General features: G+C 34.7%; 3 protein-coding genes across 3 annotated transcripts in view; 2 read left to right on the forward strand and 1 right to left on the reverse strand.

The window, feature by feature from the left end:
* Window positions 1-4,498: 4,498 nt before the first annotated feature.
* LOC138713862 (uncharacterized) lies at window positions 4,499-14,690 on the reverse strand. Its single transcript, XM_069846326.1, has 3 exons — window positions 14,528-14,690; window positions 11,496-11,605; window positions 4,499-7,576 (listed from the first exon to the last, which is right to left on the reverse strand). The coding sequence occupies exons 1-3, from the start codon at window positions 14,673-14,675 to the stop codon at window positions 7,319-7,321; spliced, it is 516 nt and encodes a 171-aa protein (XP_069702427.1). The 5' UTR covers window positions 14,676-14,690; the 3' UTR covers window positions 4,499-7,318.
* A 21,878-nt stretch (window positions 14,691-36,568) lies between these two features.
* Window positions 36,569-45,331, forward strand: LOC138713863 (uncharacterized). The gene is made up of 3 exons (XM_069846327.1): window positions 36,569-36,708; window positions 39,844-39,945; window positions 44,812-45,331. The coding sequence occupies exons 2-3, from the start codon at window positions 39,871-39,873 to the stop codon at window positions 45,046-45,048; spliced, it is 312 nt and encodes a 103-aa protein (XP_069702428.1). The 5' UTR covers window positions 36,569-36,708; window positions 39,844-39,870; the 3' UTR covers window positions 45,049-45,331.
* An 18,617-nt stretch (window positions 45,332-63,948) lies between these two features.
* The window catches only part of LOC138712991 (uncharacterized), a 15,834-nt gene continuing 7,693 nt past the window's right edge, over window positions 63,949-72,089 (forward strand). Inside the window, exon 1 of the mRNA XM_069844671.1 lies at window positions 63,949-64,084. The gene's annotated coding sequence lies outside the window, so the exon portion shown is untranslated. The remainder of the gene's footprint in view (window positions 64,085-72,089) is intronic.

A 72,089-nucleotide genomic window follows, 5' to 3' on the forward strand; every position in this document is an offset into this window, starting at 1 on the left:
GTACACATTCATAGAGAAAATACAGAAATATTGGCAATTGACAAGTGCACTGAACCAAACCCTAAAACGTTTTTTTTTTTAATCTATACTAATAATAAATCTGTATCCGAAATTTTTCTGGTAATTTTCGATTTTCCAAAAATAATTCGTCCTAACATATATAACTAACCACCCTGAAACCGAAAATCGCTTTTTTGAAATTTTTGTTTGTATGTCTGTCTGTATGTTTGTTACCTTTTCACGCGATAATGGCTGAACGGATTTCCATGAAAATAGGAATATAAATTAAGTTCGTTGTAACTTATATTTTAGGCTATATGGTATTCAAAATACATTATTTAAAAGGGGGGTTATAAGGGGGCCTGAATTAAATAAATCGAAATATCTCGCTCATTATTGATTTTTCTAAAAAAATGTTACATAACAAATGTTTCTTTAAAAATGATTTCCTATAAGTTTTATTCTTTACAAAATTTTGATATGATTGATATTTAATGAGATAAATGAGTTTTAAAATTAAAATAACGTCATCTAAGAAGGTGCAATGAAGTAAGAATAAATAACTTGGTCTATAAGGGGCCTTGGACAACAACAATCGAAAAAGGGGCCTTGGCCAACAACAATCGAAAGCTATGAAACATAGCCTACAGAGAATGTTTCTGTGTTTGTATTAAGTAATATCGGAAGCTAAATTAACCGATTTGTATAATTAATTATTATTTCATCGTTGGAAAGTGTAGTTTCTCTAGATGGACATAATGCTATAATGTTATTACAGTAACTTCTGAGTAAATCGAGGAAAGGTAAGATTAAAATAGCTTCTTATGCACAGAAAATTTGATAGGCTATTTTGTACATTCGTTTTCTGTATTTCTTAAAATAATATTTATGTACACTCTCATTTTAATCTCAGAGAATTAACCAACAACGAGAGTGTATTGATTTAGTATGCAGTAATAGTACGTTAGCTTAGCAATCCATTATCTTATAATTCAAATTTTAACTATGCTCAATTGAATCGTGTTAAAATACATAAAATATATATGCAATAAATGCAATGCAAAAAGAAAAAATTGGGTAATGAGCCAAGCAGATTATCTTGCGCTGTTGTAAAAGTTGTTCCTTCTGAGATTCAAGAGCCCCCACAACAAATTAAAAACTTACTTATCGGAGTACATCCGTTATCAACGCACGTTTTATATAATATAATATAATATAATATAATATAATATAATATAATATAATATAATATAATATAATATATACCAATAATAAATATGTAACCGAAATTTTTCTGGTAATTTTCTCTTTTCCAAAAATAATTGGTGTAAGCATGTATAATTATTCATCCTGACACCGAAAATCGTTTTTTTGACATTTTTGTTTGTATGTCTGTCTGTCTGTCTGTATGTTTGTTACCTTTTCACGCGATAATGGCTGAACGGATTTCGATGAAAATTGAAATATAAATTAAGTTCGTTGTAATTTAGATTTTAGTCTATATGGCATTCAGAATGCTTCATTTAACGGGCCCTGAATTAAATAAATCGAAATATCTCGCTTATTATTGCTTTTTTGTGAAAAATGTTATATAACAAAAGTTTCTTTAAAAATGATTTCCAGTAAGTTTTATTCAATGCAAAATTTTGATAGGACTGATATTTAAGGATATACAAGACTTTTAAACAACAATACAATACATCTTCACCGCCGCCTCAGATTATAGCGTTGTTGTTCTTGCAGTAACTCCTATGTGCAAAATATAAAAATTTTTGAGTAGGAAGAAAAAGCACATTTATTCATTCTATGGCAATGGTACATAGGAGATCGTGAATTCTTACATTTTCGAAAGAAAGAAATATAATTACATATCACTGTTTATGCTGTATCACTATTTAAGTTATTTGAATGGTTGAGAACCATAGTGGGCCAAGCGCCATTTACTCAAAACGTAGAAAACAGTGGTTAAAATTAAGTTATTACCATAATTCAATGGAAACATATAGCAAGTAATATAAAGTTTACACATTAAAACTAAATTATATGTCAATCTTCATTAAACTATGGTTGCATGTAATAACAAATAAGAAACATGTTAAAGGAATTATCATTGCACCAAATGAGTGGTCTCTGGACCAAAATGACCGCATTTTAATTATTTAAATACAATTTAAATTAAGTAACATATTAAACGATTTATCCTTCTATCAAACACGAATGTTCCCTGGATCAAACGTCCTATTTCAATTGTGTAATTACTTTATATTTATTTCTAACAGGTGCAGCGAAGCGCACAGGTACGGCTAGTTTTGAATAAAACTTTGGTACTTATTTCCTAGTTTTTGCGATAATGGGTATATATTTCGTGGTTTTTTGACGTATTTCGTACAATAATTGTAAGTCCACACCTGTGGAGTAACGGTTAGCTCGTCTGGCCGCGAAACCAGGTGGCCCGTGTTCGATTCCCGGTCGGGGCAAGTTACCTGGTGGAGGTTTTTTCCGGGGTTTTTCCTCAACCCAATAAGAGCAAATGCTAGGTAACTTTCGGTGCTGGACAAAGGTTCCATTTTTACTGGTTGTTTTTTCGTTATTTTCACCGATCTACATCCTTAATACTAACAACACTGAGAAAATGTGATTACTTTAAGACAGACGGTACTTTACGAAGTTCAGTACGCTGTTAAATTAATTGATGCAACTCTAGATTCCAAATTAACATGGAAACTACATATAAATGACCTGTGTGTTAGACTATCGAGGGTGATTTATTCGTTAGGTCGATTGAAAAGCTTAATATGTAAGGAATTTCTTAAGAACGCTTAGGCCAACTCATTTTGTTTCAGTAGATTTCAATCATCTGTTCGCAATTATTATTGACTCCTACACAATCCTTTCTATAATATACAGGGACATCATTATATTTTTACTTACATTTTTAATATTAACCTGGCTCTACCTTTGGATCAACACCGTTTGCTACCTCCTTCCACGACTGGAGTTCGATGATACTGGCGTAATATACAAACAAATCATTTTACTATGTGTAGGAGGGAAGAAAAGTAGTTCATCCATTTACGTAAACTAGGAAATATCGCGATTTTGAGTTTGATCATTTTCATTAGGTTTTTGTTTAATCAAAATACAGTACAGTATTAACAATGCGTGTTTTTACTCACGAACTGAGCTGTCCATGTGGACGTATTCATTATGCAGTGTATATTATACTGTCTACTGCACATTAGCGTACACTATAGGGAATGAAGTTAAATTGAAAAATAATCATAATATGGATATTTAAACACTTTTTTTTTAAATGGTGGGCGTTCATTTCGATACAGGCTTCAGTTCTTTTGTGCATATTATCGCACTATAGACTATTGTACCTAATCCCAATTACCAGTTTCGTCCTTTGTATTAGCAACTCACGTTGAAATAATTCTATACCTATTATATGAAAGATTACCTTACGTACTGTAAATTCAATCTTCACTTCTGCCCGATCCGAAAAGATAAAATTACTCAGACATGCTATCTACTGTCCGTCCAAGTGGTTATGTTGTAGGATTGTAGAAAGGGAGGAAATCACGTGACAGTTAATTACTTAACGAGGCCCTTTTATTTAAGTTATTTTAAACAGTTGTATAATATTACGTAGACGTCCAATTCCTAACAGAAATTAATGTTCTCAGAAAAGAGCTAAGACAGCCCAGCCACTAGCTGGCGAATAAAAGCTGGTGGGGGAAACCGGGATACGACGTAGGCAAATGGACAACAGTACCTGTGCGAAAATGATTCAATATTGAAAGCTCTTTCGTCACTGGAAAACGAGAACATATTTTTGGAACGTACTGTTTACTATGACCGTAAGGCTACTATGACTGTATATGCGGTCTTGGATCTGTGTGGAGGACGGGTGAACTTCATTAGCAGAAGGGGTGGGAGTGAAGTACATTCAAAAACTCAGGTACAATAAAAATTGAAGTAAAAATAAAATGATGTCCCTGTACAAGAATTTTTTATGTATCTATTCATGTTATCTTTTAACCGCTCATTTCGCTAATTTAATGCATTTTTTGCATACTTCTTTTGACTCACCACATACTCTTGGAGTGTCTGGCTAAATAAAGATTGATTGATTGATTGATTGAGACACAATGGCTGTAAGAGATTTGAAATATTGAATCTGGAGTTGCCTTAAAAATTGTTAACCTCTCTTCCGAATTCACATTGCATTGATGCAGGAATCACGGCATTTCTAAGTATTTCTTGAATATCCAGGAACGAATTAGCTAGTTATGGGATACTTAAACAATAACAACATAGCCCAAATTTTTAACGTTTTGTAAGAGGAGACAGATTTTGAAAATATGTCATTTCTTTAAATTTAAATATCTTAAAAAAAACATCCATATGATCGCAATGAAACCTATACGCAGGAGAAGAAGGTCTTAAAGAGCTGAGAGGAATGATGACGTCACCAATGAAAAGAGAAATTGCGTTTGTTTGTCTTATGTTTACCATTTATTTATCACAGAAATATAATATATACATTTACAATATCAAGAAGCATTATACAAAACTAATACAATTTTTTAATTGAAGTATAGACTAATTATAATTTTAAGTTTTGTGAGAAACTTATTTGACAATTAGCATTAATATAATATTCATAAATCATTAATAATTACAATAAATTTCCTACTAAACACATATAATTCCCAAAATATTTTATACAAAACGTTCACACTTTTTTTTTATCACAGACTGTTTACGTTTCATGACGTACTGTTATGAAATTCACTAAAGAAAACAACTATACATGTAACAGAAAGTGACTTGGTTACATGGCATCACTAATTTAATATGACCAAAATGAAAACAATGGAATGGACAATAGAAAAGCTAGTATTGAATCTATTGCAGTAAATTTATTCACATCGATGAGACACTTGACTATAAACGTTTATGTTAGTGAAATATATTGCACATTTCCCAGAGATAAATCAATGAAATTGTTCTATGACTTCAAAAACATAAGAATTATTATATCTTTGTACACTCAATACTGCAGTGGCATAAGCATGTGTTCAGAACGTCACAAAATTCTATCATCTACTGTTAAGAAAAAGTAACAGAAAAAGCTACAATTAATATGGCCTTTCTGTGTTCTTTTAATGTTAATAATTGCAATAATTTATAAGATTAGTAAAATATTGTCAAGTTTAAAAGAAATTACAAGCAGTGTATGTATTATCCAAAGCCTACCAAAGCATAGAATTTATTTCCTGAGAGTTATTTTGGGCAATTATTAAAAACGTGTTAATTATAAAAAAGAAAAACGAAAAAATATTTTTAGGTAACATACTGCCTTCACAATAAGAATTAAGTTACAAATTTAAAAGTATTCACACATAGAACATTAAACTGGAAAGTAAGTTAGAATATGAAGAAATGTTCTTCTTAGTGTAGGAAGATATACTGATTTACAGAATTACATTCAGAATAAAGTTATAAATTAAAAATAAATATTCCGATTACAGAATTACAACAGATCCTTATGTTGATGTTACAATCTTTGGTAACATTCTGTTAATGATATTACGAAAGTGTTACTTTTGAACACATGCAATTAAGCATAACAATATTTTGTTTTACGAGTGAATATGTCGTCATAGATTAGTCATCCACTGAAATATCCTAACAGCATCGTCCATTTACTGAAGTTTATTTCGATTAGGTGGTATGGAATTTGTTACTTAGTAAAGACTTAACATTACAGGAACATTCTACTTCGGATAATATTATTATCATCATTATTATTTTTATTATTATTTGAGATGCAAAATCAAGTGCATATATGGCAGATAAATTAAAATTATTGTAAGATATCTGAAAAATCGGACAAGAACAAACGTTAAAATGAAATTATATTAAACATGTTAATGTTCTGCATACAAAAAGGTTACGAAGTGTGAAAAATTGCAAGCAAAAGCGTTATGAAATAAGAACTTCTGATATTAGATTTTTTGTAAATATCAGAAACGTGACGAGGAGTGATAAAATTGAGCGTAAAACTGAGAGAAGAATTAGTATATATATACTGAACACATATGAAGGAAATGGGTGACGAACTTGAATAAAATGGATTACCAATTAACCAAATAATATTATGTATATCAAGTATAAAGGAACTGTCCCGTAGTAAAACAAACAAAAAATTGGAGAAAGTCGAAATAGATCAGACATTTAATCCGCAAAGAAGTAGGAGACAGTGTTATAATATTAATGTTATTAATTATAATAGCCCTTGTTTCGCTCCATGCATCAAAAGTTTGTGATACGTCTATTCTTTTGGCCCATATTTTCTTTGGTTTGTCTTGTTATATTTGCCTTTTCTAGGAGCTTTTCCCATATCACATAACATTTTTAATTATTTCGTTAGTAAGCCTATTAGGTATAGTAACATCGTAGGTTTACAAGCAAAATACATTAATTTCAGAGAAAAATTGTTCCGGGGCCGGGTATCGATCCCGGGACCCTTCTCTTCCTTTATATCCACACAACTGGAATGGGCTGGCAAGACGCCAGAACCCAACGCCCAGTGTCACTGGATCGATACCCGGCCCCGGAACTATTTTTCTTTGAAATTATTCAAACCTGCTTTACAGGGAGCTACTACCTGAAAACCAGATTTGTATAAAACACATTAAGTCAAAAATATTACTTCTGAGAAAGAGGCATTTTTTGTCCTGAAAAAAGTGAATCCTCAAGTAAGTTGTTTCTCTTTAGGTGTATTTTATTTTCCAGTTATTCCGAGCTTCTACACATACATTGTGTACATTATATAAAACAAATTTATCTCAGAAGTGTGCCTGCCGGTCTGAAGTTGCGCTCGGGCTCGGGTTCGATCCCCGCTTATTACCTGGTTGGGTTTTTTCCGAGGTTTTCCCCAACCGTAAGGTGAGTGCTAGGTAATCTATGGCGAATCCTCGGCCTCATCTCGCCAAATACCATCTCACTATCACCAATCTCATCGACGCTAAATAACCTAGTAGTTTATACAGCGTCGTTAAATAACAAACTTTTAAAAAATCTCAGAAGTAATATTTTTGCTTGTAAACCCAGGACATGATTGTTCCATCCTGTATTTTTCTTTTTTTTTTTAATTCCTGATATCTTGACATTAATTTTTTATAAGCCTAAGTATTTTTATAACGTTGTTGTACCTGGAGTTGTTCTTACTTTTCGTGATTTCGAATTCCTGTTTTGTATAAAAATGAAATGAAGATGTTTGTACTGCGAAGTTGAGTTAGGACATTTAGTCGCTGTCCCATTCCCACGAGATGCCGGCCTTGTGCTGGGGCTTGCCCCTCTGGGGGCCGTCCAGCACCTTGGACCACTGCCCCTCCACGTTGACGCGGCTCCTGCCGTCGTCGCTCTCGTATAAGGTGCCCCGGCCGTTCACCTGAGCCTTGACGCCCACTCCGCTTTCCTCGTTGATTTTCGCTCCCACATGGGCGCGGGGTTTGTCCTTGTCGCCAGGCATCGGGGAGCGTCGGGCCCTAGCGAGCACCGTCTGCGAACACCAGTGGAATCCTCGTAAACTCTTACAATATTGATATTATTGTTTTATTATCAATTAAGGACTAGCTAGACCAGATACCTACTTCTTCGTCGATGGTGATGTTAACATAAAGAATAATTGTAGCCATAAACTATATACAGAGCGTTCATTTCAAGACTTAATTTCTAGCGCCTTAGCCAACTGAGCTATACCGATGGCGATTTATTGTTTTCGTATTTTTGTTTATTTTTAGAAATTAATTTTCATTTTGACCAACCTTAATACAAAAACACACGCGCACCAGAATTTATAAAACATTGGCCAGACCTATACTCTGTTTTGGTAGTGAAGCTTGGACGATTCGTAATATTAATTCACAAAGATTAACGGCGGCAGAAATGAGATTTATGCGTCGTACAGCGGGATACACGAGAATGGATCACATTAGAAATTTTGACATTCTGAAAGAACTGCAGATTGAACCGATTATGGAATACCTACAGAAATACAGACAAAACTGGAGATCACATGTCATCAGAATGCCTCGTTCTAGAATTCCACGCCAAATTTTTAATTACCATCCTGTGGACAAGAGATCCTTGGGCAGATAGTTCAAGCGTTGGCAAGAAACCGTAACGGGCCACTAGGCCGAATACATGCAAGGATGATGAATTTTTATTTTGCTTTATTGTAGACAAATGTTTTTGCTGTTGCTCATGGTTATATAAAGGGTGGAAGGTAAGGTAGTACATTAATTGTAGGACGTAATTCCTTAAAATATAACGAACAAAAAAGTCTAATACCATTTTGCGAGGTCTTTGAAGAAATAATACTTTTATGCGGACATTTCGATCGCGAATTTTACGAACACTGTTTAAAATACGGTTTAATTTCTTGTATAGCAACGAAGAGAACGTTTGTTACGTTCACGTTGCAGCAGTATTTTAATTAGAAAATTCACAGATTTCGAATTAATCGATTGAAGAAACATTGGAAACATTGATTGTCGAATCACGTACAGAAGGTCTAAAAATCTGGCATCTCTGTCGCCTAGTACTCGCAACTGATCAGCTGTTATGATGTTTACGGTCAGCGCGTCTGGCCGCGAAACCAGGTGGCCCGGGTTCGAAACCTGGTCGAGGCAAGTTACCTGGTTGAGGTTTCTTCCGGGTTTTTCCCTCAATCCAATATCAGAAAATGCTGGGTAAATTTCGGTGCTGGACCCCGGACTCATTTCACCGGCATTATCACCTTCATATCATTGAGACGCTAAATAACCTGAGATGTTGATACAGCGTCTTAAAATAACCCAATAAAATAAAATAAAAAGTTATGATGTTTACATTGCATTAGTGTGCAGTTGAACGTACAGCGATACAGTTTAGTTTATTTCAAAACTACGAGATGCCAGAGTTCATAAATAGTGAGTACTTAGACATGATCCAGGCCGCGCAAGAAATTCGGAACAGTGAAGAACTGCTGGCCAGAGTTTCGTCATAATTGGACTAGAAGATGTGAAAGCTGCACGCACGCTGATGGTGGACATTTTGAACAGTACCTGCAAGATGTGAGTGGAATGTGGTTTACAGAGTTTATTACTCTTTATTTCATTACTGGATGTACCCGTGCGCTCCGCTGCACTTATTAGAAATAAATATAAAGTAATTACATAGTTAAAATAGAACATTGGGTCCAGGGAACATTCGTGTTTGATAGAAGAATAAATCGTTTAATATGCTACTTAATTTAAATTGTATTTAAATAATTAAAATGCTATCATTTTGGTCCAGAGACCACTCATTTGGTGCAAATATAATTCGTGTAACATTTTTCTAAATTAGTCTTGAATGCATCCTTTAATAAATCCCTCCAAATTAATAGAGTTGATTGTGTAAAAATGTAAGAATTCACGATCTCCTATGCACTACTGCCATAGAATGAATCAATTTGTTTTTCTTCCTTTTGCACATAGCAGTTACGGAACAACGACACTATAATCTGAGGCGGCGGTGGAAATGTATTGTATTGTCATTTTAAAAATCTTGTATATCCTTAAATATCAGTCCTATCAAAATTTTGCCTGGAATAAAACTTATCGGAAATAATTATTAAAGAAACGTTTGTTATGTAATATTTTTCACAAAAATCAATAATAAGCGAGATACTTCGGTTTATTTAATTCAGGCCCCCTTATAACCCCACTTTTAAGTAAAGTATTTTGAATGCTATATAGCCTAAAATCTAAGTTACAACGAACTTAATTTATGTTCCAATTTTCATCGAAATCCGTTCAGCCATTATCGCGTGAAAAGGTAACAAACATCCAGACAGACAGACAGACATACAAACAAAAATTTCAAAAAACTGATTTTTGGTTTCAGGATGATTAATTATACATGTTAACACCAATTATTTTTGGAAAAGCGAAAATTACCAGAAAAATTTCGCTTACAGGTTTATTATTAATATAGATTAGCGCCCAGAATTAGTGATTCGTAAAACAACAAACTGTAATGTTAATTACACCTTGTTCACAAAGTTACATGATTTCTTTTTTCATTAATTGTAACTGAAACTTCAATCCTAAGCGTTTTCCCTAATTTGGACATAATTTCCTGATTTTCACGTTATTTCTTTTTATTACCATACGTATTTCTTGCTTACATTAAAATTATTACGCCATTCTTGGTATTGAATCCTTAGTGTATTGCATTGTAAGTTGATAATTCTGTATTCATTATTGAACTGCGCTCGAACGCGAGCTATTTTGTTCATTCGGGTTATTGATTTACATTTTCTGACATTAAAGAAATAACAGTTACGTCCCTATACGGAGTTCATGTAGATCAGTTTTGCAAGATACATTGTGAAAGGTAGTTGAACTTAACCCACCCCCTTCAAGTCGCTGACCGCATTGGGTGTGTGGGGTACTACTTATGCGGCGTTGAGACATCTTGCAATTGCCGTCAGCGCTTTCGAAACACTTGTAATTATCTCACTATCCGTAAGTCCTATAATTTGTTTTATTTGGCAAAACTTACTTTAAATAATGAGATCTATGGCTCCTGTCAATTAATATACTACCTTACCTTCCACCCTGTATATGGCATTCTTATATTTAATTTTCAATGACCAACTGAAATGATTTCCAATTTATGTTATAGTACTGTGACTCCCATAGTTTGTAAATGTGCTTTCCACCATGTCAAAATGATGTAGTACTGAGGAGTTTGTCTTGAAATAAAAGAGAGGAAAATTTAAATTTACTGTGTATGTTACCTTATAGCGTCACCAGTAACATAGGCTATCTCAAGTACATTAATTTTGGTATACGTTTTCAACAAAATGGAACACGACTTTTGAACCACCCTGTGTCTTTAAAAGTAGTATGATTATTTTGTATTTTTACATTTTTTGTAAGTCTATAATCTATAATACATAAATTGTTTATATTCCAAATGCTTAACGAAGACTGATGTATGATTTTTATTGGGGTAGTTACATTACCCCCCCCCCTTGGTGGGAGTAGTAAGTTGTGAAAAACCTTGGTAGTAGGAGGGTTAATTGAATTATCGCGTTGCTTACATATTCTGTGAAGTAAGTTTCATTATTATGGAACTAAATAAATTTCAAAATGCCTGGTGTTCTTTCTAGAAAATAAATCTGGAAATCTTTAATTTTGAACTTCTAATGAACTCAGTTTGCTGCATAAGCCACTAGTATTACTTATAATTGAGACAGTGGAATATAAAATAGAATATCTAGAAGAAAGAAAAAGAAGAAAATGTGTATCCATTCTTTTGAACTACATTGTTTCCTATTTGAAAACGTGAAACTTCGTTTAGTTTTCCTAAAATACATCACTTGCAGTATTACTAGCAGTTACGTGCATTTACAAGTGTTGTGCAAACAGAAATAACTGCAGACTCACTTCTGAGAATTCTTCCACCTTAGGCTCGCCGGGAGACGGCATCGCCAGGCATACAGCAGCGACAACGCTCATGGCAACGAAAAACATGACGAACGCCTTCATGGTGAGAGCTGGAACAAACAAATGAATAATAAAAAACAAAACAAAACACGTACTATATACGATGAGGTTTCATTCCATCCTATACCAATGTTTGCACAGGATGTAGAATAAGTGTTAAAAAGGATAGTTAACATAACTTTAGAGTAACTATAGCAACACGAAAGAAGAACTTAGCGGTTTCTTTTTATATGTTATACTAGCCGTACCCGTGCGCTATGCTGCACACGTTAGAAATAAATATAAAGTAATTACATAATTAAAATAGAACATTTGATCCAGGGAACATTCGTGTTTGATAGAAGGATATATCGTTTATTATGTTACTTAATTTAAATTGAATTAAAAAATTAAAATGCGATCATTTTGATCCAGAGACCACTCATTTGGTCATAAAAATGAGTTTAGGAAATACAGGAAACGAATATACAGAATAGCCTATCAAGTTTTCTGTGCATAAGAATCTATTTTAATCTTACCTGTCCTCGATTCACTCAGAAGTTACTGTGATAACATTATAGCATTATATCCATCTAGAGAAACTACATTTTCCAATGGTGAAATAATAATTAATTATACAAATCGGTTAATTTAGCTTCCGATATTACTTCATACAAACGCAGAAACATTCTCTGTAGGCTATCTTTCATAGCTTTCGATTGTTACTGTCCAAGGCCCCTTATAGACGAAGTCATTTGTTTTTTAATTCATTACTCGGCCTTAGATGGCAGTTATTTTAATTTTAAAACTCATTTATCTCATTAAATATCAGTCCTATCAAAATTTTTCAAGGAATAAAACTTATCGCAAATTATTTTTAAAGAAACTTTTGTTATGTAATATTTTTCACAAAAATCAATAATAAGGGAGATATTTCGATTGATTTAATTCAGGCCCCCCTTATAACCCCCCCCCTTTTAAATAATGTATTTTGAATGCCATATAGCCTATAATCTAAGTTACAACGAACTTAATTTATATTCCAATTTCCATCTAAATCCGTTCAGCCATTATCGCGTGAAAAGGTACCAAACATACAGACAAACATACAAACAAAAATTTAAAAAAAGAGATTTTCGGTTTCAGGGTGGTTAATTATATATGTTAGGGCCAATTATTTTCGGAAAATCGAAAATTACCAGAAAAATTTCGGCTACAGATTTATTATTAGTATAGATAATGCTGCACGAAAATTAATTAACGTTTTTATTTCATTACGAAGGGAAAGTATGAAAATTTTTATTCACTAACTTATTTCGATTATATAGATTACAAAAACGTTTGCGATGAAATTGATCGTAATAATTCTACTGTTTTAAGGTAAAACTTTAAATACTTGGGGTGTACTATAAGCAGTAACATGAGCTGCTGCCAGAAATCAAAAGGACAATAGCAAAAACAAAGGAAGCTTTTGATAGAAAAAGGAGCATCTTCTGCGGACCTCTGGAAAAAGAACTAAGGAAGAGACTAGTGAAGTGCTTTGTGTGGAGTGTAGCATTGTATGGGACAGACACAAGAACATTGCGACGAAATAAGATAAGCGCCTAGAAGCATTTGAAATGTGGATAAGGAGGAGAATGGAGCGAGTTAAAAAGAGTGGGTGAAGAAAGAATGATGATATTTTCAATATTACTTATGCAGATGACGAACCGAGATGTATTAGAAATGAAAATGAATTACAACATGCAGTTTTTTGGTTGAATAAAGTAGCCAGTGGTTTTAATGTACAACTCATTAGAAAAAACAAAGGTGATTGCCTTTATGGTATCACAACCGTTATGGGTTAAAATTGAATTATATCTATTCTAATAATAAAACTGTAACCTGAATTTTATTTTGGAAATTCTCGCTTTTACAAGAAAAAAAAACTTGTTTTAGCCTCTATAATGCAGAATTAATAAACGCAGAATAAATATGGGAAATGCCTGTTATTACTCGGTTGACAAGCTTTTGTCATCTAGTCTGCTCTCAAAAAAGCTGAAAGTTAGAATTTACAAAATTGTTATATTACCGGTTGTTCTGTATGGTTGTGAAACTTGGACTCTCACTTTTAGATAGGAACAGAGGTTAAGGGTGTTTGAGAATAAGGTTCTTAGGAAAATATGTGAGGCTAAAAGGGATGAAGTTGCAGGAGAATGGAGAAAGTTACACAACGCAGAACTGCACGCATTGTATTCTTCACCTGACAATTAGGAACATTAAATCCAGACGTTTGAGATGGACAGGGCATGTAGCACGTGTAGGCGAATCAAGAAATACGTATAGAGTGTTAGCTGGGAGCCCAGAGGGAATAAGAATTTTGGGGAGGCCGAAACGTAGATGGGTGGGTAATATTGAAATAGATTTGAGGGAGGTGGGATGTGATGGTAGAGACTGGATTAATCTTGCACAGGATAGGGACCGACGCGGCGGGCTTATGTGAGAGCGGCAATGAACTTCCGGGTTTCTTAAAAGCCATAAGTAAGTAAGCAAGTGCAGCGTAGCGTATGAGTATGTTACAGGAAATAAATACTTCTGAAATACTTAAGTTGTAATGCAAATTACAAACAATATACGGGGATAAAAAACGAAATAAACATTTTAAGTTATTTCTGTGGAACACTACGTTGTACTTAGGACAGATTAGTTAGGAAAGAAAGGTGAATCGAATCATGAATAGATTAATGAATGGGTGAGTGAATATTTGCGTGATGCATTGATTTAATGACTGACCAGATAGCTGAGTTAACTTAATTGTTGACACATCCGTTGACTATTCACTTCATGTAGAAGAATTTCTGGTTGACTCAAAAATGATTAGGTTCGTTGACTCTCAGATTGATTGATTGAGAGATTGAAACCCATTTATTGACTGACTGAGCGATCGGCTAACACTTACTGACTGACATTTTGTATATTAAGTAACTTACATAATAGCGTAATCTTATACTCACTGTGTTTGGAACTTGCTGCAAGTGCTGGACTGAAATGTAGTTCTTCAGGAATGATGCTGGAAGTGTGAAGCCTGTGTCTTATATATATGACTTGGGATACAAGAAAGACGTGCGGGAATTCCAGTAAATTCCCGTGCACAATCTGCATGTTGGGTACAAATAAAAGAGGCGGTAGGCAAAGTGGTTACCCGTGCTTATTGTTTCTTAGAAGCATGTGCAGCGAGGGAGCCCAAGGTCGGCAACTCGCCAGTTCGATCTTAATGGGAAAGTAATAACGAACTGGGGAAGTCACTGCAGAGAATATTAATCTTCATCGTGGATCTTCTTATTAGACGGCAATTGTTTTTCTTACCTTCTATTATATCCTCACTTATTTTTGTTTTCATATACAGTATTGACTCATTTAGCAGCCAGTGTTGCTCGAAATGGATAGGACGAAGTTATAATGTTACGTAGAAGTCAGGTTGTAGGTTCGAATCTCAAGTAGAGAACTACTCTGTTAAATATCTAGGTGTGTATTTGGATGAGATTCTCCAGTGGAATGTCCAAGTCACTCACACATGTAACACAGTCATCTCCATTCTTACTTACTTGTACTTATGGTTTTTAGATTCATTGCCGCCCTCACATAAGCCCGCCATCGGTCCCTATCCTGAGCAAGATTAATCCAGTCCCTACCATCATATCCCACGTCCCTCAAATCCATTTTAATATTATCTTCCCATCTATGTCTCGGCCTCCCCGAAGGTCTTTTACCGTCTGTCCTCAAAAACAAACATTCTATATGCATTTCTGGATTTACCCGTACGTGCTACGTACATGCCCTGCCCATCTCAAACGTCTGGATTTAAAGTTCCTAATTATGACAGGTGAAGAATAAAATGCATGCAGTCCTGCGTTCTGTAACTTTCTCCATTCTTCTGTAACTTCATCCCTCTTAGCCCCAAATATTTTTCTAAGCACCTTATTCTCAAACACCCTTAATCTCTGTTCCTCTCTCGAGTCCAAGTATCACAACCATACAGAACAACCGGTAATTTCACTGTTTTATAAATTCTAACTTTCAGCTTTTTCGAGAGCAGACTGGATGACAAAAGCTTCTCATCCGAATAATAACAAGCATTTCCCACATTTATTTTGCGTTTAATTTCCTCCCTAGTGTCATTTATATTTGTTACTGCTGCTCCAAGATAACCTATTTGAATTTTTCCACCTCTTCGAAGGATAAATCTCCAATTTTTATATTTCCATTATTGTCAAGAAGGCTTTGTTGATTCAGTTTCATTTTTAATAAAACTGTTGCATTCCACTTCAATTATCAATATATATTAAACAATCTCTAATACGTAACTATCCATAACATAACCTAAATATTATAAACAAGATAAATGATAGAAAAGTTTTAATTAAGGATGATGAAATAAACATGAATCATTTTAAAAGGTACTTACTTACTTACTTACTTACTTACTTACTTACTTACTTACTTACTTACTTACTTACTCATAGCTTTTAAGGAACACGGAGGTTCACTGCCGCCCTCACATAAGCCCGCCATCGGTCCTATCCTCAGCAAGATTAATCCACTCTCGACCATTATATCTCACCGCCCTCAAATCCATTTTAATATTATCTCCCATCTACGTCTCGGCTTCCCCAAAGGTCTTTTTCCCTCCGGCCTCCCAACTAACACTCTATATGCATTTCTGGATTCGCCCTACCGTGCTACATGCCCTGTCCATCTCAAACGTCTGGATTTAATGTTCCTAATTTATTATGTTAGATGAAGAATACAATGCGTGCAGTTCTGCTTTGTGTAACTTTCTCCATTCTCCTGTAACTTCATCCTTCTTAGCCCCAAATATTTTCCTAAGCACCTTATTTTCAAACACTCTTAATCTCTCTTCCTCTCTCAAAGGGAGAGTCCAACCATATAACTGCTTTATAAATTCTAACTTACAACTCCTTCGAGAGCAGACTGGACGATAAAATCTTCTCAACCAAATATTAACAGACATTTACATATTTATTCTGCGTTTAATTTCGTCTCGAGTGCCATTTATATTTGTTACTGTTGCTCCACCGTACTTGAATTTTCTCACTTTTTCAAAGGATAAATTTACAATTTTTATATTTCCATTTCGTACTATTTCTGGACACCCGACATAATCATGTAGGCATATTTTGTCTTATTGGAGTTTACTTATTCTACATTAATTAAATCGTCTAATTTTCTACCCTTTCAATTTAAAAACATTCTCTTACATACATTGGTGATGTCACATTTTTATTACTACGACATTCTACTAACAGATTTAAATTCTAATCTTGCCCAAAGATTAAAACGAGTTCACAATGTCTGCATAAGTTTCATTTTCAACATCCGTAAATACGACTACATTACGCCTACCGTTGTAATGCTCCAATGGATATGATTACAGGACGGAAGATATATTATTATTATTATTATTATTATTATTATTATTATTATTATTATTATTATTATTATTATTATTATTATAAACTTGGATCCTCACTTTGAGAGAGGAAGAGAGGTTAAAGATGTTTAAGAATAAGGTGCTTAGGAAAATAATTGAGGCTAAGAGGGATAAAGTTACAGAAGAATGGAGAAAGTTACACAACGCAGAACTGCACGCATTGTATTCTTCACCTGACATAATTAGGAACATTAAATCCAGACGTTTGAGATGGGCAGGGTATGTAGCACGTATGGGCGAATCCAGAAATTGATATAGAGAGTTAATTGGGAGACCGGAGGAAAAAGACCTTTGGGGAGGCCGATACGTAGATGGGAGGATAATATTGAAATTGATTTAAGAGAGGGGGGATGTGATGATGGAGACTGGATTAATCTTGCTCATGATAGGAACCGATGGCGGGCTTAATTTATTAATTTATCCTGTGAAATTCTGATTAATCACATGATGCCACATTAATTGTAATTTTTCTTGCCCTTTTCTTTGTTTCCTTTTTTTTTAATTTAATCATCTAGGCTATGTTTATTCATGTGTATGTCGCTAGTTATTGTGGTTTCGAAAAGAGACATACTGAGCATTTAAAAAAATCATGATGGTGCTATATTTTATAATATACTGTATTACTTATTGAATATTGATATTACATGATGTACTTTTGGAGAAAAATGCAATTAAAGTTTTCACTTGTTTTCTTAGCAACTATAAGAAAGATTTAGGTATTTAAGAAGCACTGTGTAAAACTACGCCCTAGTTTAGTATGTAAAAAAGCCTACAGGTAACGCAAGATATCAAAACATAGAAATGCAGTTTTTACACCGCAAATTCGTTATTTTGTTCTCCTGTAAAATTTCCTTTTACGACTTTAGGTCCCTTTTCGCTCATAGGTCATATTAGGATATACTGAGTCCATAAGGGCTATCCTCAATGGAGGGCATTTTGTAAATTAATTTATTATTATTATTATTATTATTATTATTATTATTATTATTATTATTATTATTATTATTATTATTATTATTATTATTATTGAATATATTTTCTTCCACCAGCATTTATAAACTTTTGACTGTGGAAGATGTGCTAGAATAGTGGCATTGTTTACCAAAATAACGAGTTCTTCGGCACCTGCGTATTACACATTTGAGGTGCTCGGTTCGTACCAGGTAAATAATTATGTAGCTTAGAGTACGTGGGAAAGGAAAGAGCAAAATATAATCTACAGTCTTGATAAAATAAAATGCCAGAGTTTTATAGCATGCGTTATCACGCTATTAAGGTTTTATTACCACATACTGTGGATACAATACATGAATATTGAATAATAGAGGCTATGGACTTTTGTTTGTGCTAGTGTGTTATGTGACCGTAGCTACAAAACCCAACTTCCATACAGCTACTGTATTAGTACGACGAGAACGACCGATTAACTTGTCTTTGTTCTGTTCATACAAACTTTTTCAACATGGAACCTTTTTCTGCATGCCTTACTTCCTTACAAATGGCTTTTAAGGAACCCGCAAGGTTCATTGCCGCCCTCACATAAGCCCGCCATTGGTCCCTATCCTGTGCAAGATTAATCCAGTCTCTATCATCATATCCCACCTCCCTCAAATCCATTTTAATATTATCCTCCCATCTGCGTCTCGTCGTCTTCCCCAAAGGTCTTTTTCCCTCCGGCCTCCCAACGAAAACTCTATATGTATTTCTTGATTCGCCCATGTGTTCTACATGCCCTGCCCACCTTAAACGTTTGTATTTAATGTTCCTAATTATGTCAGGTACAATTTATAAAACAGTTATGTTACCGGTTCTTCTGTATAGTTGTGAAACTTGGACTCTCATTCTGAGAGAGGAACATAGGTAAGGGTGTTTGAGAATAAGGTGCTTAGGAAAATATTTGGGGCTAAGCGGGATGAAGTTACAAGAGAATGGAGAAAGTTACACAACGCAGAACTGCACGCATTGTATTCTTCACCTGACATAATTAGGAACATTAAATCCAGACGTTTGAGATGGGCAGGGCATGTAGCTCGTATGGGCGAATCCAGAAATGCATATAGAGTGTTAGTTGGGAGACCGGAGGGAAAAAGACCTTTAGGGAGGCCGAGACGTAGGAAGGATAATATTGAAATGGATTTGAGGGAGGTGGGATATGATGATAGAGACTGGATTAATCTTGCACAGGATAGGGACCGATGGCGGGCTTATGTGAGGGCGGCAATGAACCTTCGGGTTCCTTAAAACCATTTGTGAGTAAGTAAGTAATTATGTCAGGTAAAGAATATAATGCGTGCAGTTCTGCATTGTGTAACTTCCTCCATTCTCCTGTAACTTCATCCCTCTTAGCCCCAAATATTTTCCTAAGAACCTTATTCTCAAACACCCTTAATCTCTGTTCCTCTCTCAAAATAAGAGTCCAAGTTTCACAATCATACAGAATAACCGGTAATGTAACTGTTTTATAAATTCTAACTTTAAGATTTTTTTTTAGAGCAGACTGGATGACAGAAACTTCTCAACAGAATAATAACACTCATTTCCCATATTTATTCTGCGTTTAATTTCCTCCTGAATGTAATTTATATTTTTGTTACTGTTGCTTCAAGATATTAGAATTTTTCCACCTCTTAGAAGGATAAATCTCCAATTTTTATGTTTTCGTTTCGTACAATATTCTTGTCGCGAGACATAATCATATACTTATCTTTTCGGGATTTACTTCCAAACCTATCGCTTTACTTGCTTCAAGTAAAGTTTCCATGTTTTCTCCTAACATATTCACGTCATCCGCATAGACAAGAAGCTGATGTAACCCGTTCAATTCCAAATCCTCTCCGTTAAGCTGAACTTTCCTAATGGCATATTCTAGAGCGAAGTTAAAAAGTAAAGGTGATATACTTTATAAAATGGCCATTTCAGGTGATCGCTTGATTGAGCTTAAGGATTGCATGAATTAGCGTGAAAATATTGAATTTAATTGAAATTTCTAGTTTCAATGATTTCTCTATTATTAAGGGCTGTTCTTTTTCAACTACAACATTACAATAAAAGGGCGAAGTTATTCTGTCTTTTGACAACTTTCCCTCTTCACACTCTTCTTTCTTAAACCTTAAAGTTTTTTTTAGAAAGAGACCTGTCTCGTCGACATTGTAAAGATCTCTGAGTTCAAGATACTGCACTCCAACCACGAGAAAGTCTCCAGGGAATGAAGGGAAGGGGGGTGATGCTGTGAATGAATGTTGATGTCATAAGATGTCGTAGCGTCACACACGTGGGTACTCTTATCTCTATTGGCTAGCTCTCACAGCACAAACCATAACATTGATACAGACGTATTGATACTACGCTAGTTACAAAATTAGATCACTGTTAATCTCCTGGTCTTTTAATCTCTTCATACAGGAAATAACATATGCAGGAGAGCGCATGGTTTTTAAACTGGTGTTATAACAGTAATATTATCTATGTACTTCGGTGCAATAGATGAGGCAATAGTAAGCACATTCCTTTCACGGTTGATCTCCTGGTTGGAGAACAGTAGTCTGTTTTTCCGTTGTTCAATGTTAATGATTGTAACGTCTGCTCCTTCACTCAACATAGAACGAAATGCATTGTTATTCCATTTTAATTATTCTAACCATCCATTGCTATAGCTACAGAATTGCTTATATTCAGTTCTTTGGATATTTCAAGAGCTTTCTCTTGAGTCATAGGCTTACATACTGGAAATTTCTGTGCCCTCGCACACTTGAACCATTCATAACGAAATCGTTCACATCGCTAAAAATAGATTCCCTCTTTTTTTTCGGTCACCACGCTGACTTAAAGAAATACTGTAACGTTTTCGATGGAAAAAGTCGGCGTTTCAATTCTCTAAAAGCGAGTAAGCATTTATAGCCGTGCGGTGTCGGAGCCGAAAGTCAAAAAAGAGCCATAAAACAGAAAAGAAACTACCCGGGGATGTGGAGGGTGTACTGTTGCACAGTTAGCTTTTGTTCTATTGCGTCATATCCTGCAACCATAAAAAAAATCATACAGTATCCATGAAAAGATTTTATGTTTGTTAGTTACCGTTATAGTAAGGTTCCAATCCAAATAGACCACGGCCGCTGGCCAGCACATGAGATGGCCGCTATATAAAGAGATTTTTTTTTTAACTTCAGCCGATTCCAGAGAAAACTGGCCTTTCGGACAGGTGGCCGCTTAAATGAAGTGATTGTAAAGGCAGGTTTCACTGTACACGCAAATTCCACACAACTGCTACATTAAAACACAACAGAAATTTTGGACTCGGAATAAAGAGTGAATCGTAAGTAATGTCATTAATTTCAGGGAGTTTTTCTTTGAGATATTTCAAACAAAACGCTGAATACAATTTTTCTCCTTTTTGCTTCCTTTCCGAGATGAAAATTGTTTTATATGGAACATTTCATAGCGTATTTATTTTAATGTACCGAAGTACATATGATATTTCCATGCAGATATTCTGCGTCATCACATGATGAAAGAGAGATGGAACGGAGAAAAATTCTTTCCGGCGCCGGGATTTGAACCCGGGTTTTCAACTCTACGTGCTGATGCTTTATCCACTAAGCCACGCCGGATACAATCCCGACGCCGTTTAGAATCGTATCCGGCGTGGCTTAGTGGATAAAGCATCAGCACGTAGAGCTGAAAACCTGGGTTCAAATCCCGGCGCCGGAAAGAATTTTTCTCCGTTCCATCTCTCTTTCATCATGTGATGACGCAGAATATCTGCATGGAAATATCATATGTACTTCGGTACATCAAAATAAATATGATATGCGTAATAAATCACTTTGTGATTTAAGACGGCGCCCATACCGTCGGATCCCGGCCAATCAGTCACTCATCTGAGTGCACCTCTACACATGTATGGACTTCGGTCCTGCGTTCATAGACATCTATGACGTAGTGCAGAGGGCGGCCACCAGAGGGAACCCAAGAGATGGAGCTTAATCTGAGACGATTCTAAACGGCGTCGGGATTGTATCCGGCGTGGCTTAGTGGATAAAGCATCAGCACGTAGAGCTGAAAACCCGGGTTCAAATCCCGGCGCCGGAAAGAATTTTTCTCCGTTCCATCTCTCTTTCATCATTTCATAGCGTGTTTCGGGAAAGCCATTGATTTATTTCCCAATATGCTCAGTCAATTTAAGAGAGCACTGTATTATGATAGTAAATTATTGAAAGAATTTTGGTTTTTCTCCTTTAAATGTGCAGAAATTTGGTCCGAATAAAAATGTAACATTGTAAAATTCCTTTTCATAACAAAAATTTACATGATGACCTATTCTATTAAGGGACCACTATACTGAAATAACTAACTTCCATGTTTTCAAAGCTAAACTCACGAAATTTTTATCACTGGTGTATCTAGTTAATTAATAATAACATGTGTACAAAATTTTATCGCTCTATGATAAGTGGTCTGCATTTTATTAATATCTTGATAAAATATTGTATCGCTTTGTATACATTAGAAGAAACAATACTATTGGGGTTTTCTGTACAGTGAATCGGTAAATTACTAGTAGTTTTTTATGATTATTAATATTTTTATTTTTTATCTTTTCCAATAAAAATTGTAGCAGTTTACTGATTAATTTTAAAGCAAAACCTTATAGTAAATTTTGATCCCATGTATATACAGATTCATATAAGTGAATATCACTTAAGAATAACATAAATTGTAGCATGAGGGACTTTTTATATAAGCGATTCAACATTTTAATAAAATAATAATAAAACGTAAACCACTTACCACAGGCGGATGAAATTTTGTACAAAAAAATAGCCCGGTTGTGATCTCTATCTGTAATGGACGATCACAGTATGATATTAAATATGCATATTTCTTATACTTATTGATTGATCTTGTTGCTGTACTTCTAGTTCGATTTTTAAAAGTGTTTTTAATTGCCTTTTTAAAATTTTAAGTTTGTATTTGTATAATTGATCACATGTATTATTTAATTTTGATATACATTGTGTACAGACATCTATGTTGTCTGAAGATGCCCACATAGGGCAAAAACGTTCACAAAATAATTAAAATGTGTTAACAAAAAAATATATATTTTTTTTTTTGGTTGACATTATAAATAAGTCAAGACGGAAACATTAAAACCACGTTACTCGTTCATAAAAAAAAAATATATGGTTTAATTAACGACGCTCGCAACTGCTGAGGTTATATCAGCGTGTGCCGGAATTTTGTCCCGCAGGAGTTCTTTTACATGCCATTAAATGTACTGACATGAACCTGTCGCATTTAAGCACATTAAAATGCCATCGACCTGAGCCGGCATCGAAACCGCAACCTTGAGCACAGAATGCCAGCGCTGTACCCACTGCGCTAACAACGCCGACAATTTTGTACATTTATCGTTTTTAACCAGATATATCATCCATGTTGAATCTTTCGTACACTACTTTTAACACTTGAATATAAATAATTGATTAAATGGCGATCTTACTCGTGTTAATTATGTAAACATGTGCGGCTTACAGCCTCGTTCAGAAAACAGAAATACAACATAGCATACAGAACAGAAAACACACTACAAAGACAACTCAACACACAAACAACACAAACAAATAAATACAACCACACAGGCGTATGCAAACTCACATGCAATAGGATGAAAGAGTAATGGAACGGAGAAAAATTCTCTCCGGCGCCGGGATTTAAACCTGGGTTTTCAGCTCTACGTGCTGATGCTTTATCCACTAAGCCACACCGGAAACCACCCCGGCGTCGGACAGAATTGTCTCTGATTAAGTTCCAACTCTTGGGTTCCCTCTAGTGGCCGCCCTCTACACTACGTCATAGATGTCTATGAACGTAGGACCGAAGTCCACACATGTGCTGAGGTGCACTCGTTATGAGTGACTAGTTGGCCGGGATCCGACGGAATAAGCGCCGTCTTAAATCACGAAGTGATTTACGCATATCATATATATCCCGGCGCCGGAGAGAGTTTTTCTCCGTTCCATTACTCTTACATCGTATGATGACGCAGAATATCTGCATGGAAATATCATATGTACTTCGGTACATTAAAATAATATATATGATATGCGTAAATCACTTCGTGATTTAAGACGGCGCTTATTCCGTCGGATCCCGGCCAACTAGTCACTCATAACGAGTGCACCTCGGACTTCGGTCCTACGTTCATAGACATCTATGACGTAGTGCAGAGGGCGGCCACTAGAGGGAACCCAAGAGTTGGAGCTTAATCTGAGACGATTCTGTCCGACGCCGGAGTGGTATCCGGTGTGGCTTAGTGGATAAAGCATCAGCACATAGAGCTGAAAACCCGGGTTCAAATCCCGGCGCCAGAGAGAGTTTTTCTCCGTTCCATTACTCTTACATCGTAAAACTACATTAGGCTAATCAGTATAGGACCATTTTGCTACAACATACATATTAACATATTTGACTAAACCAGGAGACTTAAAAGAAAAATTCTCCATTAGATCCACAGGGGATAAGAAGCGCTTGGAATAAGGGAACTGTGCCTATTATCGCACATGCGCCTAATATCGCACCCCATGGTTTATGAGCTCAGAACAGGCATAAGACCCTGAATGGAATAGCAACTTATTCAATTCAATTAAAAGGAGTGTTAGCGCCCGCAGGTGGATTGCTGCGAGCTTCAATACATACTACACGCCTTGAGTCAGGAATTGGCAATGGGAAAATATTTGTAGTATGTCGCATTGGAGATGGTTATACAACCAGCGGCAAGGCGCAAAACTTTTATACACTGTTAGTTTGATTTGGTTAGTCGTGTAGTATTTTTATTCAGTTAAAGATATATTGTAAACGTTTTATTTTTACTGAGACAAACTATTTTGTATCGTGTATGTTATTTGCCCAATATCGCACACTTATTGTTTTCCTATTATCGCACAGTGCGATATTAGGACGATGTTACTGCAAACTAATATAATAGTATAATTAATCTGGCAATTCGAAAATTCTTAAAAAATTGTCATTGTAGATGAGTCCAAAATGTCGTAAGCTGTGGAAAGAGGAGATTATGCAGGCTGTAATCATATCAGTTAGGAACAAAGTCATGGGATTGCAACGTGCTTCCAATACTTCCCAACTATACGTTAAAAGATAAAGTCAATAACAAAGAGGAGTGTGTAGATAAACTAGTGAGCACGAAACTTGGTATAAAACCTGTACTTCCATTTCAACTGGAAGATTCTTTGGAGTTTTTGTTACACCTGCTGACATTTCACCAATTCATAAAATAACTTACAACAAAAAAGTCCAACTGATAGAGGACGTAAAAGTGGTTCTGCTGCTCTACTAAAAAGTTCACAATATAAAAACGAATTGGCTGATGATTTTAAGAGGAAATTACTCACAAATAAGGAGACATATGAATGAAAAGGCGTTCAAAAGAAGCAGACTGATAAAGTACCTACTCAGAGGAAGAGACAGAAAAAACAAAGTCAGGTATCTTCAGATTCAGAAGACGAAGAGTTGGATGAGCCAGTATACATCTCCACTGATAATTGAGATAGCGAAAATGATGCAGAATGTCCTAATTGCAACGGGAAGTTTTCTTTTGACAAGAGGGGAGAAAAATGGATCGTATGCACTAAATGTGGAATTTGGTGCCATGAAGAGTGTTCTGGGGATAATGACTACAAAATTTTCATTGTGTTATTGTTTGGAAAGTTAGATTTAGTTCTCTAAATATCTGGATTATGTTTAATTAACAAACATTGTATAGCTTGAAAATCAAGCTTTCAGGTATAACTCCCTGTAAATTTATTTGAATAATCTCGAGGGAAAAATTGTTTCGGGGCTGGGTATCGAACCCGGGACCTTTGGTACGTTAAACCAAAGATCCCGGGTTCGATACCCGGCCCCGGAACAACTTTTCCCTCGAAATTATTCATTCTATACCTTGATAGCTGAATATGTAGTTATTTACTCTCAAACGCAATGTATCAGAAAATCTTATAATTTCCGTTTTGTATTCGCATGCTATTAAAAACATGTTTTGTGCTTAAATACAACAGATGTATAATAAATATGTAATAAAATTTGTTTCTATACAATAAACTTAACATTTGTCCTATGTATTTTTCACAAAATGAGGGGTGCGATATTAGGAGCACTATTTCTCCTTATACCGTTTTTGCAATTTTTCTTTTGTACTTAAAAAAAAAAGTAAAATAAAAGTAATTTTTAAATTTGACCTCACTGATGTAAGTATAATAAACCCGTATTAAGAATCCGTATTTATTTCAAATTTATGTAATATATTAATACTTGAAATACTACTTTTTCAAAATGGGTGCGATATTAGGCACAGTTCCCTTATCACCAAAATGATGGCGGGATATCCTAACAAGCTGGCAGGTCTGAAACTGGAAAGAAAGAAGATTATTTCTCTTTCTTCCTGGTATGAATTTATTATATTTTGATTTATCCGATGTGCCTCCAGTGATAACATTCTTAGCCACAAATCCATTAAATTTCCCAGTCGGTATTTCTAATTTACATCTTTCCCTTCGTAATTGTTAGTTAGCTTGAACTCGTGTTCTCAGAATGGAGTAAGCCTGCCATAGTAACCTTGGCAACGGGGATTGCCTCTAATCTCTTCAGTAGTGAGTCATATTGCATTTCCATTATCATTATTTTTACTGTCGCTTGACAGAGAAATGCAATGGGGTAATTCAGAATAGCAAAGACTGTCGTCAACTTTTTTTCAATGCTACTGTCACTTTTTACATTTGCGTTAGTACAGCCTAGGTATATATTTTAGTAACACAAGAACTTTTAAAATGAATTGTAGATTGTAGTTCAAAAGGCACATTTTTTTTTGTGTAATTTATACTAACATATAACTGGAGCTAAGTTGGAATCTTCCACTGTGTTTACATGTTTATCTAGAGGAATCTCAGTAGAGAAAATCAAAATTCGAGTGAAATTTAATTGACTATTACACGATTAGAAGAAAGTATATAAAGATTAGAAGAAATAGAGTACTGTAATACAATAAAATATTAATTCTCTTACTCAAATACTAAACTATCTTGAAAATATATTATTGTACCATATTCATCATTACAAATATTCCGCTAGATGGCAGTAGTGTGTTATGATACACTGTTTTCTTGTTACCAATTGTGCCAACTACACAATCTTCATTGAACTCTATGGACGATTACTAGTCAAGAAGGCTTTGTTGATTCAGTTTCATTTTTATTAAAACAGATGCATTCCACTTCAATTATCAATATATATTAAACAATCTCTGATACGTGATTACCCATAATCTCATACAGCAGAAGCTGTAACATAACCTAAACAATATGATAGAAAAGTTTTAATTAAGGATGATAAAGTAAACATGAATCATTTTAAAAGGAATGCTAGGGAGGTGATAAAAATTGTAGGATAAGCAGCCATGGTTGGTTGAAACACGTCATTTCGTACCGTTTTATTGGTCAAAAGTAGTATGACGTAGTAAAAGTGTCATATTCGTTACAAGAACACAGCTAATTAAATAGCTCTGAAGGAGACTTAATACTTTAAAATGTTACATAATTCATTTTTGTAATATTTGAGGAAAATCTTACCTATTTTGCCGAGTATGAGGATTAGAGCTGGAGTGCTGGTTTTGCGTCAAGGCGGCCCGGGTTTAATCCCCGGTCTGGTTGTGGTCGAATTTGTAATGTATGAAACATGCCATAGAGGTGTTTTCTCGGGTAGACTTTCGTCATTCATTCCACCAAAACTCACCAGTTTTCCCTCATTTCATTGATAGCAAATTTAAAATTAAGAAAGTAAAAAGTGCAAATCTTAATTTTTATATTTAAATATCCATTAACAGCATGACAGGAAGTTATTATGTAAACAAGAGCGCAATGACTTCTTCTCGTAACTAGTTCAGAGTATAAACACACCTGAGGCGTAATTTAATTATTTACAGTTAGTGCAGGCAGTATTCATACACTTTTTACATTTTACTTAAAAGCAGGGTGTGAGAAAAATTGAAGTAGCCTAACAAAAATTTTTATGTATTTTCATTCATCATCTGCAGTAGTTAAAAAATAGTCTGTAGTGAAGTTTAGATAGGATTAACCCTTAAATTCGCAAAGTATCCTATAGAATACAAAAGGCTAAAGGGGTATATGCTATAATTTTAGTAGTACAATAGAAAAAAAAAGGTAGGAAAATTAAAATTTCACAATACTATAATATTGTACGACATAATATAAAATATGGACATTGCAATAGTTGTTTTCTTTACGGTCCGACACGGTTTAATAAACTGGTGTGAGAAATGAAGTTTTGCCAATTTAAGGGTTAAAGGCCTTAAGAGTCCTCAAATACCTTACTATATTTTAATTTTATTGGTCTGACCCAATATTTTGGGTTTGCCCTGCGACACAGAATAGCTCACAATAAAATTTAAAATACAAAATTATATAAACAGGTTCCAGACAAAATTGATTAAGACATAAGAAAAAAAAATAGAACCAAATATAATTTAAATTGAATGTACACCATAAAGATGCTGACGAAATATCGCTATAGAAAATTTTATTATGGTGGTGACGATGGCATCTTGATCTCTCGTCAGCTTGTATTTTTCCCTCCACTTTACAAAGGCTTTCGGAATGGTGCTAGCTACCGGACAGCAGTTTTGCGTACGAACGACGCTGGTGCTGCTACCTACCTGCCGGTGTGGAGATACTCGCGAAACAAGCTGTAATGAACTGAAATGTATATTGTTGCTGGGCTAGTTAATAGTTTTATTAATTAGTGCTGTGTTAAAATGTCAGGGTGTTTATGTGTCGTTTATTATTGTGACAATTGCAGCATTACAAATTGCTCCAAATCGTAATTTCGATTTCCAACAGTTCATAAAACGTGAGTCAACAAAATTCGTTATTAGGCCTAATGCGTTTGTCTCTGTGTTGATGGAACAATAAAATTAGCTTTTTCATTTAGGCCTAATAAATGAATAGAAGTTAAAATATATTGGAAATTTTAAGGTTTTTGCAAATTAAGTTTTATTGTTGTCTACATGCCTTTACTAATAATTATTACAAGCATCAGAATGCTACCATTTTTATTTTTTCAGTTGTCAGCAGTGGGTAGGCCTAAATAAAGCATTATTTTAAATTCATTCCTAATGTCAGAACTCATTTTGTCTCACTAAAGCAAAGAAAAAATATGTAAGAATTAATAATTACGGAAAGTAATATGAAGTATGCAATATTCTTACAATATGCAGCTCTGATATAAGGTAATAGTTTTACATTAAATACTATTCAACATTTCTTAAGTGTTTCATATATTATTCCACATTAGTAACTCACGTTTTAAACAATAGTCCGAATCCCGCTATGTTAATATTTGTATATGTGGACGTAATTCCATTTCCCTCCGCTAGATGTCAGTTCCGCGATATTTCGCACTCACGGCAATGCTTTTAGTATACAGCTGTCCGGTATTATTATAGTAAAGTATTTAAAGTCCTGGTTAAGATATTTACTAGCTGTTTCTTTTATGAAATTAGATATTACTACGATATAGTCGACGTGAAATTTTGCAGAGTCTAGTTGTTGAGAGACAGTAGTTATTACGTCATTAAGTGGCAGTGACAGTGGATGTTGCGATCTTGTTAAGGTAATGGGTTAGAGTCAAGTCCGATGATTGATTGCTCTGCTGAGCTCTGTCATACACGTCATCCTGCAAGATTGGGGTTTAAGGTCAGCCTCCATTATTTATTTTTATAAAAAGTAGGCATTGCAATAAAATGCCTTCTATTTTCTCTTCCTAGTTTTGTACTCTGTCACTTTATTAATATGTATAGAACGTTTAATGTTTAATGTAAAATATTAACGCAGCATATTCCTGGATAATAAGAAATGAGGAGATTCTTTACTCTCCCTATCAAAAATTCCTTTAAGTTCATTCTCATAAAATTGTTTTCAAATTTAATATACCGGGCTTTCATTTCAAAACTTTCCAGTCTAAATAACTAATTATTTAAATTGAATTCAATTTAAACAAAAAGCACGTCAATTTAGATATTGAGGGGGAAGTCGGAAACCAGGTTTAATTACATTTTAGATTTCACCCCCCACCCCCACCCACCCCCACTTCGAAATTTCAAATGGCACTCCTATATTTTTATACTTAAATATGAAAGAGTATTAAATTGTTTACACACTTCATTAATTTGTTTCCACATCTTTTGTTTTCTATCGTCGCCTGGCAACCAGGATTATTGTTATTGTTGATTAGAACTGAAGAGAATAAAGCTACAAAAACATATTGAGCATTTCATGTAATAGTTGTGTTTGTGTATTAAATTACTTTAAAATAGTGTATACCCTTCAGTAGAGAACATCAATATTCTTTATTGATTACATTTAGGAAATTATACAAAATAAGCCGTGTTTTCATCCTACAGTCAACTGATAATAACAGGTCTTTAAGCCTTAAATTGGCAAAACTTCATTTCTCACACTACATTATGAAACCGTGTCGGACCGTAAAGAAAACTATCGCAACGTCCATATTTTTATACGTTGTACAATATTAGTATTGTGAAATTTCAATTTTCCTACTAATTTTTTTTTCTATTATTCTATTAAAATTATAGCATATAGCCTATTAACCTGTTGTATGCTATAGGATACATTGTCAATTTAAGGGTTAAATGGACCCCTTTAGGAAGAAAGAGAAGATTCAAAGTCGCTTGGATGCATATATTACTCTGGTATGTCTGATATAAGGGAAGGGGCCAAGGAACTGAAATTATGAAGGTATAGGAGCGTGGAAAAAACAACAGAAATCTGATTTTGAAGCTGTTAAATGCCCGATGAGTTATATGAGTCCTAAATAATTATATAAAACAATTCTTTCAATATACGAGTTAATTGTGCTGTTTTCTATTGCGATTAGTAACAATATTCTTTATTTTTTCGCCAGTCAAAAATAGTTTGCGTTGAAGTTTCAATATGAATGACTAACATGTAGCTATGCAAATCTAGTCTTTCGGGTGAAGCTCCCTGTAAAGCAGATTTGAATAATTTCAAGGGAAAAATTGTTCCGGGGCCGGGTATCGATCCCGGGACCTCTGGTTGAACGTACCAGCGCTCTACCACTGAGCTACCCGGGAACTCCACCCGACACCGTCTCAACTCTTCCCTTTATATCCACACAACTCGCGTGGGCTGACGAAACGCCAGAGACCCACAACGAGCGCACACAATCGCTGTGTGACTTGAAATTGTGGTTTTCTGTTAACGAACACAGTAACGTATATATTTAAAAAAAAATTATTCTAACATGTAGCTAGTTATGGTTTTATATCAATATAGATAATTCTGTCACTTTTCGCTGTGTTTTATAAAGTAGTATGTCCATTGGATATGACATGATATAACCTTATTTAAAAGCCCATTATAATAACATATGATTCTCAATTAGGAATTTATGCAGTTACGAGCCAAACTTAATAACACATATTGCACTATTCATTTCACATGATATGCCATAGAAGCCCTCAATTTCCTTATTCGAAATGGTGACATTAATTACAAGAAAACTTTCATACCAAAAAGCTAAATGTTTGCCTCACTGTTACTGGAAGTACCACATCAATCAAATTATGTACTTCCACAATCTGTATTCACACTACTAAATAATTTTCACTTTTTAATTCTCGAATAAACACATTACAGCTATGAGAATATACTGAACTGCTTTTGTAATAAATTGCAGAAAACACAACCTCTACATTCGTGAAGTACACGTACATAAATGTAATGAAACATTTACTGTTGCTAAGATCAATAACGAATCAGTGAATTTCAACCTCTCACATTATCCATACACGTAACAGAACTTCCCATAATATGCTTAGTAGAAGAGTGTACCTCTACCAAATTGAACAAACTGTGTTACTATGGAAATACATCTATTTGTAATACAGGATTCCAATCCACGACCTCAGTCTAAATCCAGCAATAAGACGGTGCCTTTTTTCTGTTACACACATCACAGCTGGCATAGTTCATGTCTTCATTTAACCCTGATTTATAATTATTAATGCTTGTGAAATGGCATTCGTCTATATATTCATGTTGATGTTTAGTGTACGAGTATGCCACACTTGGAAACATAAGCAAAACACTTTGGAAGAAGCACATTTTATAAAAACTCTGAAAACAATTTATACAAAGGAATTTAAGGTTGGAGAAACAATTGTATTTTCATTACCAAATCACAAATGTTGTGATTTTGTGCAGGAATCCAGTATCACAAAAAGGAAAATTAACGTAAGTACTATGAGTGAAATTCTTGATGCAAATGATTTTGAAATGGCACTCCTTCAAGAATTTCACGTGATTTCTGATACTCCAATAATGTTATCTTCATATTATAGAGAAGTGCAGAATAATATTATCAGGCCTGACTTTAAGCCTTTATGTTATTTTGTAATAATTGAAATGTGTAATAGTGGAGAAAATCGTTTGGAATTTGAGATTTCACAACAATTTGAAGCATTGAAGTCGATGCACGTTTTGAATCCCAGAGCTAGATTCCTGGTCCTAATGAAAACTGGAATCGCTTTTAAATCACCTAAAAAGCTCGCCAAACGCGTTCTTGCCATACTGTGGGGATGGAAGATTGTGGATTCAATTGTGTGCATTAACGTAAGGAACACTAAAAAGCCAGAAAACGATACCGTTTCAAAGTATGATGAATTTTATAAACAATCAGAAGATACAGTGCTAGATTTTTATACCTGGTTTCCTTATCAATCTCACAGTCATTGTACTGAAGTTCGCGAGATCACAAAGCACAACTCTTGGCGTATGCAAGGCAGTGGACATTTTGAATCAAATGTTTCCTTATTCCCCCCAAAAATAGGGGAAAACTTCAACGGATGTCCAATCATTGCATCTTTGGTACCAGTTCTGCTGTTAGTTGGAGATCCAATAACAAAAGAAATCAATGGAACAACAAAAGTGATATATTATTACGGATGGGAAATTCTTTTGTGGAAAATGATTACCAAAGCTTTCAATTTGACTGATGTGTATCTACCGAGGAACAAAGATGATTGGGGATGGGAGCTGCAAAACGGTACTTTCACAGGCATAAAAGGAGATGTTATTCACAACAGAGCTGAAGTAGCATTCGGGTCTTGGCCCATGTTTTGGAGGAATCTGGAAATCATGGATGCAACCTCTTCATACTTCAGGAGTGATTGGGTATGGCTTGTGCCATGCGCTAAAGGAGTTCCTCGTTGGACGAGTTTGTTCAGGGTGTTCTCTCTCTGGTTATGGTTGCTCGGAATTCTGGTTACAGTAGCATCTGCTTTTGTGCTTTCGTATATCACAAAGTTAGGCAGAACACGAGAGATGTACAACAGTGTTGTTATATCATTGATGTCACTTTGGGCTGCCTTGCTTGGCATATCAGTTTCAAGCATGCCGTTCAAAACATCTCTGAGAGTTTTCTTTATATCTTGGGTGATATTCAGCCTTGCTGTCAACACTGTTTACCAGACGTACCTCACAACGTTCTTAATTCAACCTGGGTTCGAACACCAGATATCCGATCTAGAAGATATATTTAATTCTGGCATTACATTTGGATTTGTAAATGTGGTGAAGGAGTTCTTCACAAAATCAGATAATAAACAGGTTTTGAGGTTAATGAAACGTTACGAAGAGTGTCAAAACATGGATCGTTGCCTTGGCAACATCGCGTACAAGAGCAGTTACATTATGCTTATGAATAAATTATACACAGAATACAGACTAACGTATGATTTTCTGGACGCTTCTGGAAAGCCTCTAATATGCCAGATCAAAGAAGTGTTTTATAGCTTCAGTAATGTGATGTACATGTCTAAAGGACATCCTTTGCTTGCTCGCGTTGATTCTGCGATCCGCAGACTGGTAGAGGCTGGAATCTTCAACCAGTTCATCAAGTCAACGATGGATATGCAGATGATACGAGCTGCTTCCCGTGTCAGAGAGAGTCTTGCAGATGAATACTGTGAGCTTTCGCTCCAACACATGCAGGCCGCTTTCGTACTTCTATTGTGGGGCCAAGCTATTTCTCTTCTTATATTCGTGGCGGAGTTGTTATACGCATACAGAATCATAGGTACTTCATGTTGCAATCTTTCTATCTGTATACATAATTTGAACTGGTAATGGAAATTACAGGACAACGGTTGAATGGATTTTAATAAATGACCTCTCATTCTGAAGATTGGAACCCAAAGTTTTTCAGAAAAATATTAGTTTTAAGTGAAATGTTAATTTTTCAACATAATTTTCCTATTTTCCAAAATCCATCTGTCGTTACTAACTAATTGCATTTCAGAATAAAACAAAACACACACTACAGTAAATCATATTACACGAAGGCCATGATCTGCAAGAATGCTGACATATTTATAGCTCAAATTAAATTGGTTATTAAAAACTTCAAGATTTACTAAAACTAATTTACAGGTCTGATTCTGTTGTGTGTAATTTTCTGAGTAGAGCTGAGTATTGGATAATAAAAACTACAAAACTTGAGGTGGTTTGATGAAATTATTACAAGTAAAAATGAAATATTAGGCTATTATAGTTAATCCATGCTGTGACTATTTTTGATTAATTATTCATATTAATGCTATATTGATGATATGGAAGTGAAACGTTTTGGGGTTATATAAGAAGATGTAGAGAATATCTTAAATTAGATCTTCATTTCTATAATTTACTGAGTAGCGGCTATATAGTATATATAGTATATGTTACTGAAGACTATAAAACTTACGTAAGATAATAATATTAACAAAAAATCAAATATTTTTATAGTTATTAATCAATTGGGGTTAGGTATTTTTCACATATTTAATGGCGGTGTGGTGTAGATATTTATATGCGTCTCTTCAGTATTGGCTCGAGACAGCGCAAAAATTGGAGTTTCTAAGGAAATACCAAAAGGTATTACTTACTGATAAAATAAAATGCCTATAAGATTTTGTAGTCTCCCGATCATTTCAGCAAGATCTCTTAGCAGGATAAAATGATTTTACCCTCTACATTTCAAGTTCTACATGCAGGAGCTATACCAAGATGCTATGTCTATTGTTCGAAAGCATAGCAAACCTGACATTTTTTTAACTTTCACCTGCAATCCACAATGACCTGAAATAGCTATTGCTTTACTCCCACATGAAAAACCCACTGATCGTCGTGACATTGTTACTTGCGTTTTCGAGTTCAAACTAAAACACTGAAGGTGTATAGGTTCAAGGAAAAGTACTTGGCATAAAAAACATTCAGAGGGAGTATGTTTCATTATTATGGAAGTAAATAAATTTCAGAGTGTCTGGTATTCTTCATTGAAAATAAATCTGAAAAATGTTTATTTGAACGCCTAATAAACTAAGTTTGCAGCATTTGCTGCACAAGCCACTAGTATAGCTAGATTTGCTTGAGTAATTCAGTCTGATCCATTTGGGTATGGATAATATTAATTTATTATTATAAAGCTATTATGATAGTAGGAAAAAATTTCTTGCTGATTATATTATGATTAAAAGAGGGGAGTTTCCATATATGACAATCAACAATGCATAATCTGAAAGAACAAATGAAAATCGTAGATGATTAAAATGGCCACTACAAATTAACAGCGGGCACAATGTGTTCTTTGGTATGCTAAATATGAGAGTGTTAAAAGAGTTCAAAGTGAATTTCGTCGTGAGTATGGTATGCGTAATGTACCTAAATACGGTTCCACAATGTTGTGGTATCGAACATTTGTAGAAACAGGTTCTGTATTAAAAAAAAAGCATGCAGGAGGTAGCAGGCAAAACCCAGTACGAGAAGCAGCTATCTCTTGGCTTGGCCCCCAAGCTCCCCAGACCTAACCTCTCCTGACTTCTTCGTGTAGGGTTTTGTTAAAGACATTGTCTATTCACAGAAACCCAGGAACATTGATGATCTGAGAATAAAAATTACTCAAGCTTTTCAACAAATCATCCCTCTTATGTTACAACGGACATGGGCTGAATTGCATCACCGTTATGAGTTGTGTAGGGTGCGCAATGGGGGTCATGTTGAGCTCTGAGAAATCTCCCTTCTTTCAGTGTTGTATGCACAAAGTTTCAACAAATAAAGTTCAGTAGTAAATGTTTTACGGTGTTTTTATTTTATCCATACCCAAACGGATCACCCTGTAGATCTTAAGACCGGTTTCGAATTCACGAATTGTTGATGGTGCACTTGTATGCATTCTCGTGGGGTTTTCTTCATAGCGATGCTACACTTACGTAATGGTTCAGAATGCAACAGAAAACTCCCTTCCATTAAGTTGCATGTAGGCTTCTCTATCAGAAGGCCTTGAGTAGTTATGACTTCATACAGCTCTCTTGTCCACAGTCGTGACTCTGCAAGCGATTGTTTGTGGGGACGTAAAACGAAAATACAGAATAGTAATTCGTGGAAAGCACGTGCTGATCTCCTATCCATCGGGGAACTACTACGTCCGAAACTTCCCCTTTCATATCGTATATAAGTTGAGAGCACACACCTTTTAAAACACAAATCGCTGAGGCTTTGTATACCATTCGTGAACTAGAAGGTAAGAAAAACACTCAAAACTATCAAATTGAATAGTATATCCTACACACGGACGTCTACACGGGGATGAATTAGGATCACTTGAACCTCCTGGACATCTTATATTTCTTCTTATTATTTTTGCCATGAAAACAGAATAATTTGCATCTGCTAGAACACATAAATACAGGGAATTTACAATTCACAAAATATAAAATAACTCAATAATGGAGTGACAGCTGTAATTCAAATGCCTATACATTATTTTCATTAGTTCAAACACAATTTAAGCCTTTCAATTTATAACAACAATAATGACTATATCATATTATATTACACTATTTTTCTTCTCCATAGTAAATTTATTTTATATACATTAAACGTTTCTGTATTACTAGGTATGTGATTTTATGGTGACTATTTCGTTTATATGACGTCATTCCATTTTCGACCAATGAAGTGTAATGAAATTTTGAATTCCAACCAATCACAGTCAGACTTTGCGATAATTTCTGCAGCTAGATTTATCGCTATCAATTTATCACATGGTCGTTCTTTTGTTTAGTCGTTGTCGCCAACTGTTTCCCCGTAAATTGATGATCATGAATACATTAAGATGCAACTACACGGTTAAACTTTTCTTTCAACTTTAAAGCAATGAATGCAATATTGATATTTTATATTAATTAATATATTTACGCAGTGAAGACCACGTTCAAAACGGCGCACCATGCAGACACAAAATCTTTATGCATCTTAGTTGAACGAACATTTTAAATTTGATTCTTTCAATATTCTTCCCAGATTGCACGCATACGCGATTGGAATATTGAACTGTGTAGCTGCAGCTTTAGTTCCATTACACACTACAGCGAGAATGCGTTTGTCGAGCTATAAAAAATGCTTTCGTGTAGCACTGATTGTAAGTAACGGTCGAAGCAAGGCACAGCTGACATTGGTCCTGCTTCCTCAGGTAGGCCTAACCTAACCTATAAAATTGTAGCCTATAACATTTGTATTGAAATTAAACAATTAATAGACGTTCAAATTTATGTAACATCATCGCATATCAAACTCAAAGACTTTGCATAGTAATAATATCTGTGATCAAACTGCCTTTCGTATGGCGTAATAAAATTCGTGTTTTAATTAGGCCTATCTATACAGAGATGGCTTCACTATGTAGCAACATGTCTCGCTGTGAATACATAACCATTGGTATATAGCTGTCCCCACTGTTACTGTTAAATTAAATTATGATTTCAGCAGATAATGAAAATGTATTTGTTATAATAATAAGAGAAAAGTGCAGTACATATAATTAACATTTTTAAACCTTTATTTCGCTTTTTGCAATTGGCATTACTGAATAATAACATGGAATTTATTTATTGCAATAATCGATATTCATCTACGAGTATTTCAACTTCACAATGTCTGAATAGGTTAAGTATTCGTTAATATACAATTATTAACATTTTGTGATCGAATTTTAGGGATATATTATTAAAATTTTTATTTTATTCACGAAATAGTCCTAATAAATGTCACTCGAGGTCTGAGATTTCCCAGATAAATCCACTCAATTCGCTCGTGGATTTATCGGCAGATCTCAGACCTCTCGTGACATTACTACAGATTATTTTACCCTGACTTCATTGACTAAAATGGTTAAATTTCGTTGAATATTTTTGTAAAAAGAAGAGAGAGAAAGAAAGAAAATGAGTACATATTTCGCAACCTAAAGAAAATTAAAAAAATTATAAATAACTTATTTTTTAATTATTTGAAACAAACCTTTTCAAACTAACAGAAAATTGTTCGCATATTAATAATTCAATTTTATTCAAATTTTGAAGGGGTGACGGACTGCCTTCTTCATCTCACGAAGGCAGTTGATGCGGGGGTGGGGGGGGGGAAGACAGTTGTCTCCTTGCGCTGCTCTCTGGAAGTAGTACCTGAAACTATGCATACATCGTTGCCATATACCACACGCATGTAATGTTGAACTATCATCATAGAAATGTTTATGTATATTTTATAGAGAAGAAATTTATTTGGAAGAAAGAGTAACTTTTCTTGTGAATTCTTCATAAAAACTGTTTCTTGTTGAAAATATGGTGATTATGAAGTAATTTCGTGAATTTCCGTCAATTTCGCGAAAATTCGGTGATATATCTCACTTTATTTTGGACTTTCATTATGTGATTTGCATTTTTCATGCATAAGTTTTTAACACATTTCACGTATAGGCTATCGTTAAAACGAAATAATTACACCTCTATATATTACAAATGAAACATGCGACAACATAATGAATTATACCTATTTTTTAAATTATTTTTAACGTTGTTATTGTAATACTGTTTTACAATGGACATTACTGAATTATTAAAAAAAAAAAAGACTAAATTTGGGAATGCTGTATGAAGAAACAGAACACAGTTGACAGTTAAATACATTACTGTATATGAAGAAACGTTAGGATCTGTGAAATGTTTATATTCCTCAAGTTATTGTTGTTCTGTTTTACTATATTATTTTATCTGGATTTTCTCTACATATTTATTTAAATTGTTCAGCATTTCACTCTTAGTGTTTTTTTTTCTGTGATATATATAAACAGTTGCATAGAAGGCTTTGTCTTTAGTAGCCTCCGAGTGGAGGAAGCAGAAATAAAATTTATTTAATGTACCTATATACACAAGTCTTGGACGCTATCAATTTTTATGCTTAAAGGAGTGGAGGAATAATATTAATTAAATTCAGCAGAGCAAAGGAATTAATTCAGAAAGTTTTATGAACTGTTCAGAAATTACTGTTTTTATATTGCAGACCTACTTTCATTTCTTAATATTTAAATACGCTATAACAATGCAACTTTTGATGGCCTTCGGAATTCTTCATAAGCCCAGCTTAGAAATGTTTGCAGAAACAAATGTATTCATTCGCGAAAAATGAAGTAATTGTTATCATTTTCATGACTATTACAGCGTGTATAGAGTTTTCTTGTATTTTTTATTAATAAAATTACACTAAGCATTCAGTATTAAACGTTTTGATATCTACCTTATATGCAAGGACTCTTTTTAATGATTAAGTTATATTGATTATGTTACTTGTCACGGTAGAAACAAGAATTGTAATTCATTTTTAGAGTGCAGCAGTGTAAGAAGAAAGCAGAATGAAAGTATCAATGCAGATCGTCTTTTTGGCGCTGCTAATCGCAGTGTGTGCGGCCCTACCCCGCACCTTCCAGGTAAGGCTTTACTTACAATACGCAGTTCCCCATTTTAAATAACAGTCAACATATTATATAAGTAGATAAGTTGAGGCCCTCTGAAATGCAATTTCTACAAATAGAGAATAATCTATGCATCATTAAGCACAGAGTATGAAAAGGTTGGGTAAAACTATGCGAGGCTGCTTGTAGTTTTTCTTTTTTGAATTTTATGAAGAAACTTTATTATACACAAAAGTTATAGGGTATGAAAAAAAGGAATATTTTAACATGTTTTCTGAAGCTATGGTTTTCGTTTACAAAGAATGTGCCGAGAAGTCTGTTATTACTGACACCATGTACTTGTTTTATTATTATTATTATTATTATTATTATTATTATTATTATTATTATTATTATTATTATTATTATTTCCATACGAAATACGAAAAGCCTGAAATCCCATAAGGGCAACGGCCTCCTACAGGAGTGTTGGGTGAGCTGAAGGTCTACTACACTTGGGGAGCCAGTCCAAGAGAGCTTATACTATACTTACAAACTAAACACATAAACACATTATACCAACTAAACACGACAAACTATACAGACTAAACACATAAATTATGCAAACTAAACATCCATAAAAAATTATGTAAACTAAACACATAAATTATAATCTGAACACATAACTATCCACACTAAACACACGATAAAAAAGAAAAAATTACACAAACTGAACCATACATAGTCTTAACTCACACACAAACTAAATACACAAAAACCTATACAAATTTCACGCATAAATTGTACAGCCTAAACACACAAACTATCTAAACTAAACGCACAAAACGATACAATTGAACACAAAAATTTTTACTAACTAAATACATGAACCATACCAACTATACACGGAGTCAAACTATCCAAACTAAAGCACACAAAACCATACAATTGAACACAAAAATTATACTAACTAAATACAATAACTATACCAACTATACACGGAGTCAAACTATCCAAACTAAAACACACAAAACCATACAATTGAACACAACAATTATACTAACTAAATACATGAACCATACCAACTATACACGGAGTCAAACTATTCAAACTAAAACACACAAAACCATACAATTGAACACAAAAATTATATTAACTAAATACATGAACTATACCAACTATACACGGCGTCAAACTATCCAAACTAAAACACACAAAACCATACAATTGAACACAAAAATTATACTAAATACATGAACCATACCAACTATACACGGAGTCAAACTATCCAAACTAAAACACACAAAACCATACAATTGAAGACAAAAATTATATTAACTAAATACATGAACTATACCAACTATACACGGCGTCAAACTATCCAAACTAAAACACACAAAACCATACAATTGAACACAAAAATTATACTAACTAAATACATGAACTATACCAACTATACACGGAGTCAAACTATCCAAACTAAAACACACAAAACCATACAATTGAATACAAAAATTATATTAACTAAATACATGAACTATACCAACTATACACGGCGTCAAACTATCCAAACTAAAACACACAAAACCATACAATTGAACACAAAAATTATACTAACTAAATACATGAACTATACCAACTACACACGGAGTCAAACTATCCAAACTAAAACACACAAAACCATACAATTGAACACAAAAATTATATTAACTAAATACATGAACTATACCAACTATACACGGAGTCAAACTATCCAAACTAAAACACACAAAACCATACAATTGAATACAAAACTTATACAAAAATTATGAACTATACCGACTATACACGGAGTCAAACTATCCAAACTAAAACACACGAAACCATACAACTGAACACAAAAATGTTACTAACTAAATACATGAACTATACCAACTATACACGGAATCAAACTATCCAAACTAAAACACACAAAACCATACAACTGAACACAAAAATGTTACTAACTAAATACATGAACTATACCAACTATACACGGAATCAAACTATCCAAACTAAAACACACAAAACCATACAACTGAACACAAAAATGTTACTAACTAAATACATGAACTATACCAACTATACACGGAGTCAAACTATCCAAACTAAAACACACAAAACCATACAAGTGAACACAAAAATGTTACTAACTAAATACATGAACTATACCAACTATACACGGAATCAAACTATCCAAAGTAAAACACACAAAACCATACAACTGAACACAAAAATGTTACTAACTAAATACATGAACTATACCAACTATACACGGAATCAAACTATCCCAAGTGACAAACACAAAACTATACAATTGAACACAAAAATTATACTAACTAAATACATGAACTATACCAACTATACACGGAGTCAAACTATCCAAACTAAAACACACAAAACTATACAATTGAATACAAAAATTATACTAACTAAATACATGAACTATACCAACTATACACGGAATCAAACTATCCCAAGTGACAAACACAAAACCATACAATTGAACACAAAAATTATACTAACTAAATACATGAACTATACCAACTATACACGGAGTCAAACTATCCAAACTAAAACACACAAAACCATACAATTGAATACAAAAATTATACTAACTAAATACATGAACTATACCAACTATTCACGGAGTCAAACTATCCAAACTAAAACACACAAAACCATACAACTGAACACAAAAATGTTACTAACTAAATACATGAACTATACCAACTATACACGGAATCAAACTATCCAAACTAAAACACACAAAACCATACAACTGAACACAAAAATGTTACTAACTAAATACATGAACTATACCAACTATACACGGAATCAAACTATCCAAACTAAAACACACAAAACCATACAACTGAACACAAAAATGTTACTAACTAAATACATGAACTATACCAACTATACACGGAGTCAAACTATCCAAACTAAAACACACAAAACCATACAATTGAATACAAAAATTATAATAACTAAATACATGAATTATACCAACTATACACGGAGTCAAACTATCCAAACTAAAACACACAAAACCATACAATTGAATACAAAAATTATACTAACTAAATACATGAATTATACCAACTATACACGGAGTCAAACTATCCAAACTAAAACACACAAAACCATACAATTGAACACAAAAATTATACTAACTAAATACATGAACTATACCAACTATACACGGAGTCAAACTATCCAAACTAAAACACACAAAACCATACAATTGAATACAAAAATTATACTAACTAAATACATGAACTATACCAACTATACACGGAGTCAAACTATCCAAACTAAAACACACAAAACCATACAATTGAATACAAAAATTACACTAAGTACATGAACTATACCAACTATACACGGAGTCAAACTATCCAAACTAAAACACACAAAACCATACAATTGAATACAAAAATTATACTAACTAAATACATGAACTATACCAACTATACACGGAATCGAACTATCCCAACTGAGACACACAAAAATAACTATATAAACAATACAAACTATACACAGTTTATATAGTGTTCGTAATTTCTTCCAGTCTTTTCCAGGCCTGCCTGTCCCTCGTTGTTCTCGTCCACTGAGCTCCAGTCTCTCTCCGGAACACGTCCGACCACCTTCTCCTTGGACGTCTTCTGCTTCTTTCCCCAATGCGTGGGTCCCACATGGTCGAGGCATACGTCCACCTGCTGCAGTCCATCCTACTCACGTGTCCGCCCCATTCCAGCCTCACTGCATCCTGCATACCGCTTCTTATTCAGATGTCGGTGTTCCTTATCCTGTCTTGCAGTCTCAGCTGGAGGACTTTTCTTTCCATTTTCCTCTGGCACACACGAAGCAGGTTTTTCTGTTGCTCTGTCAGAGACCAAACTTGGCATCCGTACAACATTACTGGGATTACGCAGGTTTCCATAACTTCAAATTTAAGTTTGGTGCTGATGTTTTGATTTTGCAGGATGATTTTCAAGCTCCAAAATTTTTTCCAAGCCAGACATATTCTTCATGCAAACTAAACTTTCAGGAATAACTCCCTGTAAAGTTAATTTGAATAATTTCGAGGGAAATATTGTTCCGGGGCCGGGTATCGAACCCGGGACCTTTGGTTAAACGTACCAACGCTCTCCCACTGAGCTACCCGGGAACTCTACCCGACACCGATCCAATTTTTCCCTCTATATCCACAGACCTCAAAGTGGGCTGACAACCGTCAAGCAACCAACATTTGAGTGCACACTAACTCTGTGTGACTTAAATTGTGGTTTTCTGTTACGTACAGTGACGTGTATTATGCAAGTTAAGCTTTCAGGAATAACTCCCTGTAAAGTTAATTTGAATAATTTCGAGGGAAAAATTGTTCCGGGGCCGGGTATCGAACCCGGATCGGTGTCGGGTAGAGTTCCCGGATAGCTCAGTGGGAGAGCGTTGGTACGTTTAACCAAAGGTCCCGGGTTCGATACCCGGACTCGGAACAATTTTTCCCTCGAAATTATTCAGACATATTCTTCTTCGTATCTCTTTCTCTCTCCTACAGAAGAGTGACACAATTTGTCCCAGGTATACTTTTCTAAACATAGCATTGTTATTTTACTTGCTTTGGTGATATCTGGTACTATCAGTTGGCAACACTGAAAAGACGGCCATATTAGCTTTTGTTACGTAAATTTCACTGTGTATAGTTATATTATTGACTTATCACGCTTTGAATCAATACGAAGTTTTCCATGTGTGAGCTGATACTGGTATATAAGAGGGGGGGGGCTAAGTCCCTTATAACAGGATACAAAAGCTTTTGTAGAGTAGGCCTGTGTTTAAATGAGAGCTGTATAAAATCTCTGTAATCATTCTATTCAGGAGGAAGAGCCCGAGACTAGGGAGAGGCGCTCTCCCGTGCCTCAGGGAGAGAAACTGAAGGTGGGAGTATACGACGAGAGTCGGAAGGGCCTAGTGGCGAGGGCAGAGGGCAGTAGAACCGTCTGGGAGAGCAAGGACAAGAACATCAAAGCCAAGGTGGGCGTGGACTACACACAACCACTGAACCACGGCCGGGGAGAAGGCTCCGTCTTCTTAAAAGTTGGAGGAACCTTTTAACGAAGCGAAGATTGTGACATACCGCAGAAACGTTCCAGTGTTCTACTTCAACGATGGAAAAGGAATATAGAAAAATAAAATAAAATAAAGAAGATGAATGTTAGCAGCAATGTCTATTGAAGGAAAGTTGCAGATACCAAAAAAAAAAAAAAAAAGTGTTAATTTATTAAACTTAAGACTGACAGCAAACAGAAGGCAAGGACAAAACTTGACAATAAAAGTAATGTTAAAATGTACGTATAACGTTAAAACTGTCAATATTAATAAAACAATTTAAAAAATACTTGTAGTTATTATTCCATTGTATATATTTGCAGAATGTTCCCTGAGCTAGTACAGGGACATCACTTTATTTTTACTAACATTTTTAACATTAACCTGGCTATACTCGGAAACACTGTTACCCCCCTTCCATTACAGGAGTTTGGAGTTGCTAGTGCAATATGTAAACAAATCATTTTACTAGCTATAGAAGGAGAGAAAAGTAGTGTATCCATTTATGTTACAGGGAAATATATTATTACGTTTTTCAGTTTGGTCATTACTTTACAGTATTTTATCAAAAAACAGCAGAATAGTAACAATTTTTTTTCACAAACTCATACATTATGTAATGTCTATTTTTTTCAGCATATTACTAATGTAATTTCTTCCTGAGAATTTTGTGAGCACTTCCGTAAGAAACCCCAATTTCTACAGCTCCCAATTTCTACAGCTAACTTCTTGACAGACTTATTACGACCACGCTGCATCTTTTCTCTAGCATCTTCTACAGCATCTTCTGTCACCTTTGTTGGCCATCTTACACTTTTCTTCCTTTCTGTACACTCCATTGCTCTAAATTTATCTACCAGATTAATGACATTTCTACGAAAATATTCCGTAATGATATAATCAGAAAATTAAAAAAAAAAAAACTGTTGTTCACATTCGGTTATATTGTAATTCCAGTTTCCATCATCGTCCTTCATACCTACAAACAGTAAAACAAAACTCTTGTTTAAATAATTCTGTTAAGTACCGTACGATATAATAGGGTACCGTACTTTCGGTAACTCAATCTTCACTTGAGCTCAGTCCACACAGATAAATTCAGTTATGCTGCACACCATACCTGTGTGAAAATAAACTTCAATAATATAAGCTCTTTCTTCTATACAAAACGCAACATATTTCTGAAACACACTGTACTTTGTACTGTTTACTTCACTGCTAGCAACAGCGGCCGTAAGTTTGTGTGACTGACGTTAGCAAGGACATTAGTGAAAGGGGTGGGATTCATGTACATTTAGAAACGCAGGTACAATAAAAATTGAAGTAAAAATAAAATGATGTCCCTGTAGCTATGATATATCACTTGACAGTACTATTTAAAAGTAACTTCTGTTATAAGCCGCCCTATAAAGGTGCACTGCCAGAAGCATAGACGGAGTTATGGGAGAGCATGGAGGGGCACTGCCCTCCCAAACTTGTCTAACTCTTTTTTTTTTCTATTAACGTTAGACAGTATTGAAGTCAAAATATCATTTTTGCTTTTGTTTCTGATTAAGTTTCTGTGCTTAAATTGACGAATTAATGTCTTCAGATCATGTGTCTGGACTATAATATTTAATTTAAATTTCTGAATGTACGTCGCAAATTTCTAGCGCAATAATTAATAATTAGGGAACGGAATTTGGAGTAGTAAAAGCTAGTATTGGCATCTACACAGCCATTTGTTTACAACCCATGACATACTCGCAGATCTCTGCACGTCAACAACAGGTGAACGGGACAGTTGTCGCATAAGAACCTCAACATGCAGGTTTGCAGTTCAGAGTAGTGAAGTGCAGGTACAATGCCGAAAGTGAAACCAACTAACAATACAGAATTGAAAGACTATATTTGTAAAAGCTCCAGATCGAGTATCAAAATTCAGGAAACAATTCCCGATGACGCGGCTGCGATTCAAATACGCCAGGAACTGCTAAATGATAGAGCAATCTAAAAAGAAGTCATGGGTATTAAGCCAATTTTTTATATTTACCGGATGCCATTATTTGGTTAGAAAAGTCAGGAGTAGAACTAGTTGAGCAAGTAAATATTATGAGGACTATTGTAAATAAACTGAGTGCAGTAGAAGGTGAAGTAGGAAAACGTGTTGGTGAAAAAATGAACATAGTTTGATTAAAAATGATAGGTATAGTATTTTTAGTCGGATTTCAGATGTACTAACAAAGATGTTTCCCAATGACGTCATTCAACATGTGAATTTAATTGACGTATCTTGTTTCAAGTACTCTCCAATAGTCTCTGCAGATGTAGAGTGGAGTTTTTCCATGTTAAAAAAATTTCCTTCCTTGCAACAGAGCAAAGTTGTATTTTGAAAATTTGGACATGATTTATTATAACAGGCACAGCAGGAATAATAATTGTTTTATCAACAAAACAAAGCATTAATTGAAAATACCATGTCGTTTGGTTCTACATTTTGTTCAACATTTAATGATACTGTATTAGGCTATGTTGTAAATATTGTAGTATATTGTATATATTGTAAATACTGTAGTATACGTTGTAGGCCTATACATATCATCATATTTCATAATATTGTAAATAAAGGTTTTAATTTAACACGCTCCTGACAGAAAAACATACAATATATTCAGAGGCGAGTTCCATACAGAAGACAACTGCCTATCAGGCATCAGTATTTCCACTGACACGCGAGGACGCAGAGATTGATATTTAATTATGTATATTTGTAATGTTGCTTATTGGTGTCTTGTGCGTTGCCAAGAAAAACACATGTAGTTCAATATGAAATGCAGATTATGTATGTAGGCCACTATGGCCCAATTGTATAAAACTCCCTGACTAAAGATCAACTTTGATCGAAGATCGAAAAGTGAACTGAGTTCAGACACTTCTTCTATTGTATAAAACTTTTTTGCGATCAAATTACCTTGGTTCAAATGCAATCTAAGTTCACGTGAAAAGGATTTGGGAACATCGCATAAACAGGTGAAATACGTAATGCGCGGACAGGTTCGTTCAGTGTTGCCAATCTAGCGACTTTAATTCTTTTTCAACAACAATTTATTTTAACTTTTATATTGCTTAAATAGGGACTTAGTGACCTTTTTAGCACCCCATAGTGACAAAATTTAATCTTTCTTTGTTGATTATGAGAAATCTATCGACTTTACAACTACTTTTTGGCGACTTTCCGTACACTCTGTTGGAGACACTGGTTTTTTGTGGAATGTAAATAATGGCGGACAATAAGAAGGTTGACTGTTCTCCGAGTTGTTATCATGTTATGGTGTTTGATACTGCTAAATATAATAAAGCTTTATAAAACGACAATTTTCGTTTAGTAATGCAGTTAATTGAAAATTTATGAATGTACCTATCATATCCATTAATAATTAACGGTTGTTATAAACATAATATAATTATAGGTTATGTTATTTGATACTGCTGAACACGATAGAGCCTTATAAAATATAAGATTGTTTGTGTATTAAGGCAAAAAATTGAAAAAAAATATATATATATATATATATATATATATATATATATATATATATATAAATGTACCTACCATATCTATTAATATTAATAATAATGGATATTTTATTTGCACAATCTGTCACTCGTACATTTCAAACAGAAAAGAAATAACTGAACTTGGATCATCTAACTTAATCGGAGAAATTTCTTCAGTCAAAGTTGACTTTAGTTTGAGACAAATTAATCTCAGATGAGGCTTTATACAACACAAAATTCCAAGTTCAGCTGAAACAAGGATCAATTTAACCTCTGATCTAAGATTAAATGGTTTATACAATCGGGCCTATATGTCATTAAACTATAACATTTGTTTATTCTGAAATACGAGTACGTTTACAGCACGTTGCGTGGAAGTTTGTATGAAGTGGACTATACTCGTCCACGCAGCTCGCTTGACAGTCACTGAGCTACGAATATCTATACTACGTTTCACCATTCTTTATAATACTCCAAATCCCTTTTCCTGTTAATAATAGATCCCTATTAGAAACAACAACAACCAAATTTCTTGGCTTAAAAATCGATAATGTGTTAAATTGGAAAAATCATATTAAAGAAATTACCCCCAAACTAAATTCAGCTTGTTTTGCTATTAGATCTATGCAAAAGATAGTAAATATCAATACCTTAAAAACAATATACTTTGCATACTTCCACTCGGTAATGAGTTTTGGAATAATATTCTGGGGAAATTCCACAGATAGTAACAATACATTTCTATTACAAAAAAGAGTAATTAGAATAATAGTAGGTGCCAAATCTAGAAAATCGTGTAGGACTATTTTAAAAAAACTACAAATAATGCCAATGGCTTGTCAGTATATCTTTTCATTAATAATCTTCCTCGTATGTAATCGTGAAAACTTTGTAACTAATTCAACAGTTCATAGCATAAATACACGTCAAAAAATGACTTTCATACTCCATCGGCAAGTCTATCGTGCTATCAAAAAGGAGTGCGTTATATGGCAGTAAAATGTTTAATAGCCTCCCTATCGATATAAAAATGAAACTCAAAACTTAAAATTATTTAGGACCAAATTAAAGAAGTACCTAATTTCTCACGCCTTCTATTCTGTAGGTGAATTGATGTTATTCAATAACACTTCATGAAATTGATACTAAAACTTTGTGTTGTACTAGTAGACTATATTGTAAATCTCGTCTGTATATATTTCAACTAGACTGTGACTATAAATTAAGACTTTATAGTAGTATTAAGTTTTTTGGCTTGTTCCATATTCTAGCTGTAAGCATGTATGGATACCATGGAATGTTAATAAATACAATACAATACAAGAATTTCTGTACCTCATTTGAGGAATGGAAACATTGTAATGTAATAAATTAACATAGCCTGCTCTGAAAGGAATTGATAAGTCTCTGGTGACTGATATAAGAAGCTGCCCTCTGAAGGAATGGTGAGAGGGAGAAAAGTTCGGGGCAGGAATAGATACCAGATGACAGACAACATTAAAATAGGCCTACACATGGATGGAATGCGAAGGCTAACAAGAAGGCAGAAAATAGGAAATATTGGAGAATGTTGAGTTTGCAATGAAAGAGCTGGCAAAAAACTGTGACGTATTTACTAGAACTCGCTGTTGTGTGCCTGTGTGTCCAACACAACCTACCCCGGTTTCCCCCCCCCCCCGATATGCCAGTTTCCAATGAAGAAACTTGAAACAAGCCGTCGTTAATCATTGTTAGTTCTACGTATGCATTTTACTAGGCTAGATTGGAATGACAGTCTTGCACTGAACGCAAAATACGTTTTCTGACGGTCGTAAAAATACTGCGAGCTGGGGTGCTTTACAGCCGTCAGTCTGAAACAAAGGATTGGACACGTGCAGACTCCTTCACAGGAAACAAAGAAATCAAACAGTGCTGTGTTGCCAACTAATTTCCTTTTTCCGTCGAAACGAAGTTATAAATCCGTTAAATAAATTAATTTAAAAACCTGTTACAATCTACCATATAAAAATGTATGCATACACATAAAATAATAATAATAATAATAATAATAATAATAATAATAATAATAATAATAATAATAATAACTGTTTTAAATATAACTGTTTTTTGTTACCTACTCACTGTATTTTACACCAAAATATTTCATTTTCTTCCTCTCCCTGTGATACAGGTAATACGAGAATGGCTTCTGACTTCTGCCAGACGTTCTGGATTTTCCAGGATTTTTCTGGATTTTAATGGTGTGTTCTGTATTCTGGATTGAGTTATAGGCCTATGTGTCCGTAAAAAAAACAATTGTAAAAACACAATCTTTTCTCACTTCTTTAAAATTATTTGTAAAATTCGTTATTCTTTTTTTTTTTCAAGGCCCTATCCAGTGTATGTACGTACGTCGTTGTCAACCCCGCGTGGCGTCTTCTATCGTCTTCCTTTGAAATAGAAACGATAGATAATAGGCTACTATAGTATGTATTAGGTATTATGCAGTAGTACATCTTTATTATTTACTCTCTTTGGAAGTAAATTGATTATTGATAGCATTATTTTATTTCTATTTCTCTTGTTTGTTTGTAATTATATTCTTTATTCTGAATATATTTAAATTTAAATAAATTACATTAAATTAAATTTAAACCCTATATAAAAATGTAATATGACATTATTTTTCCCTATTTTATCAATAAAATTTCATAATTTGGCGAAAAGTAACAAAAATAAAAGTTTAGGCTCTATGCAATTAACTTTAATACATAAAACACATAAAAGCAGTTGTATTGCAAATTGAATTAATTTAATTATGTAGTCAAGTAAGGAGATAGGTTGGGAAGTAAATCACGAAAAGACAAAGTATATGATTATGTCTCGTGACCAGAACATAGTACGAAATGGAAATATAAAAATTGAAAATTTTATCCTTTGAAAAGGTGTAAAAGTTCAAATATCTTGGAGCAACAGTAACAAATATAAATGACACTCGGGAGGAAATAAAACGCAAAATAAATATGAGAAATTCCTGTAATTATTCTGTTGAGAAGCTTTTGTCACCCAGTCTGCTGTCAAAAAATCTGAAAGTTAGAATTTATAAAACAGTTATATTACCGGTTGTTCTGTATGGCTGTGAAACTTGGACTCTCACTTTGGAAGAGGAACAGAGGTTAAGGGTGTTTGATAATAAAGTTCTTAGAAAAATACTGGGACTAAGGGGGATGAAGTTACAGGAGAATGGAGAACGTTACACAACATAGAACTGCTCGCATTGTATTCTTCACCTGACATAATTAGGAACATTAAATCCAGAAGCACGTATGGGCGAATCCAGAAATTAATATAAATTGTCAGTTGGGAGGACGGAGGGAAAAAGACCTTTAGGGAGACCGATACGTAGAAGGGAAGATAATATTAAAATGGATTTGAGGGAGGTGGGATATGATGATAGGGAAAGGATTAATCTTGCTCAGGATAGGGATCGATGACGGGCTTATGTGAGGGCGGCAATGAACCTCCAGGTTCTCTAAAAGTCATACGTAAGTAAGAAAGCTCGGGATATACGTAATATGACATTTTTCTTTTCATACTGGGTCAATAATTGAAATGAAATTTCATAATCTAGCAAAATTATAACAAAATTAAAAGTTTATCCCTTGTGTAATTAGCTTTAATACATAAAACGAATAAAGTCAGTTGTATTTCAAATTGAATTTATCCAAATGTGTAGTCACGGTATGGTACGCAGTATCATCACCAGTCGTGGATTCCTGCCGAGAGAATCTGGCAACCCTGTGTGTGAGTCATGTGCACATGCACGTGCATTAATAGCAGGCTGGGGAAGAACCGCGTTCCTAAGCTTGATGTCGTAACTCTGTGATTCACACAACTCACGCTTTTGTTTATCCATTTTTGCTCTCGTAATGACTAATGGAAATATAGCTAAATATAATCTCTTTAATTTGAAGTAAAAGTTAAAGATTTAACCACGCTTTCTCTCATTACAGGTTGCCACGAGACAAAGAATACCAAACAACTGCAATTGTAGAACATCCGTGAAAATTATACGCACATTAATAAACGTTTCTCAAATTAGGAAAATGAATTAATACATTAAATCAAACATGGGCATCGTGCGTCACTTGAGAATTTGTGCCTCACTGACCTTCACAGAGCTTATCGCTCTGAGTGACATCATCTTCATAGTCCCCGTTCCTTCCTCACGTAACTCCTAGGCGTGGGCAGGTTCTATATGTTTCATAAGCAATATCAGTGGTGGCATAATGGCATTATCAAAGCATTGTGTACGCGTTAGAAAACGGTTATTTCATGAGAAATGGAAGGAAGAGCTTTTTTGCTGTTTAGAAGGGGAGAACATACGATGTATTTTATGCTCGAAAATCCTAGTAGGCATTAATAATAATAATCCGTGGCGCTACAGCCCGTGAAGGGCCTAGACCGACCAGCCGGCAGCTGGCCTCACGCCCACATGCCGAAGCAGAGGTGGACGATCATCCAACCAGAATGGAGGTATCGTGTGGTTAGCACGATGATCCCTCCAGCCGTTATAGCTGGCATTCGCAACCGGATTTCGCTACCTATCGTAGCTCCCCAAGTGCATCACGATACTGGGTGAGCACCGGTCCCATACACTGGCCGAAATTTCATGAGAAAATTTCTTCCCCCATGAGGACTCGAACCAGCGCGCATTCCGTAGCGCCAGCCCTAGGCAGGATGCCTTAGACCGCGACGCCACGGCGCGGGACTAGTAGGCATTAATAAATTTAATATACAACGACATTTGTGTATAAAATTGTATATGTGTATAAAATTGTATATTGTGTATAAAATTGTATATGTGTTGTAAATTGTATTATGTATTGTAAATTTTATTGTGTATCGCTTATCATTTTAACTGTGTATTGTTAATATTGTATATACCACTGCCACCGGGTGCTTGCCCATTTGCAGTGTAAATAAATACATACATTACTCCTTATGTCATAAAGAACATGCTGAATTAGAAGGTAAGACAAATTAAATGTTATTTTTCGTACTATTCCGAAGAAAATTTATGACCTTAACATTTGCATAGTATACTAAATACGACATTATACCTTAAACACGTTGCATTAAAAGGTAGCCTACGAGGAATTAAATGTTGTTTCTACGTATTATTTCCAAAAGAAATTTATAAAAAATATCAAATGTGCGTAGAAAACGAAATATGATTTTCTGAAATTATTTTAGGCAAATCTATTACGTAATCTTGAGAAACGCCAGAATATTCAAGAAAATAAACGTAGACAACGTGATGGAATATTATTGGCTAGTTACGCAATTTCTCGCCTGTGATTTAAATCAATTCAATGATGGTGAAATAGTAAAGAGGTTTATGATTAAAGCTGCCGAATTAATTTGCCAAATTGAATAAAAGTTTTCGATGGTCTCACGTTAACCAAGCGCTTTCCTAATAATTCGCCACTGACCGCCTTAGCGATTACGATAAGGTGATGCAGGTCACAGCAGTTTATATTTCCCATCCTACTCTGCAGTCTCCTCTCCTGGTAAACAAACTATTTCAAATCGAGTGCCTCACGTAACCGAAAATTGTGCCCATGTATGCATTAAATAGAACGGACATATTACAATAATATTGGAAGAATTCCCCACATGATGTAATCTAATCTTCATGTATGTTGAAACTGTGGACCTTTATTAACAATGCAATGTGTTTTTCTTAAAAGCGGCTTTCTTCCATTCAGAGCTAATTGACGAAAAAAATGTTGACACAGTGAACATCTTGTACCAACACATTGTAGCGGGATTATCAAACCTCGACTAGTGTTCCTCCTTAAGAATCTAGTATTGTGTATCATATCAACACAATTAGGAAACCTAAAGTAAGGTGGGTGCTCCTGTTATGGCCATGTTCCTGATATGGCCACCCCCCTATTGTGAGTTAGTTAACCAAAAAATCCGCTAAATTGCAGCAGCATCCAGTGAAAGGGCATCCTGGTATGTCACGTGATCGTTTTCCATCCAGTCAGGTTGAGCAATATGGCGTCAGTTGCCTGTTTTGCGGTTTTCATGTGACCTCTTCTTATTTTTCTCTGGTAAGTCTCCTTTGTTTTATGCATGTTTTTCAAAGACTTGTTTCATGAAAACCATCGTACTCCATTCAGTTTTTAATGTTCTGTTGATTGGTGTTGTAGTTGATGGCGTATCTTTTACTTGTTCATAATCAAACGATTTTCGTGAAAGCTTACCTCCTCCTGATATGGCCATATCAAATGCACCACGGCCATATAAATTTCATTTCACTTTTATTTTTTCACCTGACAAATTTACATGCCTTATAGCAAGGATTACGCAAAAATTTTGTGTTTTAAGAAAAACAATTTAATTTTTTACGGAAAAATCTGTTTTGACTACACTTTTGAATTATAAAAAAGATTATAAAGTGTCATTTTTATTCATTTTACACCAAAATTATTTAATTTTAACACAACTGCGCTATCAAACTGAAAACAATCACGATTTGTAGAACATGGAACAAGGGTGGCCATATCATGTGCACATGTTCCTGATATAGCCACTAAGTAGACTTTTGGAATTTGGGACTTTTTGGACAATTAAAGCTATTTTTATGGGGAAAGGAAATTGTTTTAAGAAAGTCCATTAGACTGAGAACGAGTAAGAAAAAAGTGGTTTATATATATTTTTTTTAATGGCGGCTAGAAAAATTCTCAAAACTTAGCATGGCCATATCAGGGACACCTACATTACTATACCCTACATATTTGGCGTTTTCATAAACGTTTCTTTCTAGTGTTGGTTTTTATAGTACATTTGATTTGTGAATTATCTATACTTCGTTTCATAATGTCTGACAGACGAGAAGTAAATATTGCTGGGAGAGGAGTAGAGAAGTATAATTGCTGTTCAACTAATAGCAGAAGTACCTATTAAGTCAAGAGATAGGATAGCAGTTTTTTTTTTATAGTGAGTTATTTAACGACATTGTTTCAGCTAGCCTACTGGATTATATAGGGATTGGTGATAGCGAGATGGTATTAGGCGAGACGAGGCCGAGGATTCGCCATAGATTATTTGACATTCACCTTACGGTTGGGAAAACCTCGGAAAAAAAAGCCAACCAGGTAATCAGCCCAAGCGGGAATCGAACCCACGCCTGAGTGCAACTCCAGATCGGCAGGCAATTGCCACAGACGACTGAGCTACACCGGTTATTGATAGAAAGAATTATCATATGAACCTTAACAACAAAAACATTTATAATAGATATTATAACCTTTTTTTATAATAAACTTTAAAATCGAGTATCTTGTAATCGATATAAGAAATGAAAATCATATGGGGACAGGAAGAATATATAAAAGTTATCAAGAGGGAAGAAAGGATGAAGCTAGCGTGGTGGAGATTGGGAATTTGGAGGTTAAAAAATAGAAACAGAGACGTAGGAAAAGATAAATTGTATGTCCTTTATGTAATAAAAAATAAGACACGTTACACACTCTACTATCTTGCCCAGAAAATGAAAGAACAAGAAATATTTTTATTCAGGAGCCATTACTAGAACTAAATGTAGAGATAGCATATAGGAAATTGTATAGTACAATAAACGAATGAAAATTGAGGGAATTCGGAAAATTTTGTATATAGTAAAGAAAAAATGGAAAAAGAAAACTAAGGTATAAACATAACTTTGCTATAAAGTATGCCATTTGGAAAGTCCAGGATAACAGAGAGGGTTTGGAATTGAACGGGTTACATCAGCTGCTTGTCTATGCGGATGACGTGAATATGTTAGGAGAAAATCCACAAACGATTAGGGAAAACACGGGAATTTTACTGGAAGAAAGTAAAGAGATAGGTTTGGAAGTAAATCCCGAAAAGACAAAGTATATGATTATGTCTCGTGACGAGAATACTGTATTGTACGAAATGGAAATATGAAAAATTGGAAATTTATCTTTTGAAGAGGTGGAGAAGTTCAAATATCTTGGAGCAAAAGTAACAAATATAAATGATACTCGGGAGGAAATTAAACACAGAATAAATATGGGAAATGCCTGTTATTATTCGGTTGAGAAACTTTTATCAGCCAGTCTGCTGACAAAACATTAAATCCAGACGTTTGAGATTGGCAGGGCATGTAGCACGTATGGGCGAATCCAGAAATGCATATAGAGTGTTAGTTGGGAGGCCGGAGGGAAAAAGACCTTTAGGGAGGCCGAGACGTAGATGGGAAGATAGTATTAAAATGGATTTGAGGGAGGTGGGATATGATGATAGAGAATGGATTAATCTTCCTCAGGATAGGGACCAATGGCGGGCTTATATGAGGGCGGCAATGAACCTCCGGGTTCCTTAAAAGCCAGTAAGTAGACTAAGTAAGTATAAATATATGTAGACCTTATAATAAATAGTAATTAAAGAGAAAGAGTTTTTGTTAAGAAATAACGAGAATGATTGTACGTAGAATGTAGTATATCATCATCAATAGCTATCAGGGTTTAGGCCATTTGGCCTGTTCCATCTCAGGTGAAAAGCTGGACTCTCCATCGCTTCTTCGGGCGTCCACGATCTCGGTATCCAAGGGGTCTGTAATTTAATAATCTCCCGGGTAGTCTATCATTTGGCATCCGTAGAACATGCTCATGCCAGTTGCTCCGATATGTAGTATATAGTAATAGTTATTAATAGTAAAATGTAGTGAAGGATGGATTCCTGGAAAACAGAAATATGACAGGATCACCATTAACGAATGATAACTGTGCATTAAGTTTCATGAAAATATGTACTATACGCATACTATAATCGATATACTGTAAATACTTATAAAAAAATAGAATTTAAAAAATCAGTACGTCAACGAGAAATTCCGCCCTACGTTTATATTTCTATCAATTCGAAGTGATAGGCTGTTTACATCTATTATCAGGCAGTACATCTCACTTGACGTTATGTCAGAGAAAGAAAAACTGTTTGTATAGTGTAATAATATGTTACTACTAATCAGCGATGGAAGGAGAAAGTAACTGGCACCCTACTGCGTTATCTCTTGTCTTAGTCGCTTCATGAGTGATGACTTATTGGTGTCATTTATGAGGTTGAGACCTGTCCTCGGACAGTTGCCTAAACAACAACAAATGGCGAAGTGGATAAATATGAATCATCATCCTGCAGTTTAACATCAGTGATGGTATAGCTTTCTAGTTCAAACAAAGATCTCAGGATCTTGGTAACAAAAATCGACTGTAATTGGCATTTTGCTGTATTCAGATAAGCAGTGTATACGTTTCAGAAGGCATAACGAATGTGTATTTTTTTCTTGTGTCCGTAAATATAGACCTATGTATTTATCTTTTTATGCTCCTGATAAGAATACATGTTTGTGAATTAGCTTATTTCATTTTTCTATTGTCCCCCCCCCCCGCAAGGACAGCGTTCTTTCTCCTCCCACTTTAAGACGTAAACAGAAACACGAGAAGCCCAGTTGACTGCAAGCGGCGTAGGAATGTTTTTCAACTCGAGCGATAAGCGAATAGCTGGAACGGAATGCTTGGCCATTCCATTGTATTCCACCACCCCGGATGTCCAGTGCAAACATTTATTTGATTATTGTAAACTGTAATAACTATACAGTTAATTTGGTTTAAAATTTCAGAAGAAATACAATAATTAATTATGGATTAAGGTACTAGAAACTACCATTTTCTATAATTAATAATGGAGTAAGTGAAAACCATAAAACAGAAGTTGTGTGAAGGGGGTGTAGGTAGTTACGGGAACAGCAACTTCCTTTGCAATCTTTCCACGTACAACAATGCTGGGGAAAGGCAGCGTTGCCAAGCATGCGATTATTTAAACCCTGATGCCATATGCAGTAACATTTATAATTTTCGTTAATCATAATGCGATTATTTAAACCCTGATGTCATACACAATAACATTTACAATTTTCGTTAATCATATCAGTCCTCTCTAGAGATTGGATAAACTGTTCTTTTTAAGAAACAGTTTCGACTGTAACTGTTTCATGAACGAAACTGTTCCAAAATAACAGTTTCAAAGAAACAGTTTCGTAATATTATGTTTACAACGTCAGTGCCAAGTGTTCCAACTGTTTCAACTTCTCATCTGTTTCAGGAACATGTTTCAAAGCCTTTGAATCGTCTTAGATCAGCTGTTCAGTGTATTATGACGATGAAAGTCAGTCATTTTTCGTAGGTTATAGTTAAAAGAGTACAGTAAATACGAGTAACTACTAGAGTTGGGTCGATTCGTGAACGAATCGTTCATTCGAACGACTAATAATAAAGAATCGTAAGAATCGATTCGTGGTATGAACGAATCGTCGTTCAAAAGAATCGTAACGAATCGTCGTTCAAACGAATCGTAACGAATCGTCATTCAAAAGAATATGAAGGAATCGGCATGGTATCGTAACCCACGATTCTATTCGTTGTTTGATGTAACCTGTCAACGGACATTTCCGAACCGTGTCGAATGCTCCCGAGCGAGAGTGAAATCAAAATATGTACTGCATTTGTTAAGTATGGAAAATAATGAACACAAACCTGAAATTTGCATAGTTAAATAGAGATGTAATGCAAAAAATGTACTTCATAATAAGGTTCAGTTGATAAATTATAATTTAGAGACATTATCTTGGGTAATTTTGTAGACTAATGGAGTTCATACTGAATGGTTCCAGCCAATGAGAAAGAGACAATCCAATGTCTCGCCTCTTATGCCATCTATGAGAGAGATGTAGAACGTTTTTGTTCTACGGGTGGTTTGCAAAGGAAAGTGTCTTGCGACGATTCAAAAGAATAGTTGGAATCGCAGACTGGGAAGAATCGTGAACTCGTTGACGATTCAAAAGAATAGTTGGAATCGCAGACTGAGAAGAATCGTGAACGAATCGTTAGAATCGATTCGTAATGTGTGATTGAATCGTTGGAATCGACTTCTGAAAAAGAATCGTGTTGCCCAACTCTAGTAACTACAATTAAAAATGGATCGATTTTAGTGAATAACGCATATAACCCTAGAATAGTTTAATAACGATAAGATATTACCCGATAATGTTTTTTTTTTTTGCGGTATATTAATTAACACCATGTCAGTACACCATAAACATATTCTCCATCAATGGACAGTTAATAATATCGGATTTATTAGGGAATTTGATTCGTACAAATAAATTGCGCGGTGCTACATAGTGTTGCACGAACGTCGCGTGCAAAATCTATATTATTTCTACATTCGATTGGAGGTTGATGATAACGCTACACGTGGCCTTTGTAGACAGCAAAGAGGAGGGAATCTGTTTAGAAATTGAACTGTTTACCTCTTGGAACCATGTGGAACGTTGAAGTGATCGCTGGAGCAGTGTAACGCTCTTTGGAACAGGTTATTTCACGAAACTGTTTCGTACTGAAACAGTTTTAATTGTGAAACAGTTCGAAAAAAACTGTTCCAACTATTTTTACCCATCTGTAGTCCTCTCAATTCATTCCACTTTGCTTTCCATAGGAAGAAATTGACAGCATTAAGATACGTAGATCATATGCGGAGACTAGAAGGCGGAAAAAGGGATGTTTGGAGAATCCTGGGTTTTGCAGTGAAAGACCTGCTCTTGGGCAGAAAACTATGAATGGATGAAGAAGAAATTATCTGTAGTAATGTCACGAGAGGTCTGAGATCTGCCGATAAATCCACGAGCAAAGCGAGTGGATTTATCTGGGAGACCTCGAGTGACATTTATTAGGACTATTTCGTGAATAAAATCAAAATTTAAATAATATATTCTTAAAATTCGATCACAAAATGTGAATAATTGTATATTAACGAATACTTAACCTATTCAGACATTGTGAAGTTGAAATACTCGTAGATGAATATCGATTATTGCAATAAAGAAATTCGATGTTATTATTCAGTAATGCCAATTGCGAAAAGCGAAATACAGCTTTAACAATGTTAATTACATGTACTGCACTTTTCTCTATTATTATAACAAATAGATTTTCATTATCTGCTGAAATCATAATTTAATTTAACAGTAACAGTGGGGACAGCTATATGCCAATGCTTATGTATTCACAGCGAAACCTGTTGCTACACAGTGAAGCCATCTCTGTATAGATATGCCTAATTAAAACACGAATTTTATTACGCCATACGGAAGGCAGTTTGATCAGAGACCTTATTATTACTATGCAAGGTCTTTGGGTTTGATATGCGATGATGTTAACATAAATTTGAACGTCTATTAATTGTTTAATTTCAATACAAATGTTATAGGCTACAATTTTATAGGTTAGGTTAGGCCTACCTGTGGAAGCAGGACCAATGTCAGCTGTGCCTTGTTTCGACCGTTACTTACAATCAGTGCTACACGAAAGTATTTTTTATAGCTCGACAAACGCATTCTCACTGTAGTATGTAACGGAACTAAAGCTGCATCAACACAGTTCAATATTCCAATCGCGTATGCGTGCAATCTGGGAAGAATAGAATCAAGTTTAAAAGGTACGTTCAATTAAGATGCATAAAGATTTTGTGTCTACATGGTGCGCTGTTTTGAACGTGGTATTCACTGCGTAAATATATTAATTAATATTAAATATCAATCTTGCATTCATTGCTTTAAAGTTGAAAGAAAAGTTTAACCGTGTAGTTGCATCTTAATGTATTCATGATCATCAATTTACGGGGAAACAGTTGGCGACAACGATTAAACAAAAGAACGACCATGCGATAAATTGATAGCGATAAATCTAGCTGCAGAAATTATCACAAAGTCTGACTGTGATTGGTTGGAATTCAAAATTTCATTACACTTCATTGGTCGAAAATGGAATGACATATAAACGAAATAGTCACATTAATGTAACACATCTGAGTTTATTGCACTCTTAACTTATTCTTTTGGTATTCTCTGGATAAAGGTTTTCAATCTCTTTCCCTTTTCGTCAAGATTCTCACGGGTGACCCGGGTTCAATCCCAGTCAGTAGTAAGCTTCCATCATAATTTACTAATCAGTTGATCACAATAAATCTGTTTGAAGCTGCCTTTTGTGATACTTCTATGCGAGAAGTGATTCGAAGTTTATTTAGTCTTGTGTTAAGTTTTGATAGTATGACATTATTGTTAAAATTGCATGTTTACGATAATTCTGTGGATAAACCGTAGACTACAATTCTGTAAATGAAGACCTCCCTGGAATAAGGATATGTAACCAACAAAACTGTAATTCATGTTTCAAGGAGAAAGGAGAATAATTCAGGAGCATTAGGCCTATTAAAATTTCAGATAAGTCACTGGCGAAGATCAGTCCGCTAAGACGCTTGCCTGCCGATCCGTAGTTGCGCTGGAGCGTGGGTTCGATTCCTGCTTGGGCTGATTACCTGGTTGGGATTTTTTTCCCCAACCGTAAGGCGGATGTCAGGTAATCTATGGCGAATCATGGGCCTCAACTCGCTATCTTCAATCCCATCATCGCCCGGGTGGCACAGGCGGTATAGCGCTGGTCTTCTGTACCGGAGGTTGAGGTTTCGATCCCGGCGCAGGTCGATGGCATTTAAGTGTGTTTAAATGCGACAGGCTTATGTTACTCGATTTAGTGGCATGCAAAAAAACTCCTGGGGGACCAAATTCCGGCACACCGGCGACGCTGATATAACCTCAGCAGTCGCGAGCGTCGTTAAATAAAACATAACATTATTCATATTGGAAAAGTAACTGAGAGTTGTGGTTACTATTCATAGCGGTAAATAATAAACACACCTCCAATTCGATTTTCAACAATGCATTCTTGTTTAAACAGGCAGTTTCATAGTAGCTATAATAACCTGGTACCGGCATTACAATATAACTATGCAGCTGAACACTTTCCTTTTATCCACATCTGTGGAGTAACAGTTAGCGCGCCTGGCCGCGAAACCAGGTGGCCCGGGTTCGAATCCCGGTCGGGGCAAGTTATCTGGTGAGGTTTTTTCCTGGGTTTTCCCTCAACCCAATACGAGCAAATGCTGGGTAACTTTCGGTGCTGGACCCCGGACTTATTTCACCGGCATTATCACCTTCATTTCATTCAGACGCTAAATAACCTAGTCCTAGATGTTGATACAGCGTCGTAAAATAACCCAATGAAATAAAAAAGAAACACTTTCCTTTTATTCTCGCCACGACTGCGACAATGCGATAACAAAGCAATATCCAACTTCTACGAGGTGTTCAAGAACAAACTTCAGAAATGATTTGCAAACAAATTACACTGTAAAAAAAATAAATAAAAAAAGAGAAAGAGAGAGAGAGAAATGCCGCCTCCCTGGAAATTGCCGCCCTAGGCAACTGTCTAGGTTGCCTTGGCCTAAATCCGGCAGTGTAAATGGGTAAATACCCGGTGGCTCTGATAACTAGCAACACTCAATAATGACAATTAATAATGCACACAATTAATAATAATAATAATAATAATAATAATAATAATAATAATAATAATAATAATAATAGTAGTATTATCAAGAAGCATGCGAAATTAAATGAAGCACGATCACTTAAAATAACATCTAATTAATTAAATATAATTTGTATCTTAACCAAGTTCGAACTAAAACCCACGAATAATTAATCTAAGTTAAAAATGTTTTAAGTGTAACACTGTAGTTTCCTTAACCTGGAAATTGTCCCGATGTGTGCACATTAACCATTTATTTCGTGAAGTTTTGTTTTTCTGGAACTTAATCGCTTAAATATGAGACACAGATCCATACTTATATATTTATGTATATACCTTTCAAAGTTATTATGATTTCTGTGAAAATATTTTAATAAAATAAAATATTAAATTTGTTTAATGTTGAAAGCTTTGAAATGCTTAAACAACAGTTCAGTTGAATAACCTTTCTGCTTTTTTAAACAAATTTTTAATACTTTTTGTCTGTAGTAAAATTAACGGATGAAGATTGGATTTATAAGTCCCACCCCAACCTATAATACTCAACCTATATAACTAAATTTCGTAAAAAAATGAACATGTGGGGGTTTCTCAATATTATGATTCACTTACCTGTAACAAAAAATGTATTTTAAATAATAATGAAAATTAACATTATTCAGAAGGAATATTAAAAATAAATCTATTAATAATGCTTAAGTTGTTTTCTTTTAATGTTTATATATTAACACAAATGCCTCCATATAAGTTAAATATTTAGTAACATACATATTTTAGTGATTATCTGGTGATTTTAAACTATAACATAGGGACATTTTATTTGATGAGTTGGCAACTCTGCTAGTAACTCTGATAACGCAAGTTCGTCGAGCCAGAGGGCGCGAAGTGCAACCTAAAATGGAAGCGGAGGCAGAAATCAGAATGCTGTAACTTGTGCATTGTGTAAGAAAACGAGAGCTTTCCCTGCATGCAGTTTTACCAAGAGGAAACCTCGAAGGTCTAGCAGAATTATTATAATAAAGGTGAGTAAGTGTCCAGCATTGGGCGTCGTTTACGATTGTAAATCACGCACACTAATAACGCCATCATTGTTGCATCATCAAAATAGCTCATTTCTCCAAGACCATTGCATCGTCATTCATTAGTATCTTTAACGTTGCATCCTCCTCACATTGATTTTGCTTTAACTGTTATAGCATCACTGTTCATTCAACAACACAATCGTCATTAGCAAGATGTTTGCATAAACTTTATAATGATTTCGTCATAACCTCTATAACACAATAAACATAACAAACAACATCAGCAGCAGCTATCATTTTTACAATCCATAGGCTAACCATTAAATCATCATCACAATCTAACACCAGTTTCAAATGTACATCAATTTACCTTTTAGGTGTATTTCCAAATTATGTAATACCCTTTCCAAATCTGGCAATCTTTTCATAAGGGAAGCTAAATTTATTATTATATTATAGCATTATCATCCGTAAATCTCCAGAAAAGCTACACCCAAGACAGCATTACTTTCTTTTGTTTCGTTATCTTCTGTGAAATAAATAAATAAATAAATATATATATATATATATATAGTTTTTAGTTTACTGTCACAAATACTCTCTTACGTGTTACAAAGAACGAGGCGCGTCTATAAAGTAAGTTTCGCCGTGGCCGTTTACAGGAAAAACCACAATTTCTTAATGGGAAAGTTACAGCAATTTGATGAGCTATTTTTCAACATATCCCCCACCGTAATTGAGGCATTTGTCGTTCCGTTCCACAAATGTCTCAATTACATTGGAGAATATGTTGAAAAATAGCTCAGCACTTGCATTTTTTTCCAATAAATCTTTCCATGAAACTGTGTTTTCTTCTGTAAACGGCCACAGGGAAACTTACTTTCTGGATGGCCCTCGTATGAGACTCGAGAGGTCCAGGACGCAATACTAGAAAAACGGACCATTTTTCTAGCAACTCTCCCTGAACCTTACGCATGTTATGTTGGTAATTAGGAACAAGTGGGGACGGGCTACAACAGTGCTTAAAGTGACTTTAAAGCGGGTACCGTTCATTCATAGTGTTTTTGCCCAAAGGCAGGTCTTTCACTGCAAACCCATCATTTTCCAATCTTTCCTATTTTTGCCTTCCTCTTAGTTTCCGCATGGTCCTTATTCTTAATGTCGTCTATCATCTGATATCTTCTTCTGCCCCGAACTCTTCTCCCGTTCACCATTCCTTCCAGTGCATCTTTCAGTAGACAGTTTCTTCTCAGCCGGTGACCCAACCAATTTCTTTTTCTCTTCCTGATCTGTTTCAGCATTATTCTTTCTTCATCCACTCTTTCCAGCACAGCTTCATTTCTTATTCTGTCTGTCCACTTCACACGCTCCGTTCTTCCCCATATCCACATTTCAAATGCTGTAAGGGCTTTTAAGATATTATGTTTACAGTGAAAGAAATTGACCAAATTGATTAATTATTTGTGACGAATTGAAATCAAAGTAAAATAGCGCAAGGAATGTAAACTGTCAATTAATTTGCACTTTCCATACTTTTCTGCTCTGCAATAATTTTTGTTTAAAATCACTTTTTCTAGTAGCTTCTATTTGATGAATAGTAGTTAGTCAACCTGTTTTTATAGGCCTATAAGTAGCTATAATTTTACATAATCAGGAATATTAAATAAACCTATTACGTTTTTAGGTGAAATGTGCAGCTTTTAAAAATATGTTTTATTATAGAATGTAAAGAAATTCAAGTCATTTCCTTATAAATTATACTTACTTACTGGCTTTTAAGGAACCCGGAGGTTCATTGCCGCCCTCACATAAGCCCGCCATTGGTCCCTATACTGAGCAAGATTAATCCAATCTCTATCATCATATCCCACCTCCCTCAAATCCATTTTAATATTATCTTCCCATCTACGTCTCGGCCTCCCTAAAGGTCTTTTTCCCTCCGGCCTCCCAACTAACACTTCATATGCATTTCTGGATTCGCCCATACGTGCTACATGCCCTGCCCATCTCAAACGTCTGGATTTAATGTTCCTAATTATGTCAGGTGAAGAATACAATGCGTATAGTTCTGTGTTGTATAACTTTCTCCATTCTCCTGTAACTTCATCCCTCTTAGCCCCAAATACTTTCCTAAGCACCTTATTCTCAAACACCCTTAACCTATGTTCCTGTCTCAAAGTGAGAGTCCAAGTTTCACAACCATAAAGAACAACCGGTAATATAACTGTTTTATAAATTCTAACTTTCAGATTTTTTGACAACAGACTGGATGATAAAAGTTTCTGAACCGAATAATAACAGGCATTTCCAAGTAACAAATCTCAAAAACTTATTCCTTTGCTGTGGTCGTGCCAGAGAATCAGTCCCATTCCGAGGCTTATTTGAAAGTTTCGTAACAGTCTGTTTTTTACGGTGATGGGTTGTTAGCCCTTCGCCCAACCCCCAAGCTGGAGAACCATCCCTATAAATTATATCTTGTTGTAATAGCCTATAGGCTATATGTAGGCCTACAATTGTTTCTTTTGGAGCCTAGCCTAGGCTATTGGCAGCTGATCGTCTTCGATACCAGCCATGTTTATTCTGTGTTTTCTGCGCAGTGTTGACATATTTTGAAACATTAAGTTCTCGCACCATCTAGGCAAAAATTCTCATATTTTAATAGAAATTCTCGAATATTTACTTGATAACACATTAAAAATTCCTAGGTGAAATCAGCACAGATTTGTATACAAGTAATGTGAGAACATAAAATGAATATAATTGCACCTTTTAATGACTAAATTGTATGTACCCAGCTTTAACAAATTAGGCTCAGAAGATTAGGGCCTATAGTACAGTACCTAATTGTTATTGAACCTGGATCTCATCTTCAGCATCCTTACACATCCACACTGTGTAGCAGTGTACGTTTTGGTATGTGTTTGGCATGTGTAATTTCGGACTTCGCCTCTTTTCTATTTTTTTTATCAGTATTCTGAAAATCTTTATTCCACCTCTACTAAGAAGTGGCTACCAAAAGACAAAAACAGTTACAGAAACAAGTAATATTTTCAATATTGCGTAACACATTGTTAACATTCATTTAAAATCTCACACCTCACTCCTTTCAAAAGGCTTAACAAATTTTTACTGCACCGATTAATTCATTCATTCATTCATTCATTCATTTATTTTATTCCATAGATCTTACATGAGCAATGAAGCTTTAAGATGTGGAACATGTCAACATTTTACAATATTACAATTACAATTTTTACAAATTTTTATAGTTTTACAATTTAGTAATTTTGTACAATTTTTACAATGTTGTACAATTTTTTTTTTTACATTTTGGCGAGATGTAGTGAGATGAAATGAGGTCCGAGGATTCGCCAAAATATTACCCGGCATTTGCCTCTTCGGTGGGGGAAACCTCGGAAAAACCCAACCAGGTAATTAAATCAAAGGGGGTAATCAAATCAATGGTGTTGATGCCAAGGACTCGCCATAGACCATCCGGCTTCAGTCCCACGGCTGTGGAAAACCTCGGAAGAAACCAAAGTCCAAAGGGGGATCCAACCCAAGCCCGAACGCAGCTCCGGATCAGCAGCCCAGCGAGTCTGCCGACTGAGCTACATCGATGGCTCTACTAAAAGTATACAATACATAGCCAATCAGATTATTAAATTTACAAACGGAAACGATCATTCATAAGTTGAGCTATATTATAATACAAAACAATTTAATTAAATTTAAGGCATAAACAATTCAACCAGTTGTGATATACAGAAATTGATAATACATATCATGCAAACTACTTCAAATTACAAACACAAACAATTTATCAGTAGAGCTATATAGATTACTATTCAATTTAAAGCATATACAATTCATCGGCCAAAACTATACAAACATATATAATACAAAGTAGCATACTTTCATTAAGCTATACAAATTTGTGCAATTAATATCAAGTAGATTAATTCAATTTATAATCATAAACAATTCATCACTTGAGCTATACATATTACCATTCAATTTACAGTAGGTCTATATACAATTCATCAGTAGAGCTACACAGACTAGTAATCATTTTAAGAACATATACAATTCATCAGCCAAACTATAGAAAAATTGTTTCCGTCGATGGCAATTTTGAGACTTGAATTTCATGAGTTAATAATATTGTAAATTTAGCTTCAGTCACTAATCAGATTGCTGTGATTTAAAATAGTTATCTGTTGCCCTTGTCACTTGAGTATTATGTTAATTTATTATCAACTAGCCGTACCCGTGCGCTCCGCTGCACCTGTTAGAAATAAATATAAAGTAATTACATAATTAAAATAGGACGTTTGATCCAGGGAACATTCGTGTTTGTTAGAAGGAAAAATCGTTTAATATGTTACTTAATTTAAATTGTATTTAAATAATTAAAATGCGATCATTTTGCTCCAGAGACACTCATTTAGTGCAATGACAATTCCTTTAACATGTTTCTTATTTGTTATTACATGCAACCGTAGTTTAATGAAGATTGACATATAATTTAGTTTTAATGTGTAAACTTTATATTACTTGCTATATGTTTCCATTGAATTATGGTAATAACTCAATTTTAATCATTGTTTTCTACGGCTTCAGTAAATGGCGCTTGGCCCTCTATGGTTCTGAACCCTTCAAATAACATAAATAGTGATACAACATAAACAGTGATATGTAAATATATTTCTTTCTTTCGAAAATGTAAAAATTCACGATCTCCTATGTACCATTGCCATAGAATGAATAAATGTGTTTTTTCTTCCTGCTCAAAAATATTATATTTTGCACATAGGAATTACTGCAGGAACAACAACGCTATAATCTGAGGCGGTGAAAATGTATTGTATTGTTATTTTGAAAGTCTTGTATATCCTTAAATATCAGTCCTATCAAACTTTTGCATAGAATAAAACTTATCGGAAATCGTTTTTAAAGAAACGTTTGTTAAGTAACATTTTTTACAAAAATCAATAATAAGCGAGATATTTCGATTTATTTAATTCTGGCCCCATTATAACCCCCCTTTTAAATAAAGTATTTTGAATGCCATATAGCCTAAAATCTAAGTTACAACGAACTTAATTTATATTCCAATTTTCATATAAATCATTTCAGCCATTATCGCGTGAAAAGGTAACAAACAACCAGACAGACATACTTACTTACTTACTTACTTATTGGCTTTTAAGGAACCCGGAGGTTCATTGCCGCCCTCACATAAGCCCGCCATTGATCCCTATCCTGAGCAAGATTAATCCAGTCTCTACCATCATATCCCATCTCCCTCAAATCCTTTTTAATATTATCTTCCCATTTACGTCTAGGCCTCCCCAAAGGTCTTTTTCCCGCCGGCCTCCCAACTAACACTCTATATGCATTTCTGGATTCGCCCATACGTGCTACATGCCCTGCCAATCTCAAGTGTCTGGATTTAATGTTCCTAATTATGTCAGGTGAAGAATACAATGCGTGCAGTTCTGCGTTGCAAACAAAAATAAAAAAAGCGATTTTCGATTTCAGGGTGGTTAATTATATATGTTAGGACCAATTATTTTTGGAAAATCGAAAATTACCAGAAAAATTTCGGCTACAGATTTATTATTAGTATAGATTTTTCTATCCCCTACCGTAATGGAATTAGCATTTACATTCCTTTCATTTATTTTATATTAGCGTGACTGGAATATAAACGTTATACGTTCAAAAAGAATGTAATATTACAATTCTCATACATTTTGCGTACAAGGAGAGGTTTCCTTCGTACAAAGGTAAGAAATCTGGTATGTCCACTAGAATTCTCGTACATATGGCAACGCTGGGTATGTGTAATGGAGTCTGATCTTCATCAACAACACACTGGATTAGAGATGACGTACGTGTTTTGTCTGATGTGAAAATAGTATATTGTGATTGTTGCAATTAAGACACAGTCTAGTATATACAGTCACGAAGCTCAATGCATAGTAAATATGCATCCATAGATAGTTGCTAACCACTAGGATCGCTACTGTCGCCTCATCACAGACCTGTGGAATAATACCTACACAGTCTATTGTTCCTAGTACCCTCACAACTCAAGCTTCGTGACTGTATATACTAGACTGTGATAAAGAGGTAAGCTAATAAAACTAACGAAGCAGTTTCATATTGCAACAATGAGATCCCATTTTTAAATTATTTACTAGAGAAAAGTGCTACATGTTTTCAGACCCATATAAGTGGCAGGAAATCCTACCCAGTGTTGCCAAGTCAGAGGTTTTGTAGCTAAATCTGGTGTTTTCAGGACTATGGTCAGCTACAGAATTTTACCTTCAGCAGCTAGCTATTTATTTAGCGTTTTTGATGATTCCGGCTGGGGGAAATTATATTTTTAAGTTTTTTTTCTGTAAAGATGTTATAATTGTTTTATATGCACTTGCGGACAACAATGTTAGTTATCATAAAGCAGGATTTAGTACAGTATGATCTCACTTTTTCATTGTGCGAGTATAAAGTATCAACGTTTTATGTTAACTCGATTTGGTGCAACCACGTCCATTTCCTGCCTCGTCCATTGTTGATGTATACAAATAAGGTATGCAGCATTCGTTAAACACTTATCTAATGTATGGATTGTTTCTGTAAATGAATTGATGTATTTAATCATGAAGAATAGTTACTGAACAAAATTATTATTTTTGTTTATGATATATGATATATTAATTAATGTATCATTCCCCATTAGAGTTCATGTAACATATACTTAAAACTAAAAACCAGACTCATTGTTGACAGGACGTCTCCTGCTCATAATGTCGTGTGAAATCAAATTTCGAACCGACTGGTGGGATTGTGAATGTGATTATTATTTCCGAAGTTCCATTATAATAATATTTTTGATCTACTTCATTCAATTTTGAAGAAATATGCCGCGTAAAACTCTGTACGAATATGAAGACGATTTTGGATAAAACATATAGAGCCTACAAAGTGACACTTTCCATAAATGAATCTATATTTATATAACATTCTTCAGTTGCTAAAACTGTATAGTTTATATATATTTTGATGTACCGAAGTACATATGATATTTCCATGCAGATATTCTGCGTCATCATATGATGAAAGAGTGATGGAACGGAGAAAAATTCTCTCCGGCGCCGGGATTTGAACCCGGGTTTTCAGCTCTACGTGCTGATGCTTTATCCACTAAGCCACGCCGGATACAACCCCGACGCCGGTTAGAATCGTCTCAGATTAAGCTCCATCTCTTGGGTTCCCTCTAGTGGCCGACCTCTGCACTACGTCATAGATGTCTATGAACGCAGGACCGAAGTCCATACATGTGTTGAGGTGCACTCGAATGAGTGATTGGTTGGCCGGGATCCGACGGTATGGGCGCTGTCTTAAATCACAAAGTGATTTATTACGCATATCATATATATTTTGATGTACCGAAGTACATATGATATTTCCATGCAGATATTCTGCGTCATCATATGATGAAAGAGTGATGGAACGGAGAAAAATTCTCTCCGGTATAGTTTGTATTTCAAATTTGGAAGTGATGTGTTAAGAAATTTCTGGAGTTTTTTTAACTACAGTTTTGCGGGTTTTTTAAGCTTGTGCAGCGGTAAATGGAATTCTGAGTTGGCAACACTGATCCTACCATTTCAGTTTTCTGCCACTACATGGCGATGACGATGTGTTACACCTACATATTGTTGGCAGTTTTTTCTGCCACTGAGATACAGCACTGTCATTTTTCGAAAGCAGATGTTACAATCGTCTTATAATCATTATTATGGTTTTAATCATCTGTAGGCTATAATGAAATATTCGTCGGTGAAACATTTTCTTATCGTTGTTATTGTATTTGTATTGTTTTCGTAGTGATATTGGATTTACTAGCATAGCAGCGACACAATTCATTGGTGTATAGTGCTAAGACTTTTCACAGTTTATTACTACTACAGGGACATCATTTTATTTTTACTAACAT

This window comes from Periplaneta americana, chromosome 14 (assembly GCF_040183065.1).
Source record: "Periplaneta americana isolate PAMFEO1 chromosome 14, P.americana_PAMFEO1_priV1, whole genome shotgun sequence".
Classification (NCBI taxonomy): domain Eukaryota; kingdom Metazoa; phylum Arthropoda; class Insecta; order Blattodea; family Blattidae; genus Periplaneta; species Periplaneta americana.

Excerpts from the sequence above, each read along its gene's own strand:
- LOC138713862 (XM_069846326.1), bottom strand. The coding sequence starts at position 14,675 with ATGCAGATTGTGCACGGGAATTTACTGGAATTCCCGCACGTCTTTCTT. Across the intron at positions 11,606-14,527 it reads TGCAGCAAGTTCCAAACACA|CTCTCACCATGAAGGCGTTC; the intron begins GTGAGTATAAGA and ends TGTTTGTTCCAG. Across the intron at positions 7,577-11,495 it reads AGGTGGAAGAATTCTCAGAA|ACGGTGCTCGCTAGGGCCCG; the intron begins GTGAGTCTGCAG and ends TGGTGTTCGCAG.
- LOC138713863 (XM_069846327.1), top strand. The coding sequence starts at position 39,871 with ATGAAAGTATCAATGCAGATCGTCTTTTTGGCGCTGCTAATCGCAGTG. Across the intron at positions 39,946-44,811 it reads CCCTACCCCGCACCTTCCAG|GAGGAAGAGCCCGAGACTAG; the intron begins GTAAGGCTTTAC and ends CATTCTATTCAG.